Source organism: Pyrus communis, chromosome 12, assembly GCF_041283825.1.
Source record: "Pyrus communis isolate YQ-2024b chromosome 12, ASM4128382v1, whole genome shotgun sequence".
NCBI classification, from domain to species: domain Eukaryota; kingdom Viridiplantae; phylum Streptophyta; class Magnoliopsida; order Rosales; family Rosaceae; genus Pyrus; species Pyrus communis.
In genome coordinates, this window is record NC_142576.1 from 17474750 (window position 1) to 17546838 (window position 72089).

Genomic DNA, 72089 nt, shown 5'->3' on the forward strand with positions numbered 1-72089 from the left:
CTATGACATTGTAATATATAAAATGTTAGATATGAGACTGTTATGCGACTCATAATTAAGGTAATTTTGAGTAATTTATCCAAAACATTTCGAGCGAGGATTCTCTTATGGTTCTTATATCCATGCCACTCAATGTAGGAATTTAAAGTCAAAATATTAGTGCTTCCTATTTTTTCATTGTGTCAACATGGATCTTCCACATTATTATGACAAATTAATTGTAAGATTTAGCTCACTCTTCTATCATTTTTGTGAAAATTTAAAGTCAAAAGACTGGTGCTTCCTATTTCTTCATCGTGTCAACGTGGATCTTTCACATTATTATGACAAACTCATTATAAGGTTTAACTCACTTCCATATTTTTTTTTTTAATAGATAATACATTTTGTTAAAAAAAAAAAGAAGAAGACAATATCCATTGGCAAACCTATAAATAGCAATCCAATCCAATCCCAAGGGGAAGGCCCTACCTGCGAATTGAGAGTGGATCATATTTCATTATTTGAGAAATCTCACAAAAATGGAACAGTTATTCAACAAGTTCTTCGATTCCGTCTCTAACCTTTTCAGCGGCAGCGATGAGATCCCCTGGTGCGATCGCGACGTCATCCACGTAAGTTCCATACATTACACTGCTCATTTCCAGTTTGTTTCCCCAGAAAATTCCCAAAGGAAATCCAAACAAAGATCTGGGTTCCTCTTTCATTTGCTTTTAATCTATTGAGTGCCTCCTTGTTCATCCAAATTCTTCATTTTTTTTTATGATTTAATTAAAATTATTAGGGGTGCGAGAAAGAAGTAGCAGAAGCCAACAAGGGTGACTCAGATGAACACAAGAGCGAAAGCATAATGAGGTTGTCATGGGCGCTTGTTCACTCAAGGCAACCTGAAGATGTGCAGCGTGGAATTGCAATGCTTGAAGGTAACATTTTTCTTAATGATTATTTTTAATGGCTATACCTATAATCTGCATTTCATCTAATTTTTAATTTAATTCTGAAAGTTTTTACCTTTTAGGTTGGCTAAGCTTATTGCTTTTGTTAATTGGATACATGTTCTTAGTAAATTCCCTTTTATCTCTATTTTTATTTGGTTTTGTGCTTTTGAGCTGGTGTTTTCGATTTCTTTGACCATTGAATTTGTGATTACTTTCACGATTATTCATTATTGATTTTCTCTAGTTGTTTAAAGGCATATTTGTTGATTTGGCTTCTAAACTTGTATGGGAAATTTTGGAAAGTAGTCAATTTTAGAGGCACGAATTGAATTTTAGCCAAAGTTTCTAACTTCTTATGATTTTAACCAAAAACCCAGATAAAAATTCTTAATTACCCTTAGCAATCCATATCCTTTCCGTTCGGAGGTGTAGGCAACAGTATTACTTAGCCTGATTTCTGTGTAGGCCACCCGGAAAACAGTCTTGGTTCCGACTTTGGCCTCTTAGGACTTTATCATCTTCTAAGTTGATAATTGGAGACTACTTAACTAAGCAGGCACATGTATGCCATTGAATAGAAATGTATGCCATTGAATAGAAAGAACATGAATGAATGGTACCCAACACTACCTTTCGTGTTTGGTTTGCAATAAAATTAAGAAATTTTGAAGGAGATTTCATAAGCCTCCTTTATTTGGAATTCTATATGATCATGTCTGTACATGTGTGAGTATGTTACTTGCAGTTTGGATTCAGGGTTTTCTTTTCTTGGGTTTTGTGATGGGTTCTGCATTGTGAAATGACAGGGAAGAGTGCTTCGTTTAAAATTGGACTTTGTGTGTGTTTCTTTGACTTCTTGTTTGGATACAAGGTTTTCCTTTTCTGGGTTTTGTTTTGGGTGACTTGTTGTTTGGATACAAGGTTTCCTTTTATGGGTTTTGTGTTGTGTTCTGTAATCTGAAGTGATAGAACAGGATTTTCTCTAAATTTGGGGAATTTCTATTATTACGGATAATTAAGAGCTTTTACTTGAGTTTTTGGTTAAAATTATAAGAAGTTAGTAAGTGTGGTTAAAATTCCATTCATGCATCTAAAATTGGCTATTTTTCAAAATTTCTCAACTTGTATAGAGATGTTAATTTCCCCTTGAACTTTAATTTTAGCCAATTATTCATTGAACTTTAATTTTAGCTGATTACCCCCTGAACTTTATAAATAGTCAATTTCTCCCTTGACACTAGATTTTAAAAAGTTTCATTTTTATCCACTTTGATCACGCGGGCAACCCATGACAACTGTATGGGGGCAAAGAGAACGAAAAATTGGATGGATGAAAATTTGATGAAAATTTTAAAATCCAACGCTAGGGGGGGAATTGTCTATTTATAAAATTTTAAGGGGTTAATCGGCCAAAGTTAAAGTTCAGGTGGGAAATTGTCTAATTATAAAAGTTCAGGGAAATTGGCACCTCTATACAAGTTGAGGGGCCAAACCGACAAATACCTCCTGTTTAAAAGTGTTGCCAAAGTTATATGACATAGTGTTGTGTAACTCTAGTGTTCGCCAATTTGGCAACATTTTTGGGTCTATCTATTAATCATCTCGTTTTTACATTTTACTTCTTGTGTTTGAGATATGAGGAAAGTATACTAGGACAAAAAGGATGGAGAAGGGTGGTGGGAGAGCAAGGAAGAAATAGAGAACAACGAATAAAAACTAAATCTTGAAAAGTGAAAATAACTTAGATTAAGCCTTTGCTTATGTGTTTCTTGTGCGTCCCTCCTACTGTCCTTCCTCCATTCTTTTATATCCCTCATTTCTACCATGTATTTCCTCTCTGTCTCAAACACAAAATAAACAAAAAAATATTCATCAAACGGACCCTTCGTTTTTTGTTTGATAATTATTGAAGAGGGAGAGGGGAGATGGGGATAAAAAGGAGTAGAAGGGTATGAAGGGGAAAGTAGAGAGAAGGCATAGATATGTTTCTTAAAATATAAAACCTAAAAACATGTTTGAATGGTTGATCAGTTATTTATTCTCACATCCCTCATTGTTCTTCCATATCTGTTTTTATGTCCGTCTTGGCATCTTTTAATTCAATACGGACAAAAAACAATAAATAAAAACTTTAGGGTCTGTACTGATTCTTGATTGTATGCTGAAAGGCATTCAACCTATTCTGCATTACAAGAACAAGCATTTATGTTGCTCCTTTTTATAGACTGTATATTACAGTGCGGAAATGGGTAGTGCCCATTTTCCCTCTCTTTTCACCCAATTCTATTTGTGTTGAACAAGGATTGATAGTGTTTGGACCCGATTTTACACTATCAGCCCAAGCAATCGAGGCCGTAGAATGAGTAAAATTTTAAGCCGTTGGATTGAAAGAATTGTTAAGATAATTATTGTAGGATATATTGTGCTTTTAATCATGATGTTATCTTTTAATGGTGGATTATCTTGATATTTTCTTGTACAAGATAGATGAGATGCAAATTATATCTCCAACTTGAAAGCAAGCAATGCAGTTTAATTTGATTTGGGGTTCTTGGAATTTAGACGTGTGGTGGATTAGAGTATCAGAGCATTCTATCAAGAGTCCTAATACATTGTGGCATTGGTTGGCAAATGGATATTGATTGGCAGAGAGGTTAATGCATGCATAAAGATGAGGATGCCAAATTGGAGTTGGTCAGCCACGTGTAAATCAACAAAGAATGTCCTCCACGTGTGCTTGGAGTTGGTCAGCCATGCGTGCATATCATTGGCATATTTCAAATCAGGATGCTTATCAGCACAAGGATATATGCTAATAATTGGTATATGCTATTAATTAGCACGAGGTGGTGTCGTGCTGGTAAGTGATAAGGCATAACAATCTTTTGTTTCGCCTGAGATTGTTATGAAGGAGGAAGCTTTGATATTGACTGCAGCTTTACAACACTAGCCATCAGGGTGATATCATATAAATACGAGATGCGTAGAAAACAGAAAGCCCCCTCTCCAATTCAATACACAAACTGCCCTGCGCAAACTCTTGCTCTACACGAAACCTCTCAACAACCTTGAGATTTTTATTTTCTTTTTCCGCCAACACATCTTCAATTTGGATAAACAACACTGTGAAGGCAACTAGCGAACATCTTCAGTTTGGATAAACAACAATGTTGTCGTAGAATAAGCCAACCGCAAAGCACCTTCAGTTTGGATGAATAGCACTGCGTTGAGGCCAACTGATTATGTATCCAAGTATCGGCTGACAAGGATTTTCGAGTCTTTGTTGGTAGAGGTCATCTCATTAGCCTTCTCGGCGAAGTGAGGTGTTACAAGTTATTGGGCTCAGCACATTGAACGCCGAGTTGTTTATGATTGGATATTGACAAGTAAGTTTTAGAGTTCGGCATTCTCACGGCCGAACCACATTTACCATCAAGACATACATGAGTACTTGTGTTCGTATAGTTTGGTGCCAGTTCGGCGTGCTTATACTCTTACGAATATAATCACTGTGACCGAACCCGACGCTGACGATCCGTGAACTTCGCAAGACTAGCAGCCTTGTCTTCAGGCTTTAGAACCTTATGGCTGAGACGTGTTCCTTCCTCTGCCGCAGTCGCAAGATCAAGAAGTCAGTAGCGTGCTCAACGCAACGTCAACATATTTTACTCCCTGGCTGAACTCGGCCGATGAGTTGGCACGCCCTGCACACAACCGAAGGACGTAGTTAGCTTATTAATTACTCGGTATGTGCGCCACGTAGGCTTGATAGTTTTTAGAGTCAACAGATAGTGTTAGCATAGTTTGTAATGCAAGTTTATCTTCTTTCTTGATTCTTGTCTATAAAAAAGGTTCTCTCCCAAGAAATTAACCATAGGATGGTTGTTTTCTTCATTCTGCCATAAAAAATTGGGACCTAACCCATCCATGAAACAACCTATTTTACAAAGTACAACAAGCCGAGCGTTTCTCAGTTTCTGGTCATTGATAACTTTTGCATACCAAAATTCTACCAATGTTTATTTCATTTATTCGCCTTTTCATTTTAAAACAAGACTTAAATTATTACATATAGCTTCTCCTGTAATGTGGTAATTTCTCTGTTAGTACAGCTTCATTGGCCAACGGTAGCTCCCCTTTGCATCAAAGAGAGAAGCTTTACCTTCTGGCTGTTGGATACTTCAGAACCGGGGAATATTCAAATTGCCGGCATCTAGTGAAGCAATGTTTAGAGGTTTGTTCTTAATTTTCTTTAGATTGCACCATATTTTACTAGGAACTTTTAGGGACATATTCACCTCTATTTTCTGCGACATGTTCATGTGTCTTGCATTTATCATATGATTGGGTGATTATCATTCAGTGAAAGTCTACCCAGAACATTGCTATTTGTACGTAGGATCTGTTTTTAATACGTTAAAAAGGTTGACTTATCGAAGGTATCCTTTAAATGTGTGGTCCTTTTCTGTAGTCTTGAGTGTGCTGTGTTTGAGCATCTATCGTAATTACCTGATTATCAGCATGGTGAAATTTACTTGTCTTTTATTTTGACTATTTATTGAAGTTAGAAACTTTGTGAGTTTGACCTTTTACGTGTCTTTTATTTTTGACTATTTATCGTAATTACCTGCATTTTGCTGCAATTTTGATTTCTAATGTTTGTACAATATTCATGCTCATTTCGTTTTAAAATTGTCTTTTTAACCTTTTGTTTTATTTACTTTGCAGATTGCCCCTGATTGGAGACAGGCTCTGACCCTTAAGAAGACCGTTGAGGATAAAATAGCCAAAGGTTTTGAGTAGAATTCTAGTCGTTTTCTTTTGGCTGCATTGTAGCATCAATTCAGATGGATCGTAAACACTTTGTTTCGAATGCAGATGGCTTTGTGGGAATAGGCATTACTGCTAGTGCTGTTGGGCTTATAGCAGGTGGGATTGTTGCAGCGTTGGTTCGCAGGTGATAGGCATAAGCCAACAATGTTCATAATAACTTGCTATCGATTACCCTAATCAGACCGAGAATAGGGTAAACAAAGTCTCCAGCTCCACACCTTTTATTTTCTGAAAAAAAGAAGCTTCAAATCGAATATATTTTGTGCGGGAATTAGTAGGTTTTTTCCGTCCAGTTACGCTGTTAACCATTTGATAATGCTTACTGTGTTTTGCCACTTCAATACTGCAAATATATATATGGAAAGTTGTTCCATCTTTTGTTATTTTGGATCTTTTGCCTGGTCGCTATGGAAGATGTCCGATTAATGTTTGTTTTATGTATGTTGGCGCGACTCTGGTTACTCTTATCAATCTAGTTCAATACTGTTAATGCTCAAACTCGGTGGAGAATGATGGATTAACTGCAAACAAAGTACACTTAACTAGTTCACTTATCGACCTCCAGTCACCATGGAGGTTGATAAGTTATCTCGTACGTTTGTGAGAAGCTTGGTAAAACCTGTTTATGTGCCATGACGGGACTGGCTTAACCATTCTTATGCTAAATTAGGTTGGAAAATTTTACTACGTTAACTAATGATTAGTTGGTTCGAGTTAAACACAAAAATAACTTAAATTGTTCACGTTTTAATACTTTAATAATTTGATTTGATTTGATTTTTTTTTTTTTTTTTTTTTTTTTTTTTAAAGTTGCGTCTCATTTCAAAAGTAACACCAAATTATATGGATGTCATTTGTAATTGGCTCAAATTTTACTTTTCAAGTGTGAATAAAGAATGGGGAAGTCTGAGACTGAAGGAGAGTAACTTCTACAGCAAGATAATCAATCATTGTGGCATTTCGTGATAAGCAAATATCATTTGAAGAAAAAGTTACACTTTGTTTTTGAAATGAGACACAACTTTTCAGAAAAAAAAAAAAAAATCAAAAGTATTAAAAGATTTAAACGTGAACAATTTAAGTCATTTTTGTGTTTTAAGTTTCAAGTCATTTGTTAACTATCAACGTGACAAGTGTAGGGCCCAATCTTACTATCATTTTAATAACTTTGATAGGAAAAATATGTGCAGTAATCGCTGATAATGCTCACCACCTGTAGCCTGTATTCGGAGGCTAGTCACAACGGTTCTTTAACCAAAACATGCATTGCAATGTTCAAACTTGAATATATTGCAAGTTTTACAATTGATAAATGATTTTTTGCATTCTTTATTACTTACGAAAACTTTAGTCTCTTCATTCTTTAATTTTTTTTTTTTTGTACTATTGGATTGAACAAATAAATAAAGGCTCGAATTAAGAGAAATGCACAAAAGAAAAAAGAAAAAAAAAATGGTATGTAGTAATCACTTCCTCTTAGAGCAAGAAGAAGGATAAAGGCAAGGGTAAGGGCAATACAGTTGAATTGCCCATACTATTCACTTTGAACAGTAATTGCCTTTATGCAACTCTTTGGGCACGGGCAAGGATAAGGGCAATTCACAAATATACTTTTTATGCCTTATTGGCCTTGTCCTCCATATATCGTCATCGCCTTAGATTACTTGGATGCATAAGACATTAATTAAAATTGAATAATACTTACATGAAGGGACTCAACCAACTCATCCCCGTGCTGAACATAAACGTCAGCAAAGACGTCAATTTTCGGGAATTTTAAACCCCCCTGGAGTAGAAAAAGATAAGGAAAATGTTAGTACGGAAACAAAAAATAAATAAAAATTATTAGTGACACTTTAAAATTGGAAGCAAAAGCTTTAATATATACCTTCCGATGCGCCTCCATCCTATATGAGAAGGGTCTCGAATGGTTGTACACAAAATAAACATATATATCTTTAATGATCTTGTTCGCCTTCGTCTTCTTTTGTTATACACAATATAAACATATTAGTTGTAATGTTTAAAGAAAAAAAAAAAATATATATATATATATATATATATAAAGTAATGAACAGTAGTAAAATTTTCAAAAAGTAAAATGAAATAAGTTCTATTTAAAAATGCACCACATAGCCCGACTCCTGAAAATGACTGTAGAGCCAAACCCAACTATCTTCTCGATCCTCGAACTTCTTCGGGCAACCCTCCTCGAAAGCAACCTACGAATCATCAAACATCTCTAAATATTGGACCGGGTCGCTCTTCCACTACTTGTACCATTCGGAGAAGAGCCGATTGAGGTACGCCAACATGTGCTCGTTCATGTTATCAAAATTGTAGTTTATTTGCAATGTAACAAATATTACGAAAATATTAGTAATTAAATACATTAATCAATATAAATATATTTATTTTATATGAAAACCATTAAAAAGGTGAGGATACTTACCGACAAATGATTGCGCATCGTGTTCTTCACCTCGTCCGGCATCGCCTTCCAAGACTTCCACCGCATTGGGCAAAATGTCTGAACAACATGCCCATTGCCCAATGTCGTGGGCCAATGCGCTATGCTGCTTCGTCATTGGTGCAGCCTAATGTCACTCATCGTATCTGATTGTGATACAATCATTGGTCACCCGAGTGACCTTTGCTATCTTCAATTGCTGACAAGGTGCCCGAGTGTTTTTCTTGACTGCAAGCCAATTAAAAATTAACGTGAAAACTAAAACTAATAACAAATGCTACTGAAATTTCAGTAGAGCCTCCCTATAATTAAAACGTTTCCCAAACCATGAAAATAACATAAACAATATATGTATTCAAACACAATGATCACAACAGTTTAATAATGGGTTGGGAACAATGACAACGATAAACAATATTATATATATAATAACTTTATAATCCTTAAATAACATAACTTAACACAATTAACCTAAAATAACAAAACTAATTTAACATGGGAATGAGGGAGTTAATTACGATAATATACATGGTTGTGAACCCAAGGCATCGGTTGTGGATCCTGATGGCGACATATGCTTCGGAGTGCGAGGCCACTGGTGAGCACGTCGGGCGCTAACAAGTAGCGCCACCAAAGAAGTCAAAGACGCTAGCGCCTATAGGACTCGGGGACCAGCTGGGTCAACCGTATTCACCGGGCTATGGTCCATCTTTGCCGGAGTAGTGGCAGCAACAGTAGGAGGTGTAGTCATCGGACAAGGTGTAGTCGTCATTGCCTTCTGACTTCTAATGAGCTGTGACATCTACAAAATTGGAAATAAATTTGTTAGATTACAAAAATAAAAATTATTGTATACATGAATTTCTACTTAAATTTAAAACGATTAAACCATTACAATCCTAAATCTAACTCATTGCCCTAATTCTAACCCAAAAGTTAAGAACCCTAATTGTAACCCCTAATTTAAAATCAACTAACCCCTAACTTAAGAACCCTAAATCTAATCCCGTAAATTAAGCACCCTAAATCTAACCCCATTGCCCTAATTCTAACCCTTAACTTTTAAAATTAAAAAACCCCTAATTAAAAAACCCTAATTGTAACCCCTAATTTAAAACCCTAAATCTAACCCCATAAATTAAGCACCCTAAATCAAACCCCACTGCCCTAATTCTAACCCTTAACTAAAAATTAAACCCCCCCTAATTTAAGAACCCTAATTCTAACCCTTAATTTAAAGACCTTAATTGCAATCCACTGCCCTTATTCTAACCAAGGTTCTAAAAGACACTAGGCGCTAATCGGGTGGCAGGCTGGTGCTTAGTGCCTAGGCGGCTAGACAGGGTCTAGGCAGGCGCCTAGACGGATTTAAGTAAATCCATTATATTTCGTGTAAATAAGTATATATTTATACTTAAAATATATATAATTTCATCATAAACTACAAAATAGAATCACATATATATTATGAAGTATTGGAACATAATGAAAACATGGGGAACAAGCATATAGTGTGTGTTCATTTATGTATTCAACAAGTCTCTTACAATTTATTGAAGAAAAAAAACGTAAAATGAAAGTTATCTATTTTCTGTCTAAGTGAGTTGCAACCTAGGCGGATTTGGGCGGGCACCCCATTAGGTCTAGGTTCCCTTTCTTAATTTTCAAATGCCTAGGCATTAATCGAGGCTGTGGCCAGCCGCCTAGCGCTTAGGTGAGGCCTAGGCGGGGCTAGGCAGGGCTAGGCATGGATTTTTAGAACAATGATTCTAACCTTTAATTTAAAAACAATAACCCTAATTTAAGAACCCTAATCTAACCCCCAATTTAAAATAAAAAAAAAAACCTTAATCTATAAATCCTAATTAACATGGCAAATAAAGCAAATTGAAAAAAAAATTAAGAGGAAATTACCTCTTGGAGATGAAGATACGATGTCGTAGAGAAGGACAGATATACGAGGTGAGCGATGGAGAGAGGAGCGGAGAGACAGGGTGAGCAACGGAGAGAGGCAGTGAGAGGGTGAGAGAAGGTGTCAAGGAAGAAGAACTAAGGGTGAGAGAGGGGCTGCAATGGTGTTTGGAGAGAAAGAGTATCGGGAAAAAAAAAAGGAAGAAAAGAGAAGTGAGGGGATGAAGACGATACATGGGATTAAATGCATAGAATCTTGTGTGATGGAGGCTTTGTCGCGTAAGGTTTAAAAAATTTCAGATACTTGCACGATGAATGCTGTGATTTTGTGGCACAAATGTCCTTTACGCGACGAAATCAAGGTATTCATCACGCAAGTGTTTGAAAATTAAAATTACCTGCGTAAAATTAAAATGCTTGCACGACGAAAAAGGGTGGTTTGTCACACAATTATGTTTAAAATGGTTTTTTTTTTTGTAGATTTTTTATTACAATTTATTATAAAATACTAATAAAACAAATTTATTTACAAAGTAGGCTTGGGCAAAAAATACCAAGAATTGAATCGAACCTGGTTGGTTCGGTTTTTTTTTCGGTTCATTTAGTATCGGTACAAAATCGATTCAGTTTGGTGTTTAGTTGGTTTGGTTTTGGTTTTATGTTCGGTACTAAATCGTACCGAATTAGTTTTGGGCCAAAAACTAATTGGGCTTTTTTTTACAAAAACTGAAAAACAGGCCTTGTTCCTTAAAGGCCTAGAACTGAACCGAACTATACTTGGACCAAACCGTATTGAAATTTTGCTACAGGTTCGGTTTTGGTACCACCTTTGTACCGAACCATACCGAACAGTGCCCAAGCCTATTACAAAGTAAATCACCTATAAAATGCATTAACCATTTAATGTATATTACAAAAAAAGTTACAAATAAATTGCATTAATCTTTATCTAAACTATAATAACTTTCACTTTCGTCGCTATCATTATTTTCAGTGTCCCATTCGTCACCATTGATAGGTACATCACCATCGTCGTTTGTGCACACTGGACCATCGTATCACGGAAGATGACTGAGGTCAATTGTGATTGATTGAATTGGTATTTGGATTGAAGATACTCATTCTATCTGAAATGGCTCTTGGATAAGATTAGTATCTTGGAGTGTTTCCGCACCAATTTCCATCAAAGATTCTAGACGTTGGTTAGCGATATTGTCGATGTCTTTGTCTGTAGGGTCTTGTTCTAGTATACCATACACATTCCCATGATCCATCTTCGGAACAACTTTCCAACCCCTTCCGGCTTTAGGGTCATCTAGATACAAAATTTGTTTTGCCATGTTTGCTAAGATATAAGGGGTCATCTTCGTACCAAGTTTTGGTAGTGTTCACTGATAATAATCCATGATCTCTTTTAACACTTCCTTGCCTATTTGGGTTTGCATCAAACCATCCGCACTTAAATAGGATCAATTGGCATCGGTATTGTAAACCAATAGCACGACACTTGTTAGTTTGCCTTAGAATTCAATGTTTGTACTTTCGCCTCCACCTAGGAGATGAACACCGCTGTTTTGCATACACAACTTGTCATCCCATGCAGCCTCTAAGAACTTGACGCCATTAACATGGCAACCCGAGAATAATTTAGCACGAATCGATCTGAATGCCAAGTTATATAACTCTTCACTGTGCGCTGGGGAATTCGATGCTTTCAATTGATTCACCTAATATCACACGAACACTTAAATTTGTTAGTTCAAGCAAGGTACAATATATATGTCCAATACAAAACACTTCAGACTTACATATTCGAGAAACCACCATGGAAAAAACTCACGGTGTTTCTTGGCATACAAATGTGAAGGATGTGCCCGCTTCATCATATCTTCATGCTCGTCTAGGTATGACATTGTCTCGTCACAATTGTTGAGTATGAACCAATGTGCTACCTCCATATCCTTTTTGGAAAACGACTCGCCTTATATCGAATCTCCGAAGGGTCGAGTTATTTGGGCAAAAACTAAAAGTTTCTCCTTTCTCACACCCCGTCATTATTGCGAGAAGGACGATTGAAAGTTGTCTCCACACCCTTTAAATACATTCCACAAAATGTAAGTGCTTCATATGCCACCCAAGCTTGGATAATTGATCATTCGGGTTTTGCTTTGTTTCGTACACTTTTCTTCAACTCCCCGAGAAGCTTGCCAAAATAAAACGATACGATACAAATTTTACTAACCATCAGATAATGATTAATAAAAAATGACGAGGATTATATACCTTTCTATTGGATACATCCATTGAAAGTTGACTGGTCCAACAAGCAATGCCTTAGTGAACCATCACTTGGATCATACTTGTGAAGAAAGCTGGAGGAAATATCATCTCAAACTTGCATAGAACTTGGACAATGCCATGGCACAACTAATTAAAATCCTTCTTTCGCAACGATCTTGACTTCAATTGTGAAAAAAATCTAGACAACAACATGATTGGTTTCATACATCGTCTGGCAAGAGATGTTGAATACCAACAGGAAGTAGGCATTGCATAATCACATGGCAGTCATGGCTCTTTAGTCCAGCTAATTTAGCCCCGTCAATGTTCACGCAATTTGCGATATTAGAAGCATACCCATCGGGAAACTTTACAGATGATAAAAACTTTAAAAACTCTTTTTTGTCATTCAATTTCATGGAAAAAAAAAAATGCAAGATCCCTTCTGGCTTTATCATTGTCCCTATTCATCCATAAATTGCTTCGTATTCTCATTTGTTCCAAATCAAGATGAGCTTTGGTTTTGTCCTTTATCTTGCCCTTGATATCTTAAATTGTGCTGACCAATGTGTCAAATACATTTTTCTCAACATGCATAACATCAAGGTTGTGTCTCAATTTTAGTTTCAACCAATACAGGAGCTCAAAAAATATAGACTTATACGTCCAATTCATATGTGTAGAAGGTCTGTTCCTGCTTATAGTTTTCTTGAACGAAGCAAAGTCCAAACGGTTAAGCTGTTCCAAAATCTGATCACTAGATGATTCTTTAGGTCTGAGGTGAGGTTCTATTTTCTTGTTGAACTCTTTATCCTTCTCTTGCCATTCGTGGTCCCATGGCAACCATCTCTGATGACAAGGGTAACAAACTTTTCTTGCGTGCCAACCAAATGTTACATCATCCTTGCATACAGGGCATGCCATATAACTCCTAGTGCTCCACCTGGAAACCATTGCATATGCGGACCTCTCCATAGACTTTGCGTCACCTCATGTTTTTAGCACAATTCCCGTACCAACTATTCATGTTAATGTATAAATATAGAGAATAATCCGAATGATGACTTTGAGGTACGACTTGAATTGTTTCCTTAAAGAGTTATTTGCCCCCACTCGAATGAGTTTGCTAAAGGGTTCTTGGCAAATCACTTCCAGGATACAACAAAATATGGAATATTCGATTGGCAAAATCAAATTATATTCCCTTAGAAATAACTAGAAAGAAATTGTACGAATGTGATGGAGAGAGAAGAGATGAAGGAATGTAGAAACAAATTTATGAAATTGTATGTGAAACATTATGCCACAATAGGTATTTATAGGCATTAAAGCACCCGTTCATCGAGTCCTTTCATTTTAGTTGAAGATATACAACCCTTCTTAATAGTATTGACACAAAAGACATGTCTTCTATTTAGAATTTTTAGAAAATAAATTTGACTTATTACATCTTTTAATTTGACTTATACAATTTGAGTAAGCATCATGTCTTTTAACCAAAAGTTGTAACCATCCAACAAAATATACAAAGGTTGAATGAAATCCAACCTTGCCGCCCGTAGGCTTGCTGCACATTGCAGTAGCCTTACCCTATTATACATACATATGCTGCACAATGCAGCACCAAGTCTATATATTATAATAATAATAATAATAATAATTTATATATTTATTATTGAAATCTCTAACAATCCTTTCCAATTTCAATAATATGATATATAATAACAATCCTCTCTTTATAATTAATCACAAGCATACCGATATAATCATGCATACAATAAATGTGTCTTTCAAATTAAACCTTTAATTAGTGTAAGTAATTCAAAGTTATAACAAATGCGATGGTGACCTAAGTTTAAACCAACTATTCTTATGTAAAACCAGAATCACTACACACATGACTATGTCTTATTTCCTTAAAGAAATTTCTGAACTAATTAAGCACTATTCTGGCCTTGTGCTTCATCCTGGTTTCATGAACATTTACAAGAGAAAACCTAACTCTTGGCACAAGCGACACCACTTCTTATGTTCATATAGGTGAGGTTCTTTCCCATGTCCCTGCTACTATAGACACAACTACAAATAACCTCATTAAGAGATAAAACTCATCATCCTAAACGTAGCAGTTTTGCAATGATCATCCTGGAATGAGCTATATATTAATTTTCAGTGCTTTCACAACCACTTATCAATAACTTGTTATTATCCATTAAAATTTTAAACTAGTGATGTTCTAGACAAAGTCGGGTTACCATTATTGGTGGCTAATTTTCAGTAAAGGGTTTTAGCCCCATTCCACTAGATGTACTAACTACCAAAGCTCTTGAAAGTGCTTTTGTTAATGGATCCGTCAAGTTATTGCTTGATTTAACATAAATAATATTAATAACTCCATCAGTTATTAATTGCTTGACATATTCATGTCTCAAGCTAATATGTTTAGACTTTCCATTGTATACCTTATTGTATGCTCTAGACAAAGTAGCCTCACTATCACAATATACAGACATGGATGGCATTGGTTGTGCCCATAACTCTGTTTCCAATAACAAATTTCTAATCTATTCCGCTTCTTTACCTGCTGCCACTAATGCTATAAATTCAGATTCCATAGTTGAATGTGCTACACATGTTTGCTTCTTCCAAGCCCAAGAAATTACTCCTTCGACAATTATAAAAATCCAGCCTGATGTAGACTTATTATCATTAGCACTTGTTATCCAACTTGCATCTGAATATCCTTCAAGTATTGCTACAAACTCATAGTAAGTTAAACTCAGGTTAATAGTTCTTTTAAGATAACCAAAAATTCTATTTGTTGCTTTCCAATGAGCAGTACCTGGATGACTAGCGTATCTAGAAAGTTTGCTTACTGCAAATGCGATATCTAGCCTGGTACAATGCATGACATACATTAAACTTCTAATTACACTAGCATACTCAAGCTGTGCAACGAACCTACCAGAATTATTAAGCAAAGTTTCACTAGGGTCATAAGGGGTATTTGCTTCTTTTATTTGCAGATGCTTAAAATTAAGAAGCAATTTTTCTATATAATGTGACTGACACAAAGTGTAACCCCTACTGTACTTCTTTACTTTAATTCCCAAGATATTATCTACTTCATTCAAGTCCTTCATCTTAAAGTTTGAAATTAGGTACTCTTTAGTTTCAGATACACCTTTCATGTTTGTACCAAATATTAGCAAGTCGTCGACATGTAAACATATAACAACACCATAATCATTTGTAAATTTAGAGTATATGCATTTATCAGCATTGTTATGTCTAAATCCATATGATAAAATGACAAAATCGAACTTTTCATGCCATTGTTCTGGTGCTTGCTTCAATCCATATAAAACCTTTGGTAACTAGCCTGGCTTTAAATGTCTGAATAGACCATTCTGTATTGTATTTTCTTCTAAATACCCACTTACAACCTATTGCTTTTGATCCTTGGGGCAAGTTTATTAAAATCCATGTCTGGTTAGATATTAATGATTCAAATTCATCATCTATAGCCTCTTTCCAAAAGGCTGCATCTCTTGAAGTGAATGCTTCGCTTAGACTTTTAGGATCATCCTCAAAATTCAACAATATGGGTATTTTCTTAAGAACCTTTGGTCTATTTCCTTCGATTAAAAATACAATAGATTGAGATGAAATAAAATCAGGGCCTAGAGTCTTTTCTTTTCTTACTCTTTGGCTTTTCCTTGGTTCATTGAAGTTTCAGACTGTTTTCTTTTCTCACCTTGAGAATTACTAGTAGCCGGATTAGAGAAAGGTGTTTGATCATTCTCATTTCCAGACATTGAGTAGTCATTATAAAATTTATTTTCTATAAATTCGACATCTCTAGACTCAACAATTGTATTTGAGTCTAAATTAAGCAACCTATGTGCCTTTAAATTTTATGTATACCCTACAAATATGCTTTTAATTCCTCTTGGACCCAACTTGGATCTCTTAAGATCGAGGGCGTTATAAAAAGCTACACAACCCCATACTCTCAAATATGACAAATTTGGTTTTCCTCCTTTCCAAATTTCATATGGTGGCACATGTGTCTTTGTAGATGTAATTCTATTATGTATATGGCATTCAGTAAACAATGCTTCACCCCATAAATATTTTGGAGTATTAGCATTAATCATCATAGAATTAATCATTTCAGTGAGTGTCCTATTTTTTCTTTCTGCCAAACCATTTTGTTGTGGTGTATAGGGTGCAGTTCTGTGATGTATAACACCATGCTCTTCACAAAAAAAATATCAAATTCGTGTGAAAAATATTCACCACCTCTATCACTACGAAGGCATTTAATTTTCCTTCCCTTTTGGTTTTCAACTTCGGCTTTATAGTGCTTAAAACACTCAAAAGCTTCATCATTATTATACGATAAATAAACATAAGTGAACTTAGAACAATCATCTATAAATGTGATAAAATATCTTTTTCCTCCTCTTGTTAAAATACCATTGAATTCACATATATCAGAATGTATTAAGTCTAATAAATTTGTATTTCTTTCGGCAGTTGGAAAAGGTTTCTTAGTCATTTTCGCTTGAATACATGTTTCACATTAATCATTATAATCATCATTGCAAGCAATTAAACTAAGTGTGCGCATGTATTTTAAAGATCTAAAATTTATATGTGCTAAACATAAATGCCATAAATGAGAGGAAGATTCAACAATATAAGCAGAAGAATTTACTTTATTATTAATACTTAGTTTAAACATCCCATCACAAGAATACCCCTTCCCAACAAACATCCCATTTTTCGACATTATTAACTTATCGGACTCTAGAACAGTCTTTATACCGTTCTTACATAATAAATTTGCAGACACAAGATTCTTTCTAATTTCTGGAACATGCAGTATTTTAAGCAACGTCAATTTCTTCTCAGAAGTAAACTGAAGTTCAATGGTTCATTTTCCTAGAACTTTGGCGGAATTATGATTCCCCATTAAAACCTCTTGATTGTCCGTTGATGCTTCATATGTCTTGAATTATGCCTTGTCATTGCACACATGTATAGTAGCCCTTGAGTCGAGCCACCAATCGGAGGATTTTATTGCCGCTGCCATATTCAGTTCGGTAATCATGCCAATATGCATCATTGATACCATTGCAACAATGTTATCAATTCCAGAGTTTTCCATCATATTTTCACTATTGGTCTTATTGGCATAATCCTCACTTGCTTTTTTGTGTCTACAGTCACGAATGTAATGGCCTTTCTTTCCACAATGGTAGCAGACACCATTTGTGTTCTTTTGATTGTTGTTGGAATTGGTCTTCTTAAACTTCCCCTTGCCAATTTTGACTTTGATGTTCTTTTTATATTTGTTTCCTTTGACTATGTGAACTTTAGAGGAATCTTGATTTGCAAAATTCTTATCACGATTTCGAGTTTCCTCTTCAATTTGAATACCCTTTTGCAAATCCTCCAAACTAATATCTTCCACCATGTGTAGAAGTTTCTTTCTATAGCTATTCCATGTTTGAGGTAATTTTGCCATAATAGCCCCAACTATCATAGGATCCGAAATAACTATTTTAAGTTCTCGAAGCTTTGAGACCAAAACCAATAATTCATGAACTTGGTTTAGGATGGGTTTGTTATCAAACATAGTGAATTCATAATATTTGAAAATTAAAAATTTATCGGTACCTCTTTTCTCCATTGTGTTGTGTTCAAATACTTCCCAAATTTCATTTGGACATTGAATGTGTACATACAGGTCATATAAGTGATCAGATAATGTGCCCAAGATGTGTCCTCGACATACCAATTCATCTTCCTCACACTTCTTTCGATGGACACCTATTTTGTACAAGTCTTTGTCACTTGGTTCATGAATAGGCTCCAATTTCGGGTCCAACACATATATGACATTCAGAACAGTAAGCATGAAACGCATTTTGTCTTTCTATCGGGTGAAATTTGATCCATCAAATTTGTCTAGCTCGTAGACATCTTGATTGATAATCTTCATAGCCATGTTATCAGATTTTTTTCTCCATGACGAAAATAACACTTTAAGGTCGTTCAAGTTAATGTATAAATGTAGAGAATAATCCGAATGATGACTTTGAGGTACGACTTGAATCGTTTCCTTAAAGTGTTATTTGCCCCCACTCGAATGAGTTTGCTAAAGAGTTCTTGGCAAATCACTTCCACGATACAACAAAGTATGGAATATTTGATTAGCAAAACCGAATTATATTCCCATAGAAATAACTAGAAAGAAATTGTATGAATGTGATGGAGAGAGAAGAGAGCAAGGAATGTAGAAATAAATTTCTGAAAATATACAACCCTTCTTAATAGTTTTGACCCAAAAGACATGTCTTCTATTTAGAATTTTCAGAAAATAAATTTGACTTATTACATCTTTTAATTTTACTCATACAATTTAGTAAACATTATGGTCTTTAACCAAAAGTTGTAACCATCCAACAAAATATACAAAGGTTGAATCAAATCCAACCTTGCTGCCCGTAGGCTTGCTGCGCACCGCAGCAGCCTTTCCCTATTATACATACATATGCTGCACAATGCAGCACCAAGTCTATATATATAATAATAATTTATATATTTATTATTGAAATCTCTAACACCAACATTATTAAACATTGTGCCAAAAATATGAAGTGGCGGAAAGTCTCCTTATCATTTCTCTTAGTATTAGTATGATTGACTTCACCAACAATGATTCTAAGTGTTTTGTATGAAATTTTTTATAGATTAATATATAAGTGTTTGTTTAGTAATTTTTTTAGCTTTTTAATTGTAACTTTGTTGTTTGAGGATGCCTCCATTGATACAAATCCTTGGCTTCGTCCCTGGTTACATAATGTGATTTACAAAATATGATCTAAAAATATGTACTCTTAGCATTTTTCCTTTAATAAAATATGTTACAGGCAATAGCATGACCTTTAATTTTCCTTGATAGAGATAACAGCTTCTACTACATAAATTCATATATACCAACCTCCCCATGCAGATAAAGTCATGCATCTGTACTACTGTCCTTTCACAAATTAACATCTCTTCTTCATCATCAAGCTTCTATTTTCATGGAGCTCAAATGATGCACTGCTGTGCCATATTATACGTATATATAATGCATGCAAAAACTAGAATTATTGTATAGCCTGACACAGATCATTCGGGCCAAAACACTTTAAAAAAAAAAAAAAAAAAAAAAAAAACCATATCGAATTCCCTTGTTAATTAGTTTCGACAAGCACTTTAATAATGTCCGAAAAAGATGAACATGCAGTTTCCATGAAGGAGCTGTTCGGGACGGAAGTTACGAAAGAGGAGGTGGAAAAGCAAGTCGAGGAACCCAAGACCAACCTGCAGAAATCACCACCACGGAGCAAACTTCAGAGGTAGTGATTACAGTCCATGAGGAGGCAATAAGAACCAGTAGGAGGGAGAAACTAAAAAAAATTTGGTAAGTGGCAGAAGAAGCTCAAAAGAAAAATGCCGAACCAAAGATCCGAAGGGTTCCCTTCGTGCTCCGTGATCCCAAAAATTTCGACAATTACTACGAGCCATGGGTAGTAGCACTAGGTCCTTACCACCATGGTAAACAAAAGTACGAGCAGACAGAGAAAGTCAAGCTTCAATTGACAGCACACTTTCTCAAAGATAGTGACCAGACTACTAACGCTGAAACTTTGCTCAAGAAAGTTGAGGACAAGATTAAGGAGCTAAGGAAGTGCTATAATGAAGAAGCAACAAAGGACTACGATGACAAGGCCCTCAGTTTAGGAGGAAAAAAAAGTCAAACCCAGTTGTAGCAGCTACCTCCCTCCCCCATCTCTCTTCAAAACCTTCTCCAATCCCTCCCTTGCTCTTAAATTCATCATACAAATATTTCATCTCTCTTCTCCTCCATTTCCTCTCCCTTCCTCGATCTATCCCTATCCGGTAAGCAATTTGATTTTGTATATGTAACTTTGAATTGAGAATTCAAACTAAAACAACTAAATTTGTTTTGTACAGGATTTTTGTATACGAATATCATTGAAGAATGAATTTGAAGGTATTTTCTTCAAATTGCATATGGGATTTTTGTATATGTACCTTTGCCTACGTGCTATGCCTTTTTTGGTCATGGTGGAGTTTTTTGAGATTAAATTTTTAATTAATCTTTATTAATTTTACCTATTAATCTGTATATTGCCTTTGTTTCCTATATCTTCTCTGCAACCTATGGGAGTCTAAGTGAGAAATGGCTCATTTCTTACGTTTTATCACATGGCAGCTCATATTTAGAGCAAAGAGGGTGTGTGCTTTACTACAAGGATATTTGTCTTGCAAAGTAATACTTTCCCATCCAAAAGTTTGGTACGTCCTGGAGTCCTCTCATGTTTTCAATTGCTCTAATTTATTATTACTTGGTCTTCTCTGAGTTCTATTTCCCTCCAAATTACTAGTGCTTTGCTTTCTCATGCTTATTGCTTATAACATTACTAGTGAACAACAACTGATTCCTAAACATTTCTTCAACTATCAAGGGGGGCGCTTAAGAGGGTTTGACGTGTAGGTGTAGATATATGTGGTTGAGAGGTGTTGACGTTTAAAGCCATGCATTGCAAATGGTTTTTAAGAAGGAATTTTAGGATGGTGCAATTGCATACGAATCTAATTACTTTTCATGCTAATAACATTTCTTACTTTTCTGTGCATTGAAGGTAGAAACACTACTACTTTTGAATTAGTATTGTTTCTACCTTTGCAATGCTGCTTTATATATATGTGAAAAAATGCAAGAAAGGATATGATATTACTTTGGCTGCTAATTGATTAGTTTCAAATGCAAGAAAGGATTAGTTTCTAATGTTATATTTTTATGGTTCAAAAAGTGTATAGATGTCGCAGTTGATCACTCGTCATTGGAGTGTGACCAATGCGCCTTCCGTATTATCAGCACCTACTGCATTAGCCGTGAGTGCTCCATTGATTAGGAAGCCTACACCCCTTACTGAGCTACTCCTCGGGCATCCTAGGTGCCCACATCATCGATGTCATCAGTGTCGGTTCAAGTCTCCATCTGAGAACCTTTCGTCACTCAGGAACTTAGAGGAGCATTGTTTGTACCATACTTGACCAATCTCTAAACTACCAAGCACCGGTCAACTTTATAGTTTCAAGGATCCACTGAAAACGCTAAGGCATCCCTGCCGAAGCATAATAGTTTTCGTCCAACCAGGAGGCCAATCACAGCACGACACATATCAACGTCAGAATAAAGCTCATAGAGTCCCACATCGATTGTGAACAAAAACTGGAGACTCTCCTCAACTATAAAAGAAGACCATTCTCTTACAACGAATCCCTAATGTCATTATTGTACTTAAACTAGTCATTAGAACCCACTAATGATAATTATGCTTAAACTTAGGTATTTGTGTAAATCCTCCAATATTAATGAGAACTCCTCTACTATGTGGATGTAGCCAAACTTAGGGTGAACCACGTACATCTTGTGTCGCTTCCCTATCTCTATCTCCTTACATATTATCCTCATTAGTTAACTGGAGCAACCGAGCAAAGGTAACAAACTTGACACTTTAAGTTGTTCCAAAATCCTTATTGATTTTGTACATCAACATAAGATATTAAAATCAAGAGAGACCATGTTGCTGATCGACAAATAGGACTTGCTTTTGCTAGAGAATCAACTCCCCTATCTACTCCTCAAGTTGCTGATCGACAAGAGAAAAACACGTGAGCAATGGAGTACCACAATCGAGGTTTTTGTCAAGATGTATGGTGGGGAACCACTAGTTAAGGGCCATGCCAAGGAAAAAGATCCAATTCATCTTCTTGGCCTTCTTCGGACAAAAATGGTAGGACATCCACCTAGCTCGAGTACAAAACTAGGAGGTACTCAACTTCTTGACCTTTTTTTGACAAGAATGGTAGCATCTCCACCTAGCTGAAGTAGTATGCACCATTCACTTCGCAATGTACAACAACTTCATGAAGCCGAGATCCATTTTAGGCTTAGTGAGAAAAACTCAATGAGGGACATAAATTTTAAGCCTTGGTTTCTATGTTGTGGATTCCTTTATCTTCTTATAATAATAGTTGACGACTCGATGGGGCCTAAGTTCATAAACATGATAGCCTACAATATGTGTCCTGATTTCCAAAAAAACTTCAAGGTCACCTCTTACATAGGCTTGCTCGATTTGCTCATTGGTCATCCAGACGATGTGAAGCACTTAAGGAAAAGGGGCATACTTCAAAACTTTGTTAGGAATGATGAAGAGGTGGCTTAACTCTTTAATGAGATAACCATTGACTTGGTCCCTAAAGATGCGATTTTCTCCAATGTTAAAGCATAAATAGAGGATCACTACAAAAGCAAATTGAAGACATTGATGGGTCAATTCTTTCATGACTGTTTCAATAGTCCCTGGACTTTCCTGGCCTTGATTGGCGTTCTATTAGGACTTGGCCTCAGCAGTATTCAGTGTGGCGTGCAACCTTTTTCGATCCCTCTTTCTGTGATGCCGTATACAAGTACCTGAAAACCATTAGTAGAAAAACAGCTTGCGCAACGAAAAAAATTTCGTCGCCTAAGTGGCACTTGAGCGACGAAAACATAGAATGGTCGAGCAAAAATGGCAGGATACAAAAAAATTAACTTTATGCGATGAAAATATTTGTCACGTAAGGATACTTCGCGCAAGGAACACATGTGTTCGTCGCACAAGAAAAAACGACAAAAAATTTTGCTGTCAAATGTTTGCGCGACGAATATTTCCACATATTCATTGCACAAAGTTTCACTGAAAACGCTCAAATGCCTTTAAACGCTCCCCTTTAGTGCGCATTTATAACGCATTTTGCATGACCAAGGGATTTGTCGCTCAAAATGTTATGGGTTCTATATAAACACAATTTTAGTACCCTAGTTTTCAAAGGTTTTGTTTCAAAGGCAATGGCCGATTCGGTTCCTGATTCAATGAAAAGTTACGAGGGAAAAGGTTCTTGCGAAGGGAAAGGTAAAAAAGAAATTTATTGTTTAATTAGTTGTCTTATATTTGATATGGTTGAAATTATTTTTTTTAATAGTCTATTATTTTTAAAATTTTGTGGTAGAAAAAAGGATGAGGAAAACTGTGTTGTGAATAGAAAGGTACCATCGTAAATGATTGCCCTCCTTTAAAGACAAAAGTAGGGATGATGTGTACGTTGAACATAGGTTTGATATTGGGGGTTTGGTGCGGAATCAATGTCCTACCGAGTTTAAGTCTTGGAAAATAGTGCCTGAGGAGTTGAAGAAGTCCATGGTGGGGGAGTTGTCGGTAAGTTTGTATTAAAGAATGTATTATTATTTTTGTAAAAAGTAGTATTTTTTTAAATTACTAATCTGTTTTTGTTGGCATTAATACAGGTTCATTAGGATGTTGATGAAACCAATGAGAATTAGCGAAAGTACCTGGATGACCTTTTCAAGATGCATTTCTGGCAGTGGAAGTTTGATGTGAAGAGTGGGCTGAGAAGCGTAGGGGAGTTCTCGATCCCCCTGCTGATGCCCCGGAAGAGGAGGATTGAAGTTTATTTATTTATTTTTAATGAAATAAGATATATATGGACGTTATGTTTGATTTTATTTAATAAATTTATGTTATATGGATGACCATTAATATTTACATTAGTTATACTATGTATTTGGGTTAATAAAGTAGTTTTATTGATTATTTTGGTAATGTTTAATTACGTTTGAGTTTTTTATTTAGATTAAAATAAAAATTTACATTAGTTAAAAAGAAAACGGAAAAAAATGAAAAAAAAAATCGTCATCTAATAATCCCTTCATCTTCTTCTTTGGGTTGGTTGAGCTATCTCGGTGTGTCTGGTAAGCGTTTGTTTTTTTAGGGTAAAAGTATTAATGTCAATTCATACTACCGCCATGAAATTCGTTGTCTATAGGGATATTGTGTGTGAATAGTGATTGGTGGAGAACGATTTAAAGGTATTTTCTTCATTTTTTTAAATATAAAATTAATTAAATTATGCTGAATTTATGTTGTTATGTTTATATTATGTTGTTAAATTATATTTTTATTATGTTGTTAAATTGTACGTGACGTACGAATATGTGTTGTGATATACGGAGTTAAATATAATTAACTTCGTATTTGTTTTTTTTATATAGTAAAACATAGCTTCCCGTTCGAGGATTAGTTACATTTCGCACATGGATGTGAAAGCATGACTGCGGTCCAATTGATTCTTGACTTGTCCCATTATTTGGACAGTTTGGGAATGCAAAGTTATGGCGCGTAGTTTATGGTTCAAGGATTAGGTTTCGGTTGTGGGGATTTCAGTGTCATCTTTGTACGTTCTTTGGGTGGCACATAGGTATTTCATATCTACATCGTCCATCTGAAGATTTGTACAAAGATATTGCCGAAATTCCTCCACGTTGAAATCTAATCTGATGTAGCTTTAAATTACGTGACATAACTTTGCATTCCTGAATGGGATAGGGCCCTTACTTGTGGCATAAGGTGACAATATCATGACGAAGTTGTGATTGTTGTAGTGTTATTGTTATTGTAGGAATTATGGACATAAAATGGATACAGAACCCGAACAAATGCGCAGACGAATACTTGGATGAAATCGAGGATTTTATTGAATTTGTACGTACACACAACTCAGGTGCAACTAGAATCCGGTGTACTTGTAGGAGGTGTAAAATGTTCAATTTCATTTAATAAGGAATGGAATTGTAGAGACCTATAATACTTGGAACCATCATGCGGAACAATTAGACAATGCTTCGTCTTCAAACACCATAAGAGTGGGCAATGTTGAATCTAATGTGGATTCTAATGAACAAGTCATGGATATTTTATATGATGCTTTTCCATTTGCATTGACAAACACCAATCAGGAAAGGGAAGATGATGTGCCAACACCAATGGACAATGTAGAATTCGAACAATATGAACAACTATTAAAAAATGCCAACTAAGAGTTATACCCGGGGTGCGAGGGCTTTTCAGTTCTCACGACCATTGTGGAACTAATGCACAAAAAAATAAAGTATCGTATGTCGAACCAGTGTTTCGATTACTTTTTTGGGCTTTTCAAGAGAATGCTACCAAAGGAAAATTGTTTGCCGAAAGACCATAGAAACGCGCAAAAGGTGTTGAATGGTCTTAGTATAGGTTATGAAAAAATTCACACATGCAAAAATAATTGTATTTTATTCTATAAAGAGAATAAAGCATTGGCTAAATGCCCTGTATGCAATGAGTTGAGGTTCAAAATGACATATCAGAATAGAATGACTAAGATGCTACAGAAAGTCATGTGTTATCTGCCTTTGAAACCCAAGTTGCAGCGATTGTATATGTCGACGCATACTACCACCGACATGAGATGGCATAAGGAAAAAACTGGTAGACGACGATGTGATGAGGCATCCTGCAAATTGGAAGGCATGGAAATAGTTCGATTGAACGTTCTCTGAGTTTGCTGCTGATCCCCGGAATGTTAGATTGGGACTTGCCAACACCACAACAGTTGGCCGATTTTCGTATTTCCATATAATTTGCCTCCTTGGAAATGCATGAAAAAAGAATACATGATGATGACTTTTTTGATAATTGAGGATCCTGGTAAGTCAATCGATGTTTACTTAAGATTGTTGGTTGATGAGCTGAAGAATTTATGGATAAATGGTGTGTGCACATATGATAAGTGTACTAGGAAGATGTTCACTTTGGAGCCATCAGTTATGTGGACTGTGAACAATTTTCCCACATATGCAATGGTTTCTAGGTGGAGCACTAGGGGTTATATGGCATGCCTTGTATGCAAGGATGATGTAATATCTGCTTGGCACGTCAGAAAAGTTTGTTTCCTTGGTCATCGGAAATGGTTTCCGTGAGGCCACGAGTGGCGGGAAAAGGATAAAGATTTCGACGGGAAAACAAAGCCTCGCCTCAGACCTAGAAAATGGTCCGGTGATCAGATTTTGAAACAGCTTAACCATTTGAATTTTGCTCCGTTCGGGAAAATAGTAAGCAGGACCAAACCTTCTACACATGAATTGGACACATAAGTCTATGTTTTTTGAGCTCCCGTATTAGTCGAAACTAAAATTTAGACATAACCTCGACGTTATGCATATTGAGAAAAATGTATTTGACACATTGGTGGGCACCATTCTAGATATCAAGGGTAAGACAAAGGACACGATCAAAGCTTATCTTGATTTGAAACGCATGGGAATACAAAGGGGTTTAGGGATGAATAGGGACAGTGATAAAGCCAGAAAGGATCTTTCATTTTTTTTTTTCCCATGAAACCGAATGACAGAAAAAAGTTTTAAAAGTTTTTATCATCTGTAAAGTTTCCCAATAGGTATGCTTTTAATATGGCGCATTGTGTAAATGTTGACAGGGGTAAATTTGTTGGACTAAAGAGCCATGACTACTATGTGGTTATGCAACGCCTACTTCCTATGGGCATTCGATACCTATTGCCGGAAGATGTGGTGAAGCCAATCATGTTGTTGTCCAGATTTTTTCCAAATTGACGTCAAGGAAGTTACGAAAGATGAACGTAAATTAGTTGGACCATGACATTGTCCAAGTCCTATGCAAGTTTGAGATGATATTTTCTCTAGCTTTCTTCACAAGTATGATCCACGTGATGGTTCACTTTCCGGAAGAGGCATTGCTTGCTGGTCCTGTCAAGTATCACTGGATGTATCCAATAGAAAGGTATATAATCCTCATCATTTGTTTAGTCATCATTAATTACGCTTGCTAATTTGTATCATATCGTTTTATTTTGGCAGGCTTCTCGGGAGTTGAAAAAAAGTGTACGCAACAGGGCGAAGCCCGAATGATCAACTATAAAGGCTTGGATGTCATATGAGTCACTTACATTTTGTGGAATGTATTTAAAAGATGTGGAGACAATTTATTATCCTCAGCTCAATAATGATGGGGGTGTAAGAAAGGAGAAACTTTCTGTTTTTGACCAAAGCGCATGACCTTTTGGAGATCTTGTACGAAACGAGTCGTATTCCAAAAATGACATAGACGTAGTGCATTGGTTCATACTAAACAATTGCGATGAGACAATGGAATACCTAGATGAGCATGAAGAGATGATGAAGCGAGAACATCCATCACATTTGTATGCCAAGAAACACCGTGAATTGTTTCCATATTGGTTTCTCAAATATGTAAGTTATAAGTGTTTTGTATTTGACATATATATTGTAGTATTTAATTTTCTCAAACTAACAGGTGTATGTTTTTGTATAATGTTAGGTTAATCAATTGAAAGCATTGAATTTCCCCACTTATAGTGAAGAGTTATATAACCTAGCATTCGGACCAATTCGCACTGAATTGTTCTCAAGTTGCCACATTAACAGCATCAAGTTTTTGGGGGTTGCACAAGATGACAAGCTGTGTACGCAAAACAACGGTGTCCATGTCCTAGGTGGAGACGAAAGTATAGACATTGATTTCTATGGCAAACTAACAAGTATCGTACAATTGCTTTACAAAGACCGATGCTAAGTGATCATGCTTAAGTGTTGATGGTTTGATACAAACCTAAATAGGCAGGGAAGCATTAAAATCGACCATCGCTTACTATCTGTGAACACTAACAGAACTTGGTACGAAGGTGACCCTTACATTTTGGCAAACATGGCAAAATAGATTTTGTATCTAAATGACCCTAAAGACAGGAAAGGTTGGAAAGTTGTTCAAAAGATGGATTAGAGGAATGTGTATACTATACCAGAACAAGACCCTATTGACGACGACATAGACAACGTCGCTGATCAACGTTTAGAATCTTCAATGGAGAGTGATGCGGAAACACTCCGAGATACAAATCTTATCCAAGAACCATTTTAGATACAAGGAGTGGCTTCAATCGAAATTTCAATTCAGTCAATTACAATTGACCTTAAATAATCTTCTTGGATACGATGTTGCAGTGGGCTCGAATGACGGCAATGATGTACCTATCGATGAGGAGGAATGGGAGACTGAAAATGATGATAACAACGATAGTGAAAGTTGTTACAGTTTGGATGAAGAATAATGCAACTTATTTGTGACTTGCTCTGTAAAACGCATTAAATGATATTTTTTGTACTTTATTTATCTTATGTTATAAATAAATTGCTTCTATTTGAATAAATTTAAATTAAATAAAATTTGACCCGAGTAAATTTAATTTTCAAAGACTTGAGCGACGAAGGGAATATTTTTGTCGCACAAGGAACATTTGCGCGACGAATACCCTCTTGTTCATCTCTCAAGGCTTTGAAAATGGGGCGACCTCGATTTCTAGGGCAGGCACCAAAAGAATTTCACAAAATTTTGAATTTGTTGCGGGACGAATACCCCTCAACTTCGTCGTGCAAGAATGTCGGGATTTAAAATTGCCAAACACCCTTTTCCTCTTATTTCTTCCTCTTTTTTCCTAATGCTGCAAATTAACTCTCTTACTCAACCTTTCTCCCTTCTCTCCATCTGAACCCTCACTTCTTCCTCCTCCGACAGCCATCTCTCTCACTCAATCTTTGTCACTCTCTCACCCTCTCACACTCTTTCTCACTCATTCTCTATCATCCTATCTCCCTCTCGACCTCTCGCACTCTCTGTTTGTCTCTCTCTCGGGAATACACTCTATCTAAGGTAATTTTTCAATTTACTTAACTCTAATCTTATAATTGTAATTAGGGTTCTAGGAAATAGTAATTGTAGGATTATTTTTTAATTTCAAATTAGGGTTACGAATTTAAAAATTTAGGATTTAGTAATTTTAGGAATTAGGGTTCTAGAAAATTTTAAGAATTTGTAATTTTAGGAATTAGGATTCTAGAAAATTGTAGGAATTTGTAATTTTAGTTATTAATAATTTTAGGAATTAGGGTTCTAGAAAATTTTAGGACTTTATAATTTTAGTAATTAGGGTTGATGGTGGTACCTGACACATCCCGACCGAAATTAGAGCATGCTGGTCGTCATGTAAGAGTGATGTAACCATGTGCACAGTGCGGAAGCTAAGAATAATAATAAAAGTACGAATAAATAAAAATCAAACTACACACAGAGTAATTAACACACATGTGCAAGCGTAAGTGTGAAAAATAATATTCAGAGCACAGAAAACCTAGTGCAGTCCAGAGGAACAAACATTAACTAAACACACCCAGAGGGACGTACACTAGTGATAATCTGTCAGATGTGCCGTGGATTCCTCGTGAGCCACCAAAAGAGTAATCCAAACTAAAACCTAGAGGGGCGCAAAACAGGAAGTGTGAGTGGGCAAAAACAAAGCTTTTCAAAATCATTTCATTATCAAAAGTTCTAACCCTTCGCCGTAAAACCTGTATAGTTTCCCAGAAAATAGAATATACACATATATAGAAAACATGCTCAGAAATATGCCATGTCGAATGCCTCCACATAAAATGTAAGTAACCCAGGTAATGTCAAACATTGCAAATAACATGTCACCCGGAGTCACCTAACGTGACCTGTACAGCTAAATCTAGAGCTCAAATCCCCAACTAACAATACATGCACATGAGTCGGAACCACCTAAAGTGGTCTGTACGATAGAACTAGGTGTAAATAAATACACTCAAGTGCTATGATCACGTGAAGATTGGGCGAATAATCGCGGGTCACCTACGAGTTGGAACCACCTATAGTGGTCTGTACGACAGGACTGTGCACCTAACTTGGATCTAAGATGAGCCATGTGGTGCGGGAGGTGAACATCACGTGAAGGACTGTGCCCTACTCTGGACGGGAGCACTAACACCGGGGGTGTAGGTTATGAGCTCTCTAAGTATCTCACATAACTAATTACAATCATAAACCATAACTTACCTGGTACTTACATGTGCGTCCGCAGCACCAAATATACATATATGCAACTACTAATGCATAAATAAATAGGCAAACGCAACGCATGGCATTTAAAACATATAAACATTCCATATCATTTTCTGGGAAAAACCACAGTATATAGGTATATACGGAAAACCAAAAGCCCACTCACTGGTATGTGGAAGGGTCGTAACCCCCCTTACCTCGAGTGACTGTGCTCGTCCTCGGGATAGGTTTCACCTATATGCGAAACAACTATAAAAACGTTAATTTAAAGCACATAACCAAAACTAGGTAATAACTTCTCATACAATGCTCAAATGGGGTGTGTGAATACACCAACGTGATCTACTCAACCTCACGAGCATCCCCATATTTTTAAAATAATTTTTTGACCTCCCACGCGCCGGCCATAATCGGCCACGTGATAGGCACACTGACGGCGTCAGTTAACGCCGTCAGGAATATTTCGTTAAAACTAACAGATTCATTTAAAGTTAACCAAATGCCGTTAAAAATATTCCGTCCAAACTGACGGAATATTCTGTCTTCTTCTCCGGCACACCTCCAGTGCCGTCGTCGTCGCCTTCGCCGGAAAATCGGAAAAACTTCAAACCTTCTTTTCTCACTCGTTTTTCAACCAAATTTCATGAAATTTGCACCAAAATGAAGCTTACAACAAGTAGAACAAAATCTTACCATTCAAGCCTTGAAATTCACGAAATCTCGCTGGAGAAACTTCACAAAATCCGGCCAAACCTGCAACTCACAATCTCGACGTCCAAAACCTTCCAACGATCCACCCCGAGCTTCCTAAGGACCTCATTAAGCTTCTTACAAGCTTCAAATTCCTTGAAAAACAACATTTCACGTATGCAAGAACAGTGACCAAAATCGGGGTTCCCTGGTTCGACATGAAATTGAATGATTCCTTACCTGAAATTGGTATGGTTGAACTTGTTCGTACGAAGAAGAAGAAGAAGAAGAGGGAGAGAGAGAGAGAGAGAGAGACGGGACAGAGAAAGTTTACGGGAAGGAAATAGGGATGAGAGTGTGTGTGGTCTAGATGCAGCCAACAAGCCCACGAACCAAACACCCCAAAATGAAACATAACCATTAGGGGCAAAATCGTCATTTCACACCTACGGTACGAATAATCCGGGACGGGCTGTCACAAAGAACAACCGACGATAAAAATCTCTCATCCGATCTTCAGTCTCCCAAGTAGCCTCCTCCGCTGAGTGATTCCTTCACAAAACTTTCACTAAATTCATAGTCTTGTTCTTCAGAACCTTTTCCATCTGATCTAGAATCGTTATTGGTTCCTCATCATAAGTCAAATCCGGATTACTTTCCAATGGTTGAGGAGGTATCACATGTGACGGATCCGTAACATAATGACGAAGTATGGACACATGAAAAACATTATGCACTTTAGCCAGCTTAGAAGGCAACTCAAGCCTGTAAGCCACTTCACCAACTCGCTCGGTGATCATGTACGGTCCGATATACCTGGGACTTAGCTTACCTTTGTTTCCAAACCATACAACACCTTTCCATGGTGAAAGCTTCAGAAACACCCAATCACCCACTTCATACACTCTGTCAGTAGCATGCCGGTCCGCTAAGTTCTTTTGTCGATCCTGGGCCGCTTTCAGGTTAGACTTAATTACCTGAACATTTTGAGTAGTCTCCTCAACAATCTCGGGGCCCACCAAAACTCTTTCTCCGACCTCAGACCAAAATAAGGGTGTACAATAAGATTTACCATACAACACCTCAAATAGTGACATACCGATACTCGAATGAAAGCTGTTGTTGTCGGAAAATTCCAATAAATCCAACCGCTTGTGCCAAGCATCGCCAAACTGCAACACCGAAGATCTCAACATATCCTCCAACGTCTGAATGGTCCTCTCTGATTGTCCGTCTGTCTGAGGATGATATGCCGTACTTTAAAGTAATCTTGTACCCAAAGTTTCCTAAAAAGACACCCAAAATTTAGAAGTAAATCTTGGGTCATTATCCGAGACAATACTCACTGGAACACCATGGTACTTCACAATCTTCGATATGAACAACTTAGCTAATCGGCCTCAAGAATACTTTTCCCTCACTGGAAAAAAATGCGCTGACTTAGTAAGCCGATCAACAATCACCCAAATGCCGTCAAAACCATTATGTGTACGCGGAAGCTTGTACACAAAATCCATAGTAATGTTTTCCCATTTCCACTCTGGAACGGGAAGTGGCTGCAATAACCCAAACGGCTTCTTCATTTCAGCTTTAACTTGTTGGCAAACGGAACACCTACTCACATACTCAACTATCTCTCTTTTCATACCCGGCCAATAATAAAATGGTCGAATGGTATGATACATTTTAGTAGCTCCTAGATGCATCGCATAAGCTGAGATATGTGCTTCATCAAGAATTGCTTTCTTTAATTCCAAATTATTTGGCACAAACATCCTACACTCCTGCATAAGCATGCCATCCGATTCACGAACTCTGAGGTCCTTCCTTTTCCCCTGATTCCTAGCTTGAATTATTTCCTGAGTCTCTTCATCAACCATCTGGGCTTCAAGTACCCAATCAATTAAAATCGGCCTAACTTGAAAATTAGCAAGTAAGGCTACCGCCTGATCTTCTACCTCTAACCTCACTCCAGTTGATCTCAAGTCTACCAGAAAAGGAACACGACAAGCGTACAACGCATTGATAAGGCCCTGAGATTTTCTGCTAAGTGCATCAGCTACCACATTCACACGACCAGGGTGATAATCAATCATGCAATCATAATCACTAAGCAGTTCCAACCACCTTTGCTGACGAAGATTAAGATCCCTCAGCGTGAAAAGATATTGAAGACTCTTATAATCCATAAAGATCTTGCATTTTTCTCCATAAAGATAATGTCTCCACATCTTCAAAGCAAAGATAATGGCTGCTAACTCCAAATCATACGTAGGGTAATTCAACTCATGAGGCTTTAATTGTCGTGAAGCATAAGCAATCACCCTACCATGTTACATCAGCACACATCCTAGACCATTTAAGAAGCATCACTATAGACTTTGAAATTACCATTATCATCTGGGAATGCCAAAACAGGAGCATAAGTGAGACAATACTTCAACTGCCGGAAACTCTACTCACAATTATCATCCCACTCAAATTTAACATCCTTCCTTATTAACCTCGTCAATGGTAAAGCAATCACGGAAAAATCCTTAACAAACCGCCGGTAATACCCTGCTAAGCCAAGAAAACTCCTCACGTCAGTGACGGTCCGTGGTTGCTCCCACTTCTCCACTGCTGCTACCTTTTGAGGATCCACCAAAATACCTTGAGCAGATATGACGTGTCCCAAAAATGCCACTTGATCTAACCAAAATTAGCACTTGCTAAACTTAGCATACAGTTGGTGTTCACTCAACCTTTTCAACACCAAAGTAAAATGTCGAACATGCTCAGATTTAGACTTAGAGTATACCAGAATATCGTCAATAAAGACAATGACAAACCTATCCAAGTACGGCTGGAATACTCGGTTCATCAAATCCATAAAAGCAACTGGTGCATTCGTCAATCCAAATGGCATTACCAGAAACTCGTAATGACCATAACGAGTCCTGAAAGCTGTCTTAGAGACGTCCTCCCTACTGATCTTCAACTGATAATAACCAAACCTCAAATCAATCTTAGAAAATACACAAGCACCTTGAAGCTGATTAAACAAATCATCTATACGCGGCAATGGATAACGGTTTTTAATTGTTACCCGATTCAATTGCCAGTAATCAATGCATAGCCTCAAAGTCCCGTCTTTCTTCCTTACAAACAACACTGGAGCTCCCCAGGGTGAAGTACTAGGCTGAATAAAACATTTATCCACTAGTTCCTGCAACTGGACTTTCAATTCCCTCCACTCAGCAGGAGCTATACAATAAGGAGACAAGGATATAGGATTAGTACCTGGAAACAAATCAATGGTGAACTCCACATCTCAGTCTGGCGGCAACCCAGGTAAATCATCAGGGAAAACATCAGGAAAATGCCTGACTACCCTTACATCCTCCACACTACTAGGAGCAACATCGTTCAACACTACATAAGCTAAGTATCCCTGATAACTTTTTGATAACAACCTTTTGCTCGCACAGCAGAAATAACGCCATGTGTCGCCCCACTCTGCTCATCCACAAAAGTAACCACATGTAATCTAGAATGATGGAAGGTAACTATTTTCCCATAGCAATCTATATTGGCATAATTGAAATACAACCAATATGTGCCCAAAATCACATCAAAATCAACAATATCTAACAGGATAAGGTTAGCTGGCATAACAACATCCTCCACCATTGTTGGACATCCTGGATACACACAATCAACAATACATCTCTCTCCTTTAGTCATAGCAAACTCTAAATCATACCCTAGAGGTGTAAGGTGAGGTTGCGTCACTTGAGGAAATGTATAAGAAATAACAGAATGTGTAGCACCACAGTTAATCAATACTCTAGCAAAATAACAAAGGATATTTAACGTACCCATGATCAAGTCTTGATTATTCTGAGCATCTTGCAGAGAGATATTGTGGATACGGCCCTGGGTCTTTTGCCGTCCACCACGACCTCTATTAGTCTGACCACCTCGACTCTGCACACTACGCCCCTGACTAGGCTGACCAGACTATCTTGAATATCTCGCACTACTAGCAGCAATCTCCCCCTGCTGAGGCTGTCATCCCTGGTACCACTGAGATCCACTCGCAGGAATGGGAGAATACGACATATAACCACCAGAAAACTGAGGGTACCCACTCTGAGAATAAGGATCCTGGGGATACGGATATTGTCCTGGAGCATAAGGAACGGCATCACCCTGATAATAATAGCCACCACCATGACCGATCTGAACATAACTACCAGGGTCATGGACCTGTTGGATCGGCACAGCTGGTGGCAAGAAAGACTGTTGGGGCCTCTGTTGACTCTGGGACAATTTGCAGCTTGATGTCCCATCTGTCCACAAGTGAGACAACCATTGCTACCTCTCCTGCACTTTCCAAAATGCCGATTGTTACACCTACGACACAACAGAGCCCTTCCTCTACCAGTATCACCCTGCCTCTGGCCTCTAGGACCCCCAGCAAATCTACCACCTTGACCCTGACCAGTGGCACTAAAACCACCGCTGGAAGAACTGGAACTAGTCCCACCTCGCTTAAAACTATGGGTCTTACGAGGTCCTAGAGATGCCTGACCTTTGCCCTTGTTGTCTTTCCTCTGATTGCCATATTTTTCTTCCTCCTTACTCTCGCTGGGCATGTTTTCAGAATCTTCAATCCTCAACAGAATCTCATAGAACTCCTGGTAAGAGTCGCAAGGGGTAGTGGTTGCTATAGAACGCCATTTCTTCTTAGTACCCAAACGAAAACGACGAAGCATCTTCCCTGGATTGGCAGCAACCTCTGGATAATAATGGGATCAATCAGTGAACCTCCGATAATACTCGTTCGCCGTCAACTTCCCTTGCCTCAACTCGGTGAATTATTGCTTTTTGCGATCAATGTACTTAATAGGCACAAACTTTTTCCGAAACAACTGCCTAAACACCTCCCAGTCAGTCCTTTCTTCTGGGGTCAAACGACGGGCCTCCTGTTCCCACCAGGATGACGATTCCTTACCCAAGAACCAAGATGCCGTCTCAACCCACTTCTCAACAAAGAGATTCCCCTGATTATGCAATACACGAAAGGTCTTTTCAATATGTTCTAGCCACTGCTCAGCTCCCTCAAAACCCTCGTGGCCCTCGAACTTATCCAACTTCAAATTATACATGGTCTCCAGAGGAGTCATCTGAGGAGGGCAGAGCGCCGACTGAATAGCGGTAATGATAGTTTCCCCCAATTGAGCTATATCGGGGAAACTAGGCTCAACAGAGCGACGTGGCTCCCTACGAGGCGGCATAGTTCTAACAGAAGACACCAAAACAATTAGAACACTCACAAAATAAACAGGACTGCCAAACCTATGCTCTGATACCAAACTGACACACCCTGACCGAAACCAGGGCATGCTGGCCGTCACGTGAGACTGACGTAACCATGTGCACAGTGCAGAAGCTAAGAATAATAATAAAAGTACGAATAAATAAAAATCAAACAACACACATAGTAATTAACATACATGTGCAAGCGTAAGTGTGAAAAACAATATTCAGAGCACAGAAAATCTAGTGCAGTCCAGAGGAACAAAACACACCCAGAGGGGTCCTACACTGGTGATAATCTGTCAGATATGCCGTGGATTCCTCGTGAGCCACCAAAAGAGTAATCCAAACTAGAACCTGGAGGGGCGCAAAACAGAAAGTGTGAGTGGGCAAAAACAAAGCTTTTCAAAATCATTGCATTATCAAAAGTTCTAACCCCTCACCGTAAAACCTGTATAGTTTCCCAGAAAATACAATATACACATATATAGAAACATGCTCAGAAATATGCCATGTCGAATGCCTCCGCATAAAATGTAAGTAACCCAGGTAATGTTAAACAATGCAAATAACATGTCAGCCGGAGTCACCTAACGTGACCTGTACGGCTAAATTTAGAGCTCAAGTCCCCAACTCACTAACTATACCTGCACACGAGTTAGAACCACCTAAAGTGGCCTGTACAACAGGACTGGGTGTAAGAAAAATACGTTTAAGTGCTACGATCACGTGAAGATTGAGCAAATAATCGCGAGTCACCTACGAGTTGAAACCACCTATAGTGGTCTGTACAACAAGACTGTGCACCTAACTTGGATCCAAGATGAGCGTGTGGTGCAGGAGGTAAACATCACGTGAAAGACTGTGTCCTACTCTGGGCGAGAACACTAACACCGGGGGTGCAGGTTATGAGCTCTCTACGTATCTCACATAACTACTAATTACAATCATAAACCATAACATACCTGGCACTTACCTGTGTGTCTGCAGCACCAAATATACATATATGCAACTACTAATGCATAAATAAATAGGCAAACGCAACGCATGGCATTTAAAACATATAAACATTCCATATCATTTTCTGGGAAAAACCACAGTATATAGGTATATACGGAAAACCAAAAGCCCACTCACTGGTATGTGGAAGGGTCGTAACCTTCTTGCCTCGAGTGACTGGGCTCGTCCTTGGGATAGGTCTCACCTATATGCACAACTATAAAAACGTTAATTTAAAGCACATAACCAAAACTAGGTAATAACTTCTCATACAATGCTCAAATAGGGTGTATGAATACACCAACGTGATCAACTCAACCTCACGAACATCCCCATATTTTTAAAATAATTTTTTGACCTCCCATGGCCGGCCACGCGCGGCCACGTGCCAGGCACACTGACGGCATCAATTAACGCCGTAAGGAATATTCCGTTAAAACTAACAGATTCCATTAAAGTTAACGTAACGCCATTAAGAATATTCTGTCCAAACTGACGGAATATTCTGTCTTCTTCTCCGGCACACCTTCGGTGCCGTTGCCATCGCCGAAAAAACTTCAAACCTTCTTTTCTCACCCGTTTTTCAACCAAATTTCATGAAATTTGCACCAAAATGAAGCTTAAACTTCACAAAATCCGGCCAAACCTGCAACTCACAATCCCGAAGTCCAAAACCTTCCAACGAACCACCCCGAGCTTCCTAAGGACCTCACTAAGCTTCCTACAAGCTTCAAATTCCCTGAAAAACAACATTTCACGTATGCATAAACAGTGACCAAAATCGGGGTTCCCTAGTTTGACGTGAAATCGAATGATTCCTTATCTGAAATTGGTATGGTTGAACTCGTATGATCCTCACGAACACAAAGGTATAGTTTTCCACCTCGATTTACAACGTTTGCAAGGGTTTTGGTACTTGTCCGTACAAAGAAGAAGAAGAAAAGGGAGAGAGAGAGAGAGAGACACGGGACAGGGAAAGTATACGGGAAAGAGATAGGGATGAGAGTGTGTGTGTGGTCTAGATGCAGCCAACAAGCCCACAAAACAAACACCCCAAAATGAAACATAACCACTAGGGGCAAAATCGTCATTTCACACCTACGATACGAATAATCCAGGACGGGCTGTCACAGTACCCATGGCTGCTGGGAAGTTTTACCACTTTGTAATTTTAGGAATTAGGGTTCATTAGTCGCACAAAAAAGATGGATGTTCGTCAGGATGTTGCTAAAAATATCGTGAATTTATATTAAACAAAAGCTTATTTTAGGAATTAAGGTTCTAGAAAAGTTCGGAGTTAAGAAGGTTTTTGTGAGTTGATAAATTACTGATTTTGTTCACGCATACATGGTATTGGTGACCGAATTGTATACCATTCATTTCCCAAAATAGTAAGGATTGTGATATTTGAATATTGTTAGCAAGGTTAAGCCGATTTTATGCTTGATTTCAGATTTAGGGATTTAGTTAATTTTAATAGTATATGGTTTAATTGCTTGATTTATGTGTACTTAATAATTTTTTTTTTCTAAGTGTGCAGATGTCGCATCTTATTAAAAGTCATAAGGCAGTGATGATTGCACCCCGTTCAATTCCCCCGCCTCCTACTTTACCCGCCACTGCTCCTACTGAAATGGACCCCAAGCTGGTTAATCTAGTTGATATGGTTGATTCGGTTGGTCCCCAAGTCTCCTAGGCACCGGCATCGTCGACCTATTCAGTGGTGCTACCTGTTAGGGCCAAGCGTACTCACTGTCATCCCCACACGCTCGACACAACATCGGCATCCACTATTGATGCCTTGGGGTCACAACCAGGTAATGTTAAATAACTCCCTTTATTTCCTTGGGAATTTCATGATTCATATATTAAGTTCAATCAAAATTGTTACATACTGCAATTGTGCATTTGGTTTAAACTTGGCTTATTCAACTATTGTGATTGTTGTTGGATATCATATATTATTCGTTACAATGTCCAAGGTTTGGGAAATGTTATAATTTTAGGCGAGGTTCTGCCAAAATTTCGATATAATTTGTAGTGTTTGTTTGACTTTTTTTTTTTTTTTTCATCAAACAAAAATACCCAGGGACCTTGTCGTTAGTTGAACACGGTGAAAGGTCACCCAGGTGATCAACAAATGTATCACAATCGGATTCGACGATCGGCATCGGGCTGCACCAATGGCGGAGCAGCATAGCGCATTGGCCCACGACATTAGTCAAGTCGTTCGGACCTATTGTCCTATGCGATGGAAGTTTTGGAAGGCTATGCCGGACGAGGTGAGGACGAAGGTGCACAATTATATATTTATATTAATTAATGTATTTAATTAATTTGTTACATTGCAAACGAACTACAATTTCGACTACATCAACGACAATATGTTAACGTACATCAACAAGCTCTTTGCTAAACAGTCCAAGTAGTTGAAGAGCGACCTGCACCAATATTTTAAGACGTTTGATGATTTGTAGGTCGTTCTTGAGGAGGGTTGCTTGAAGGAGTTTGAGGACCGAGAAGAAAGTTGGGTGTGGCTCTGCAGTCATTTTCAGAAGCCTGGCTATGTGGTATGTTTATTATATTAAGTCTAAAAGTATTATACGTTTCTTACTAATGTTTATTGATTTTTTTATATTTCATTTAAATTACAACTAATGCGTTTATTTTGTGTATAACAAAAAAAGGTGAAAGCCAACAAGATCAATCGGGAAAAGAAGACTTTCTCCACCATTCGGGTTCAAGGCCCTTCTCATATATGATGGAGGCGCGACAACAAGTAATAATAAATCTTTTCATATTCAATTTTTAGTATGTCAGTAATATTAATTCTTTTTTCATACTAACATTTTTCTTATCTTGTTCTATTCAGGGGGCTCAAAATTCCTGGAGATCAATGTCTTTGCCGACGTTTATGTTGGACCTGGGGATGAGTTGGCCGAGTCCCTTCATGTAAGTATTCTTCAATTGTAATTATTATCTTACACATTCAAGTATCATGGTTATTATTTCAATGTTATTATTAATATTTCATGTTATATTACACAGGCAACGATGATGGAGAAGAGGCAGTCGATTCTTTAGGAATCCACCTCCCAGCTTCCTCCCAGCACTTTGATCAAGTCCGTGGATCCCCCCGAGGATGCGGGGTTTCATATCCTTACAGGCAACTTGGATCAGACTCTCAGTCGGAGGTCGGGGAAGTATTGTAAGGGGGATGGGAATGCCAGGCGGCGGGAACCTAGAGCCTCTTCATCCTTGCAGCCGAAGCGCAAGGTGGCAGCTTGGATAGAAGAGGTGGTCGGCCTTAGGAGTGAGCTAGCCTCGTATAAGAGCCAGATGTCACTAATCGTAAAGGCCCTCATTGAGTCCGGCATTCATCTCTAGGATATTCATACCCCGTCGACGTCCGAGTCCCTCCAACCCGAGCATGCCCAAAACTTTGTTCCTTCGACCTCTGAGCCCATCCTCATCCTTGAGGCCTTCTTGCCCCAAGATTTTTAGTTGCCTGCAAATGACCCCGTAGATTATTCTACCTTCTTTTCTTAGTCTTTTACTCTCTTAGTTTTTAAACTTTTTCCTTGTATGTACATTTTCTTGTTATTTTAAATAAATTATTTTTCTCTTCATTACATTTTTTTTTATTGCAATTTAATTTCATTATTTAAAAACAATAATATTTTATTTTTTGCACGACGAATACCTTCATCTTGCATAATTTTTTACGACTATTCCGTTTTCATCATGCAAGAATAACTTGTCGTCGTGCAAAGTTCTTAGAGACGAAGATTAGTCATCCTATGTATGTATCCAGACGACTGCTACTTGTATTCTAGCATTTTGTGTGATGAAAATCTTCATTCCTAAAAATTTGGTGTGATGAAGACAGAACCATCGCGCCTTCATTGACACGACCAATGTGTTTATTCGTCGTGCAAAATATTTCTTCACAATCTTTGAGCAACGGATTCTGCGTGACGAAATTTTTGTTACTTTGACGTTTGTACGACAAGAATAAGCTTTGCGCAACCAATTTGTGTTCGTCGCGCTAAATGTTAAACGTATTAATGAACACACCCCGGCTGAGAGATTCAGGTACATATCAACTCTTCTGCATCTTTCATGTGGTTATATAGTATTCCCGAATTACCGCTACCTCCGCATTTTTTTCCGAGTCATAGTTTTTCAACGGTCCTCTCTCCATTTGATATTCTACTGTACGCAAGTGTGATGACTAAAATAAGTGAATTATATTTTCTTGTTGTTGTTAAGTGAATGAAAATGTACGCATGCGCTTTGTTCTTACTATATTGGCGGAAACTTTTTTCATATTGCATTTGTAGGTTGTCATTTGTTAAAAACACATTTTTTTCATGCCCATTGAAATTTCATTTGAATTTCATTTTAAGTGATAAAACGAACCGTCCTGATTATTTTGCGATTTCGCTAATTTCCGTTCAATTATGATTTGTAAATAGTCGATGATTATAATTGACAGTTCCATACAAATTTGGTAGGGACAGATTCGACATGACCTCTTAATTAGCCATAGCCCCAATTGTTCATGGAACTACACTTGTCGTGTATCACATTTGATATTCCTATCGTACGTAGGACAATAGCTTTTCTTTCTTTTCATTCTTTTCATTCCTGTCCCAAGTCTCCCAACTAAGTATCACGAATAATATTTTATGTCAGTAAAATGGAATCATGACCAGTACTACTTCCTTGCTTTAATTAGAGTGTGTTGCAAACATATATAAATGTTAGCTAGAGCTTCCTGAATAAGTTAAAGGCAACAGTTGACCTTTAATCATCCCTCAATAAAAAAATTGAGTTGTTTTTCAAGATGAACTGTCAGTTTAGTTTTTGAATTATCACCTGAGTAACAATTAGGTTCCTAAATTATTTTTTCAGAAAAATCAATCCTTGAATTAAAAAAAAATATATGCCAATTACATCCCTAATATTAGATTCGAAGCTACTATATTAAATTTTTCGCCAATTTAAGTCACGTTACTTGCATGTGATACACATTGGAGGGTAGATTGGTAATTTCCCATAAAGAAATAGTGTATAGAGTAACTTTGGAGGGTAAATTAGACGTTAGAGTCGCAACATATATGAAACGTTAAGGGCTTATTGGTGAAAAATTGCGGTATTATACTCTAAAGTATGTCAAGTGACTTAAGTTGACAAAAAATTGGATAAAATAACTTTGAATATAATAGTAGGGATGAAATTAGCAATTTTTAATGAATTTAGGGACTTATTTTACCAAAAAAATAATTTACAGACCTAATTTTCACTAAGGTGATAATTTAAGGACTAAATCGGCACTTCACCCTTGTTTTCAATGAAATAATTGTACTTGTTTTCCGTCACATAAAATATGGCATAATATGCGCCAATTTTTTTCCTCGGTGCAAAAATTTTGCCTGATGGAGTTTCATTTCGTCGAGTAAAGTTACTTTGCCCGCCAAAATTTGGTTCGTCAAACAAATGATAATTTATAGTAATGCAACTAAATGGTAACTCGTTTCTATATTTAATGATGACTAAAGTCCTATCATGGTGGCAACAATTTATGTCAGTCAATGCCCAGGTTGCTCAGCCCCATGGGCTACAAAATCTTGGCCCACCCAAATGGACAACACCGCCTTCTGGTAGGCTGAAATCAATTCGATGGTGTTTGGAGTGGGGAGAACAAATTGGGAGGAGTAAGCATCATTGTGAGAGACGACACAGGGATCTTTGTGGCGGCTGCCTGTCGGAACTTTCATAATGTCTCATCCCCTCTTCACGCGGAAGCTTTAGCAGCCAGGGAGTGTCGTTTGGGCGGCACCAAAGGGTTTTAAAAATCTATTAATAATTAAAAGTGATTCTCTTTAGATTGTGAGAGCGCTAGCAAATCCTTCCCCTAACTAGTCATCAATTGGCCAATTAGTAGAGGATACAAAGGCTTTTCTTCCACCAATCACTGAAGATTTGTGTTCCCATATTCATCACCAAGCCAACACCATATAGCCCATTGATGAGTCCATATCATACCATATATTTGACCCTATTTTTTTGTTATAGTTTATTGGTTATTTTGATAGAATTTTGATACTTTGTTATATATTTTCATGTAGGACATTCGACTTCTTCTGGAGAAAAAAGTGATCAAACGGATGAATTTTGGAGTGATTCAAATTGGAGGATGTTCGTGAGCTTTTCAAGATGATTGTATCAAAATTCCAAATTTTTCTACCAAGCCATTTGACCGTGGCGAAGAAAAGAAGGTCCAGCGAGCAGCTTTCCTAGATTGATGTTTCTGAACATTTTGGGCATTTTGAAGGTCAAGATGGCATATTTTGAGGATAATTCCCTCTGAGGATTTTTTCGGGATGACTTATGCTTTCAAAAGAGACCATTTGGGATCAAATCTGGGATGGTTTGGTTGGTCAAATGTCTGATTTTCTGAGAAATTCGAATTTCAATTCAAATAGGAAACCTTTTATTTCCTAGTTATCTTATTTTATTATGTTTCCTAGTTTTTAGAAGACCCTTCTAGGAAGGATTTTATTTTCTAGTAGTATAAATAAAGCTATTTAGCCATTAGTGTTGGGAGGCATCAATTTGGAGAATTTAGCTAGGTTTTGACGATTTGTATTTCAATGTGGTTTCTATCCTGTTTCTATTTCAATAAAATTCCTTTTGTTTTATGGTTGTTCATAAGTAATTTCCGTTTTCTAGGACGATGCCTTGAGCATTCGCATGAATATGTACCATTACTATGTTTAAACTGTCTCTATATCTTAATGCTTAGCTACCATTAGAACTGTTTAGATAAGTAATCGATTGCAATTCGATCGGAATACCACCGGAAGATTGAGTATTGCTTCTTGTGAATGATAGTTGTAATTTCACCTAGGGCGAACGCCACATCTTATGGGTTGCATGGTTTTTCAAAGGGTTTTCACAAAGCGTAATGAGTTATGCATGTTTATATTTAATCTAAATGCCACAGACAGATTGCATGTTTGATATACATTATAGCTTGAATGCCACAGTAGAATATGCATCAAAAAAACCTAACCTTCAAAGTGTGTAAGTCATAAGTAATTGGTAAAATTAAGTGCGATTGTTAAGATGACGGCGGAACCCTAGGCTTTTACAATTTTGTTTTCAAAACATTTTCTTTTGTTTTCTTTACTTTGCTAATTCCTTTAATCATTTTAATTAAATTCGTTTTTATTATTTTTAAATTCAAAATCAACTATTTCCAATCTTTGTTTTCAAATTATTAACTAAGATTTTCGTTTTGCACAAATTATTTATTCAATCCCTGTGGAAACGACCTTACTACAACCGACTATACTACAACTACATTGTACTTTTGTATGTATTTTTAAGTGTTTTTATTCGTGGCCAAGCCAACACTGTAGCCCATCGCCTAGCTCGGTTCAGTTTTTCCATTGGCAGCCACTGCGAATGGCTGTCAAGTCCACCTAACTTCATTTTGGATCTTCTAATTGAGGATTGCTTGTAAATGATCTCTCTATCTACTTGTAATCTTTGATGTACAACCTCAAAATTTATGTGGATATCTAACTCTTTCACCGGCTTACATGATCGTACACTTTGCACTGACATCTAATACTAACTCGGAGTATCATATCCAATGGTGTAGGCAAACACAATCGAAAAAATTTTACTATAGTGGCTACCCTAGTGGAATTCACACAAACCCAAGAGGTTGATTTTTTTAATCGGCAAACCCACAACAAAATGAACAAACTAGACGAAGGCTTCAATGAGAAATAAAAATATCACCTTTTTTTATTTTATTTTTTTTATTTTTTTTTTTACAAACAATAGCACCAGTAGGTTAAATCGTTAGTTATTTAGGGGAAATAGAATCAATGGAAATCGAACTCGTACTATGATGCATTGGCATTACTTTTATATTTTATATAAAAGTAAATAGTAAAATTTAATTGTTGGAACCACATGGAGTATTTAATTACAAATAAATATATGAGGTCATGTGGCTCATCAAAAGGAGTTTGGATACTTGCATGTCAATTCCGTTGGAGATGCTCTAAAATTATAAAGTCTAGAGTTTTTTCACAAAACTAATGATGCCAAGACATGAAAATTGCAAGAATTATCTTCGAATCACTCTTTGAAAATTACACGAGTTAGACTTAAAACTTCTCACGATAGTACAAGTGCAAGAAAATATCAGTAAATCGTAATACTATGTATCAGCATGTCGGACAATCTCTTCATGAAACTATACTCATCATGTGTATCACATTGATATTACTATCGTAAGTAGGTCAATGGCTTTAGATCATTCTTTTCTTTCGTCCCAAGACTCCAAACTATCAGCGAGTAGGAATAATATTTTATGTCAAGCATGATCAGTAGTTCTTTCTTACTTTAACTATAATGTATTCCAAACATGTGTAAATGCTAAGATATAGCTTTCTGGGTGATGCAGGCATACTAGAGAGATTATCTATTTAAATTATATTTTGTCCATCACATGATGCGGTGCTTGATGATTGAATTTTAAATAGTTTAAAAAATTATCCAATCATAAACCACTACATAACGGTTGATAGTTGAATTTTTTTAAATAATTTAAATAAAATATCTAACAATCAACTATTACATAATGTGATTCACAAATTATCTATTTAAATTATATTTTGTCTACAAAAGGCGGTTGATGCTTGAATTTTTATTAATAATTTAAATAAAAAAAATCCAACCATTAACCGTTACATAATGTAATTTACAAAATATAATCTGAAAAAATAAAAAATAAAAAGTACTCTTAGCATTTTTACATAAATAAAGCAAGTTGCAGGCAACAGCATGACCTTTAATCTTCCTTGATAGAGACAACAGCTTCTACCACATAAATCGTGTACCACATATATACCAATTTTTCCATGCAGATAAAGTCATGCATCTGTACTACTGTCCTTTCACAAATTAACATCTCTTCTTCATCATCAAGCTTCTGTTTTCTTGGAGCTCAAGTGATGCACTGCTGTGCCATATTATACGTATATATAATGCATGCAAAAACTAGAATTATTGTACAGCCCGACACAGATCATTCGGGCCAAAAAACTTAAAAAACCCACATCGAATTCCCTTGTCAATTAGTTTCGACAAGCACTTTAATAATGTCCAAAAAAAATGAACAAGTAGTTTCCATGAAGAAGGAGCTGTCCGTGACGAAAGTTACCAAAAGAGGAGGTGGACAAGCAAGCGGAGGAGACCAAGACCAACCTGCAGAAATCACCACCATGGAGCAAACTTCAGAAGTGAGAGTTACAATCCATGAGGAGGCAATAATAACCGGTTGGGGGAAGAAACTAAAAAAACTGAACGATGCATTGGCAGAAGCAGCTCAAAAAGAAAATGCCGTACCAAAGATCCAAAAGGTTCCCTTGTTGCTCCGTGATCACAAAAATTTCGACAACTACTACGAGCCAAGGGTATTAGCACTCGGTCCTTACCACCATGGTAACCGAAAGTACGAGCAGGCAGAGAAAGTCAAGCTTCAATTGGCAGCACACTTCATCACAGATGGGGATCATGGCCAGACTAGTTTCGGTGAAACTTTACTCAAGATGGTTGAGGACAACATTAAGGAGCTAAGGGAGTGCTATGATGAAGAAGCAACAAAGGACTACGGTGACGAGGTCCTCGCGTGGATGCTGTTCGTTGATGGGTGTTCGACGTTGGAATTCATATACAAATATAAAAATTTGGAAAAATTTAACATCAAGAGAGACCAAGTGGCATTTGCAGAACAGGACATGCTCTTGCTAGAGAATCAACTCCCCTATCGACTCCTCAAGTGGCTCTTCGACAAGAGCAAAATACGTGAGCAATTGAATAACTCAATCGAGGTTTTTGTCGAGATGCATGGTGGGGAACGAAAAGTTAATGACCATGCCGAGGAAAAAGAGCCACTTCATCTTCTTGACCTTCTTCGGACAAGAATGGTACGTCCACCTAGTACAAAACCAGGACCTCCACCTACAAAACCAGGAAGTAGCCATTCATTTCGCAATGTACAAGAGCTTCAGGCAGCCGGGATCTATTTTAGGTCTAGTGATGAAAACTCATTGAGGGCCATATCTTTTAAGTCTTGGTTTCAATGCTGTGGATTCCTTTATCTTCCTAAAATAAAAGTTGACGACTCGATGGGGCCTAAGTTCATGAATATGATAGCCTACGAAATGTGTCCTGATTTCCAGAATGATTTCGAGGTCACCTCTTACATAGGCTTCCTCGATTCGCTCATTGATCATCCAGACGATGTGAAGCACTTGAGGAAAAAGCGCATAGTTCAAAACTTGCTTGGGAGTGATGAGGAGGTGGCTCGACTCTTCAACGAGATAGGCACTGACTTGGTCCCTAACAATGCGATTTACCGCAATGTTACAGCACAGATAGAAGATCACTACAAAACCAAGTGGAAGACATGGATGACTCAATTCTTTCATGACCATTTCAGTAGTCCCTGGACTATCTTTGCTTTCTTTGGTGTTCTATTAGGACTCGGCTTGAGCGGTGCCCAGACGTGGTATGCAATCTTTTCCGATCCCTCTCCATGTGATGCCGTATGCAAGTACCTGAAAACACACCCCGGCTGAGTGATTCAGGTACATGTCAACTCTTCTGCATCTTTCATGTGGTTATATTATAGTATTCCCAATTACCGTTACCTCTGAAGTTTGTCACAAGTCATAGTTTCTCAACGCTCCTCTTTCCATTTGATATTCCACTGTACGCAAGTGTGACCACTAAAATAAGTGAGTTGTATTTTTGTTGTTGTTGTGTGGAAATAAATGAATTATAATGTACGTGTGCGGTTTGTTCTAACTGTATTGGCGGAAACTTCTTTCAGATTGTATTTGTAGGTTGTCATTTTTTAAACCTCTTTCTTTTTTTTTTTTGGTTATGCCTTTGAAACTTCATTTCAATCTTACTTTGTTAACCAAAACTTCAATTGCATCACTTTATTCCCTGAAATTCAATTTTCGTTTTCCTTTGTCATTTTTCGTCAATTCTGTCAATAATTCTGATAGTACTTTAACATGACATGAGTGGGGTCGACTTACCCACTTGTATGTCTGCCACACCATTGCCAAGTCACTTAAAAACTATTTAAAAGCTGCTAACGTGGGCTACAGAGGTTCTTATTCCCCTTCCGTTCCACAGATTTTTTATTGTGATCAAAACACAAGGTAGTACATCATGTATTACCATACAAATGCTGGATATGTATATTAAAAAATTAATAATTTAAAAAATAAATTTTCCACTACTTTTATAAAATCATGTGGTGTACGATCCGTGTTCCGATCACAAGAAAGATTTCTCCTTCTCCCGCAACAACCGCACTCAATGCATTTTTAGGGAACTTAAATTTCAATCTTACTTTATCATCTGGAACTTATATTTCACTACGTTATCTCCTGAAATTCAAATTTCGTTTTCCCTTACATTTTCTGCCAATTCTCTCAATAATTTTATTAGTACTCTGAAATAACATAGGGCCAATTTACCTACTTGTATGTCTACCACATCATTGCCAAGTCACTTAAAAACTATTTAAAAAGCTGCTGACTTGGGCTACTGAGGTTCTTATTCCCCTTCCGTTCTCCACACTACCACCATAGAACCCATAAGAACCCCACGCAACACATGTTCAGGGAACCTGTGTGATGGATAATCCTTTTCATTATTTGGAACTAGCATTTGCCTATTCATTTTGTGTGGATGAACACATGTTTTTTAGAAAAATGGGAAGGAGAGAGAGAGAGAGAAAGAACGTGGGAGAAGTGTGAGGTTTTTGTTTTTTGTTTTTTTTTTTTAATTTTAAATATTAGATATATTTTAATATCACCTATAGGTGGGACTTCAATTAAAAAAAAGTAAAATTTAGACCTATGAAATTACATTATTGCCCATCATCTTTTTTTTTTTTTTTTTTTTTTTTTTTTTTGTGTGTGTGTGTGTGATAGACTAAATAGTTTTTTCACCCTTTTTGGTGAACAAAATGGGTTTTATTAATTTAATTTTAGATTATGTGATTTGCAAATACCTCCTAAGACTTCTATATCTATACGCATGAAGGAAGAAGGCAAAACGTGTGAGCTTTTATAATTCCAAAATTGTCAATTGTTGAGGCTCAAAAATATCACATGCAAGCTCAATCAAATCTCTAGGCCTGATTGTCATATAAGCTCCAACTCAAGCCTAAATACATGCAAAGGTGCGGAATCGAGAAAGAAAAACATTTTCACAATCATGACACACTATAAAAACCAAACCGGACGTTTGTATAATCACGCCATGAATACGCAAATCCATGCATATTCATCACGCTAAAATAAGCCCAAGTCACATGCTAGAGCTTGCCAAATGAATTGTGGTGTGGATGATTACGGAAGTTTATTGGACCTACGCAAAGTCAAGATTGTGGAAGACTTTGGGCTACTTGAGAGCCCAAAGATCCAAACCCATAATCTTTAAAGTTCATGTAAGTGAGCTTTTAGAGAGAACAAACCCAGTTTTTCTCTTCTTCGAAAAAGAACGCTAGGTCCTCCAGAAAAAGGTTTCCGATAATCAATTTAAAGACTAATCCATACAATCCTTTCGCAATGTACAAGAGCTTAATGCAACCAGGATCCATTTTACGCCTAGTAACCGTAGCTTTGTGGGAGACATAAATTGAATATCAGAGTGTGCAATTAACAAATGAACAAACTAACTATAAACTAATATAATTTTATTAAGTGAAACAAAGATTGTCATGATAGCTACATAATTCAAGAGATTACATTATGATTGACTTATTAAAAATAATTTAATACAAGCACTACTATATACAGTGAAAACTAAAGCAAAACTAATCCTTAATGGGGAAGAAACTCTAAGCGAGCAATTCAAGCAAGCAAGCGTCCAAGCAAACAAGCAACCAATTCCAGCAGACAAGCAAGCACATTCCGAAAACAGCCAATCCAAACTTATTTTTAGGTATACAACCTCACTTAAGTGGTTACCAGTCCAAGCACTTGAATAATCATCGTCGTGATAGGCAAGACTAATAGACTTTCCAATTCAAGAGTGTAGGCTTTAACCAACCAGAACAGACACGGCCCAACACGGTAGGCCCACGTGGGCCTCAGTCAAAAGCAACCAAATACCTTCTTTCCTTCATTTTTTTTTTTTTGTTTTGCTCTTTATTCTTGGGGCTTCCTTCTATAACACAAATAAACTTTTTTTTTTTTTTTTCATCTCTGGGGACTTCCTTCAATCACGGTGCAGATGATGCAGGTCATTGATCAAGTGATCTGGAGGTGTGGTGTGAGTACGAGACTGCGGCAAAGTGCAAGGCGAAGACGAACTCGATACGTGTCTGTGGTTCTCGGGTCTAGGCTTTGTCAAAAACAAGCGGTGGGTTCGTGATGGTTCAGGTTGAGCAGCAAGTTCTGGTGGTGATTTGGTGGCAGATGAGGCAGCAGGGGTGTGGGTCAAAATCTCGGTTGGTCAGGCAAGGTAGTCCAACGGCAGCCCGGTGGTGGAGCAGTGGATATTGATTGCAGCGAGTTTGCAGGAACAACAGATGGCGGTGGTTTGTGTGAGATCGTGGAGACGTGGTTCAGGATTGATCAGCAGCTCCGGGGTGCGGGTTTCGGTTCTGATGATGGAGTGGTGGTTCCAACAGGACAAGGGTCGGGCTGGGTCATACAGATCAGCGCACGTAGATGGTGATGTGGGTTCGTGGCGGTGGTTCCGAGTGTAGCAGATGACGGTGACATGATGCAGCAAACGTTTTCAATTTTTATTAGATAAAGTACAAAAAAACAATGTCAACTATTAGTATCACAACACTTTCATAGCTCATCTTTTAAAATTGATAATGTCATACCTCATCTTTAGAATTTGATCCAATGTTACAACTTTCTTGGCCGTTTATTTTTTCAGTTAAATACTGACATAGCTTGTTCCGGATCTCATTTTCTATTAAAAAATTAATAAATATTATTAAAAACTAAAAAAATTATTTAATAATTTTTAAATATTAAAATAATAAAGAAAAATTAAAAAAAAAAAAAAAAAAAAAAAAAAACCTTATGTTCTTTCCCCTTCCCCCTGGGCCCCTCTTCTGTCTCTTCTCCCTATCTTCATCTTCTTCTCCCTTCCAGTCCCCTTCCTTATAAAATAAAATAAAATAACCCAAATCTGCTAAAGAAGAAGAAGAAGAAGGAGGAGGAAGAAAGAGGAGGAAGAAAAAAAAAAAAAAAAAAAACCTGGGCCCCTCTTCTCTCTCTTCTCCCCATCTTCATCTTCTTCTCCCTTCCAGTCCCCTTCCTTATAAAGGAAAATAAAATAACCCAAATCTGCAGAAGAAGAAGAAGAAGAAGAAGAAGGAAGAAGGAGGAGGAGGAAGAAAAATAAAAAAATAAAAAAAAACCCGAATCTGCAAAAGGAGGAGGAAAAAAAAAAAAAAAAAAACCCAAATCCCATTGAGGTGGAATTGGGAAACCTTCATGACCTCCTTCTTCCTCTTCTTCTTCCCGGGGGGGGGTAACTGTGGGGTTTTTTTTTTTTTTTTTTAATTTTTTTACTTTTCTTTTAATATTTAAAAAATATTAAATAATTTTTTTTTTAGTTTTTAATAATATTTTATTAATTTTTAATAGAAAGTGGGCTACGAATCAAGCCATATTAGCATTTAACTAAAAAGTAAAAGTAAACGGTCAAGTAATGGAAGGTATAAAAAGAAGAATGAGGAGGAGGAAGAAAGAGGAAGAAGGAGGAGAAGGGAAAAAAATAAAATAAAAAACCCCAAATCTGCAAAAGAAGGAGGAAAAAGGAGGAGGAAGAAGAAGAAGAAGAAAAAATAAAATAAATAAAATAAACCCGAATCTTCAAAAGAAGGAGGAGGAAAAAAAAAAAAAAAAAAACCCATATCCCATTGAGATGGAATTGGGAAACCTTCGTGACCTCCTTCTTCTTCTTCTTCCTCTTCTTCTTCGAGGGGTTACTGAGGAGTTTTTTGTTTTTTTTTTTAATTTTTTTTTCTTTTAATATTTAAAAAATATTAAATATTTTTTTTATAGTTTTTAATAATATTTTATTAATTTTTTAATAGAAAGTGGGCCCCGAATCAAGCCACACAGCATTTAACTGAAAAGTAAATGGCCAAGTAATAGAAGATATAACATTGGATCAAATTCTAAAGATGAGGTATGACATTATCAATTTTAAAAGATGAGGTATGAAAGTGTCGTAACACCAATAGTTGAGGTAATTTTTTGTATTTTACCCATTTTGTTTTTTCAAGCAACAAAACCCTAACCAAGACAAATTGATACAAATAACAAACAATATCAAACCCCTAAAGCAGATTAATTTTCGAAGGATTTAACCTGCTTTAATACCAAGTTGAATATCAGAGTGCAATTAATAAACGAACAAACTAACTATCAACTAATATAATTTTATTAAATTAACGAAAGATGCAATAACGGTTACATTACTCAAGAGGCTGCATTATAAATAACTTATTAAAAATAAATTAATAAACACTATGATATACAACGAAAACCAAAGCAAAACCCTAATTCTCAACGACCAAAAAACTCTAATATCCTTGGCCACAAAAAAATGTAAATAATAATAAAATAACTAACTAATTTTCCAACAACATATCTGTGACATCCCGTCCCGAAACTAGTGAAATGACGCTTTTAACCCTAGCTCGTTGTCGTAACATTATTGGTCGTTTTGTGTGGTGTGGCATGTGTAGGGACACACACACTCACACACACTGTCTCTCTCTCTCCCGTGATTCCCTCCCCCTCTGTCTCTTCTCTGTCTTTTCTCTCTCTCTCCCCCGAGTCCTCCATTATTCTTCTTCTTCCTTCAACGCACGGACAAACCCCAAACTCACCCAAACCATCACTCTCCGAGGAAACTAAGGACACCTTCGAACTCGTGAAGCTCGTACGAGTGCAACCATACCATTTTCAGGTGAGAAATCCTACGTTTTCACGTCGTTTCGACATTGGCCGATTTGAGTACTATTCATGCAAACTTAATCTAGCTTGTTTTTGGGATTTTTAAGCTCGTAGATGTCTTAGTGAGGTCCCAAGGAGCCTCGGAGTGCTTCGTTGGACGAGTTTGGACGTCGGGAAAGCTTGGTTCAAAGTTGGCCGAGTTTTGAGTTTGAAGACAGGTATGATCGCGTGGTTTTTAGCTTTTAAAAGTGGTATATCGTGATTCTACTAGTCCTAAGCTTCATTTTGGTTCAAAAATCATGAAAATTGGTTGAGAAACAAGTGAGAAAACACGATTTGAAGTTTTCCCAGTTTTCCGGCGCCGGCGACGGCGCCGGAGTCTCGCCGGAGAAGGTGACGGAATATTCCGTCAAATCTGACGGAATATTCCTGACGCCGTTAACGGAATCTGTCAAAACTGACGGAATATTCCTAACGGCGTCAGTCGACGCCGTCAGTGTGCACCGCACGTGCCTACGCGTGGCCGGCGCGTGTGGCCGTGCCTTGGCCGGCGCGTGGGGGCGCGTGCGGCGGAGGAAAATTATTCTAAAAATATGGTTGTGATCCTGAGGTTGTGTAGAGCACGTTGGTATATTCAATTGTCCATTTTGAGCAATGTATGAGAAGTTATTACGAGAAGTTGGTTATGTGCTTTTAAATTAACGTTTTCGTAGCTATTTCGCATATAGGTGATTCGTATCCCGAGGACGAGCGTGCACACTTGAGGCAGGGGGGCTACGACCCTTCCACTTATCAGTGAGTGGGCTTTTGGTTTCCGTATATACCTATATACATATAGTTCCCAGAAATTAATATAAATGTTATTAATTATGTGCCATTCCTTTTATGTTATTGGTTATTATGTATGATGAGTTGCATATATATTTGTTTATACATTCATTTATATGTGCATATATATATATATATATATATTGGTGCGGTGGAGGCACAGGTAAGTGCCAGGTAAGCGTTATTTAATAATTGCATTAAATAGCGATTAGAGGTGCTTTGAGAGCTCATAACCTGCACCCCCGGTGTTAGTGCTCCCGCCCTGAGCAGGGCCCAGTCCTTCACGTGATGTTCACCTCCCACACCACATGCTCAGCTTGGATCCAAGCTAGGTGCACAGGCCTGTCGTACAGACCACATTAGGTGGTTCCGACTCGTAGGTGACCCGCGATTATTCGCACAGCCTTCACGTGATCGTAGCACTAGAGCGTATATATACGTTACACCCAGTCCTGTCGTACAGACCACTTTAGGTGGTTCCGACTCGTGGGCAGGTTCAGTTGTTCAGTTATTGAGTTTGAGATTGGAGCTCTATATGCAGCCGTACAGCCGGTACAGGTCACGTTAGGTGACTCCAGCTGCCAGATGTTATGATATTGATGCGATTTATACCTGAGCACATGCATATCGTTATGAGGCTTTGACATGGCACATTCTTGAGCATGATTGGTATACCCTTGAGCATGTTTGGCATATCTATACATACGTACATATGTTATTTCTGGGAAGTATACAGGTTTTACGGCGAGGGGTTAAAATGTATTTTGCTAAATGGTTTTCAAAGAGCTTTGTTTTTGCCCACTCACGCTTTTGTTTTTGCGCCCCTCCAGGTTCTAGTTGCTTAGCAGTTTCGGTGGTTTTCCCAGAGGGCGTCCCGGCATTTCTGACAGACACTCACCATTGTAGGGTCACCTTCGGGTGTACTATTATCGTATCATTTTCTTTGGACTGCTGTAGTCTTGCTCTGAACTTAGGGTTTCACTTACGCTAGCACTTGTCTTAGTACTTTGTATGCTAGTTTTAAATTATTCGTACTTTTACATTACTATCTCATTAGCTTCCGCACGTGCACATGGCTACGTCACCTTCGTGTGACGGCCAACACGCCCTGATCTCGGTCGGGGTGTGTCATATCTTTCTTTCTTTTCTTTTTTTTTTTTTTTGACAGAACAACAACATATATTTTGTTTCTCATTGATTTGCAAGATTCCTTAGTCTTCCTCCAATATCAGTAGATGACTCAACAGGGCCTAGGTTCTTGAATTTGATAGCATATGAAATGTGTCCTAATTTCCACAATGATTTTGGGGTCACCTCTTACATCGGCTTCCTCGATGCACTCATTGATCATGCAGATGATTTTGTTAAGAAGCTAAGGTCAGCCGGTGTACTTTACAATTTACTGGGGAGTGATAAGGCGGTGGCTCATCTCTTCAATGAGATTGGCACTAACTTGGTTCCTAACACTGACATATACTGTGACGTCAAGGCCGATGCAGAAAAACACTACAAAACCAAGTGGAATGTCTCAATTCTATCATGATCATTTCAGTAGCCCCTGGACTTTTCTGTCTTTCGTAGGTGTTCTAGCAGCACTTTGGTTAAGCGTCTTCCAGACTCGGTACACGGTCAATTCTCCACCGTCTCCCTGTTATGTCGTATGCCACAACTTGAAACTGCGGTTACACCTAAAGTGAGATAATGTTAATAGAAATACATATGGTTTCTTTCACACGTGTTTTTCGCAAGGGTTTGCTGTATTTTCAGGGTCTGTACAACCCTAGATTTTCATTTCTTATTTGTTTGACCGTATTAGGTTTAGGTGCACACCATTCTGAGCTGAACCGGAACCAGCTCAGCTTGAATCGAACTCATTTCTTAAAAACTAATAATAATAATAATCTCTACTAATTAATATAACACTCATTGTCAACCAAAATCCTATAAAATTACCGGTTTAACCCTCTAATTATAACAGAATATGAATAAGAAATATGGGGCAGAAATGTAATTTCACACAACCAAATTTTGCTGTTTTTTTTCAAAGCCTCACCTACATGTAAACCTAACATATCTCTAATTAAAAAATAAAAATAAAAATAAAAATAACAATAAAAATAAAAATAAATCTCACTCCCATATTCTCTATCACTCTCTTCCTCTCTCCTTCTATTTAAAAAACAAAAATAAAAAATTTTCTCACACACTTTGTGTGTGCCCATATGCTAGTAATAATAATAACAACATCAATCATAAAATTTAAAAATAAATAAATACAACCCAAATTCCTCCACCCAAACTCAACTCAAATTAGAATTTGGAGTTACATTTTGAGTTCCAGAAGATGTCGATTATCCCAATCTCAAGTAAAAGAATGGTTCACAATCCAAACATTTTAAGATTACTGTAGAAGATAAAATCTGGTTTCGGCTCATGGGTCCATATCAATCATCCAAAGAGATGGTGCTATGTAAGACAAGCCTATGATGGTTAGACTAAAGGGAAAAGCTCACAAAGGTCATGGCGATAAATCCATGTGTGTTGTGACTTGTGACCCTCACCGGAGCATGGGAAGGAGAACATGTAGAAGGAGGTAAATAACTACCTCCACTACAAAAGAGGGAGCGAGGGACAAGTAGTGGTACTTACTACCCAAGCATCAGAACTCGATAATAGGGAGTGGAGTCATAGAACAAGGTACGCAATCGAAACCCCTAACTAGAGAATACAAATTCAATTGACTATCTTGAGTGTCGAAATACTTTTTCCAGGTACCCATTGTTGGATTTATTCCGATGTAAATCAACCTTAAATGGTCTACAACATATAATAGGAATGTACTATTGGAGATTAATGTAGATATTATGATTTGATCTCCTAAAGATATCAATCTTATATTAGGTGTATTGTAATACAAGTAAGATTGATAGAGTCCTTGAGTATATGTAATTATGTTATCTAACAAATAGGCTAAAAAGGTGGGTTTTGGGATTCCTTTATGGACGGAACCTTAATGCCTTAACCAGTATAAATACTAAGGTCCCTGCAAACCCTATATACACAACAAATAAAGTAGTTGTATATATCTAGTTAGGTGTTTTGTAGAAGATTTTGGTGTTGCTACAGCTTTCATCCTCTCCGCTTGGTCTCCAATGGATATCATTTCGTGATCAGGTCAGCCAACTCCTTGGTTTGTATTATATAACCACTGAAAGTTTATATGTGGTATCACAGCCATTAGTTATATGATTATAAAACCTATCAAGAAAAGTTAATTTTAGAGACTTAAAGCAAACCGCTTAATCAATAATTGATATTTGGATTATAAACGGTGAAAGTCTACTAATCACACTGTGCTGCTGATGTTGTCCTTGAATTTTTTGTGAGCATGTTATATTTGTTCTGACCTTACATTGGAAAAACTGAAGAAGGTCCCTCCACTTAGCGAGCAGAACAAAATCATGTACCAAAGCAATATGGTTTGTCTCATTGAATTCGATCATCATTATGTACTTTGTTGGTATATATATTTAGTTGAATCCCTAAAAGCTTAAATTAATTATATAATATACATGCATAGTGATGTATATGTAGGGTGACGAGTCAATTTTATATTATATATTTAACCCTATCTTAGTTTATTTTGATTATTATTTTGGAAGAATTTTGATATATACTTTGAATTGTATTTTCAATATAGGACTTTTGACTCCTCTGGAACAAAACGTAATCAAATGAATGAATTTTGGAGTAATTCTAGTTGAAGGACGTTCGTGAGTTGCTTAGCTTGATCATGTCAAAATATCAGATTTTTCCACCAAGCGGTTATTTTCTCGCGATAGAATAAAGGAGCATTTTCTAGCGATAGAATAAAGAAGCAGTGCGCGGTGCTGAAAAAGTGACATTTTGGGCTTAATTGCGAGATTTGGAGCTCAAGATGACCTATTTTGAATTCGGCCCCTTCTAGAATGTGTTCAGAACATCACGATCTTTAAAACAAGCTTTCATGGGCTGGATTTGGAGGAGATTTAAGGCTAAAATGTGGTTGAACAGTTCCCTTGCATATTCTCCTAGCTTAATTAGGACTTTATTTTCTAGTATTATTTTATTATTATTTGGTTTCCTAGTTGGATAAAAAGACTTTATTAGGGATTATACGATAGCTTGTGTAGAGAATATAAGGCTTTGGTCGGCTCTAGTTTTACTTCTTCTTTCATGCAACTTTGGAGAGGAAATTGACTAGGGTTCTTGGAGAATTTCAGACTTTTACTTTAATGTGTTTTCAATCTTTTTCTTCATAATATTTTTTTTTTTAATTATATGCGTAACTAATCCGTTTTGCTAGGGTGAAGCCTTGATCCTTAGCATGAATATGTAATTTTTATTTAATTGCTTATGATTGATTGCATGTATGCTTTGAATTATTGATCACCATTTTAAACTATCTAATTGTCTTAATGCTTGATCACCATTAGGATCTTTAGAAAAGTAATTTGATGCAATTTTGGTTAGAAGATTCCCTGAAATTGACGTTGGCTTCTTGTAGTTAATAATTCCTTGAAATTGACGTTGGCTTCTTGTGGTTAATAATTGTAATTTTACTTAAGATGAACACCACGTCTTATGAGTTGCATGATTTTTCAAAAGGTTTTCATAAATCTTAATGAGTCTCTCATGTTCATATTTGATCCGAACGTCCAGATTGATTCCATGTTAGATATACATTCTATGTTGGAGGTTCCAAGTAGAATATATATTAGGAAAACCTAACTTTTAAAGTTGCATTTGTAGATCATAAGTAATTGTTAAAAGTACATAGGATTGTTATGATGATGATGGAACCCTAATGTTTTTATAAATTGGTATTTAAAAACTCTTTTCTTTTATCTTTATAAATTTTGGCTGATTTTATTATTTGGTTTTTAATTAAAATTCGTTTTTAATAGCACCCAATTTCCAAGTCATATTCCTCAATTCAGTTTCAAGTATTTAATTAGGAATTGGTTTTACATAAATTGTATAAATAATCCTTGTGGAGAACGACATTACATGAGCATATATACTACAACAACCTTATATTCTTGCAAGCATTTTATGTGATTTTAACATTCTTTTCGTAGGTACTAAAAATCCTATCACAGGGCATATACATACATGGAATATCTTGCTTTAGATAATTATGTCATGAATATGGATCCTATATTCACATTTATCAGAATGGGCATATGATTTACGTGTTTGACTAAGAATTGAGATTATCAATTTTTAAATGGTGTATATGTTCATAGACTTCAATTTACTACAGGTCATACTAGAATCAATTTGATAAACTCTAAATATAATGAGCAATGATAAATTTAGGGTTTTGCAATTTTTCTGACAGCTTGCCTTGAATTTCATTATGTATATGAAACCTGCTTATGGCTCACTGACCTTCCGCTATAAATTGCTGCAATTGATACTCTAATATGCAAGAAACAATCAATTGCAGTTTTTGAAGCCACTTATATGCAACGACGGAGCTAGTAACAGGGTTAGGGTGGGCTCTAGCATAGGGAGAGTTTTAGTTGTTTAAGGTTAAAAATACTGATAATTTAGATTATTTTATTAATTTTAATTGTTATAGCCCACCTAATAAGTAAAAGTTCTGAACAATAGGACTACTTTTAGAAAAAGTAAGAGTTAATAAATATTAAATAAATTATTTACTTTAATCAATATCAAAATTTATTATTATTATATTTCAAATCGTACACATACACTGGCAGTCACGTCCTATTAAGTCTTTTTATTTGATTAGTTTCTAAGGAGTAGTATAGTGATTAGTTTAGGAGTAGAGTAGTCATCTCATCCGGTTTTAAAAAGTAAATTTAATATTTTATTAATTTAGGTTTCCTAGGAGTATACTAGTTTATTATTTTATTTCAACTTTTGGGGTACAACAGAGTGGCCCTCTTTCACTTTCTGACTTTCAGAAAAGCCTTTGTCTCATCTTGACCTCTCGTCTCTGCACTGCAGTTCATAGAAACCAAGCATACAATACAAGTGAGAAAACTTGTTGATTTTTCTTATCAATAGGTAAGTTTTTAACCACTTTATTCTTATGTCTTGATGATTTTATTTGTTTATTACTTTAATTTTAAGAATTCGTACTTTAAAAATTCAATTTCAAGTTTAATATATTTTTTCTGATAGTCTGATAGATTTCTTAGAAATATAATTTATTATATAAACTTGCATTATTGTTGTTCAATTTGCTAGGTGAATTCGACTTGTATTGACTTCCCGTTTCTATAGCAACTACTGAACGAGCTTTTTCAACAATGAATCTTATTAAAACAAGGCGTCGCAACAAGATGGAGGGTGAATTTCTAGCAAATTCAATGGTTGTGTACATTGAAAAAGAGCTTGCTAAAAAGATTGATTTAGAAGAAATAACAAAAGATTTCAATTCCATTAAGGATCGAAGGACACAACTTGAATATGTACTTTTTCTTTTATTTGTTAAGTTGTTATGACAAGATTGATGATGTATGTTTCTTTCTACTATAAGTTGCAACTTCAAATGTTTTCTTTGTTAAATCTAGTTGAAACTAGCTTTATTCATAGTTAAATTTCTTACTTTAAATTATTGCTTTCAGGTTTGTCATTGTGTAACTTTACGTAAGTAACAAAAAAATTTAACCATTTGATCTCCTAGTAATAATTTTAGCTTAGCCCACCCACCAAATAATTCCTGGCTCCGCTATTGCTTATATAGTTAGAGTTCGCATTGCATTTGTAATTTTTATAATACTGCCAGTATATTCATATGCATAAAGAAGGCGTACCAAGAAGCATATGTAAATATGCATAAATTTTTAGGAAAACTAAGTTTAAACCAAAAATCATGTTATAAGCTTGTTTAATGGTTAATACAAGGCCCATATTAAAGAAGTCCAACTAAAAATTGCCTAACTATAATAAATGATGATTTGTCAATTTTACCCCTAACTTTTTAAGTTAAGTTGTTTTAAATTTTTTCAGTTCAGTTTTCTTCAAAGTTCAGCTCTTTTTGTCAGAGCTGGTTGAAGGCTTTAAGAACCAGACTTTCGAATTCTTATCAATTTGAACGTGATCGTCGTTTCAACTTTTAAAGTGCTGATCAAATTGAATGTGATCATTGTTTTCAGATTCTTGCCATTATTCGTACTGTATTTGAGGTATTTTTTTCCAGATTTCGTCGTTAATAGAGTTCATCATTTGTTTCTTACATGGTTGTTTTGAAGATCTTCTTCTTTTTCTTTGAAAAACAAAAAAAAAAAAAAAATAGATCTTCATGCTATTCAATTTATGTTTTGTATTATTTTGTTGAAACGTAATCGTCGTTATTATCCATAGTGTATTCGAAATACTGTTTTTCAAATTTTCGTCATCAGTGGAGTTCATCGTTTGTTTCTCCAAAAAGAAAAAAAAAACAAAAACAAAAAAGATAAATTTGTGAGGTGCATGCTATTCAATTTGTGTTTCTTATTAAATTTTGAGATTTCCATGTTGTTCAATTTCGTATTAGTTCATTGATAATTGTATATGAGTTGCATAAGGTTTTTTCTCATTTTGTAGATACAGTGTTAGCTTTTGATTCATTTTTAAAATGAAACAGTGTTAGCTTTTGGTTCATTTTTTTTTTCCAAATACAGTATTGTTTTTTGTTCATTTTTTCATAAACAGTTTAAATTTTTGTTCAATTTTCCAGAAACAATGTTATTTTTTTGTTCACTTTTATAATGAAACAGTGTTAGATTTTGGTTCGATTTCTTCAGAAATAGTTTGGTTTTTTTTTTCAATTTATTCATAAACAATGTTAGTTTGTTGTTAATTTTTTCAAAGATAGTGTTAGTTTTTTGTTCATTTTTCCAGATATAGTGTTAGCTGTTGGTTATATAGTTTGGTTTTTGTTCATTTTTTTCAGAAATGGTTTGGTTTTTGTTTAGCTTTTTCATAAATAGTGTTAGTTTGTTGTTATTTTTTAGAGACAGTGTTAGATTTTTTGCTTATTTTCCAAAAACAATGTTAGTTGTTTGTTCAATTTTTAAAAACAAGGTTATTTTTTTGTTCATTTTCAGAGATAGTGTTGGAAAACCTCTATGAGTGAAGGTTCCACTTGTCGATCGTGATGCCGATGTTAAGAACATGTTGTTAGTTCTTGGTGTTGTTGGAAAACCTCTGATAGAAATATTGGTTTTTGATAAATGAGCAGGTACTCTAGTTGAGTTAACTACGGATAGTGTATCTTCTTCGTGTTATACATCAAATTCTACGACTCTTATTAGTGAAAATGATCATTTAGGGAAGTACAGTTCTCATGGTATTCATAGCTACATGTCTTCTGAATGGGGAAAGCTACATTGAATCCGTGGGTCAAGTTTTTAGAGGAGGTTGTGTCAATTTTCGTGATAAGTTGAAGAAGGTCTTTGTTGAGTGTGGGTTTGCATTGAAATATTTAAAGAATGATAAGAATCGGATTAGCGCTGAGTGTTCTAGGAAATAATCTAACCGTTGTCTTTGGCATGTATATGCATCCAAGTGTTTGATTAATGATTTTTTTTTAATTCGAAAATTGCGCAATGGGCATATATTTAAGGGAATAATCCAAAAGAAGAAAAACACAGTTGTTGGTCGGAAGGTTGTTTCTTCTCTCATTAAGGACAAGGTTCAGTCAAATCCATGTATCAAACCGAAGGAAATCATTTCAAACCTAAAACAGTTTTACAGACTAGACATTGATTATTCTACTGCAAACTTCGGTAAAAAAAAGGTAGTTTCTGAGCTAAATTGCGACGATGTTGATTCTTACAAGTTGTTGCCTTGGTATATAGAATCTACCCTTGCAAGCAATCATGGATCTATATTTGAGCTTGAAGTTGTACCAGAGTCCAACAGGTTTCTTTGATTGTTCATCGCTTAGGATGGATCAAAGGATTCATGTTTTGTCGCTCAATGTTATTCATTGATGGTACTTTCATCAAGAGAAAATACAATGGCACCCTTCTATCTTGTTGTGCAAAAAATGGCAATGATGGTGAGTTAATAGTCTGATTTTATATTTAATGTTATATGTAAAGTTTCATAAATAATTGTATCACATTTAGGTTATAGAAACAGTTCAATGACAATTACAGAAACAGTTGATAGGAGCATATTTATGCGACTTAGTTAGCTTGTTTTCTTACATTTATGTTGTTAGTTCCTAGTTATTCTAGTATTTTGACCTATTTTCGTGTGTTTGTAGGCTCAATTGGCTAAAGTGGCAAGAAAGTGCAATTTGGAGCAGTTTTGGGCTTGGAATGGTTAGCACATGCTTGGAGCAAGGTGGGTAGACGAAATTGAAGACCAAATGAGGCTAGGAATCTGATAAAGAGATGGAAGAAAAGGAATCAACCACAAAGAAGGAAACATGAGTCAAACTTCCTTATTTTGACTTAGTCAATCCGAATCTTTTCCTACTTATGTTCTAGCTATCAAAGAGGTTCCTAATCAATTTGAGACACTTAAATATAAGTTCTAGAAGCCTTAATCCCAACCAAAGAGGGGTGTCGTACCTCCTTGCCCTTTCCCTTTCCCTTGCCATGCAAGGGAAACACTTTTCCTATTTCCTAGTCCTTGCCGCAAGTTTCCTACCCTTCTTCCCTTAGGATTCTGACTTTAATTATCCTTTTCCTTGAGGATTTGGGGTCCAATTCTTTCCCAAAACATTTAATTAAAGTCATGATCTTTTCCCTAAAATATATATACTTTGCCGCACCCATACAGAGATCCATATAATCATTCACCTATTCAGCCATCATCCATACAACCACATCCGCACCACCTACCATCCATCCACCACAACCCAATTTCACACCCATTCACCCTTGTGCCGCATCAAAGAAGGAGAGAAGACCCTTGGGACATGCTTACCATTCAAGCTTGGATTGTTTGAGCGTTTCTAGGTGTATTCAATCTTTGTTTTGAATGTTTAATTTAAGTTTTCTTTGTTCAATTGCGAATATGAGGAACTAATTCCTTTTTGGCTAGAGGAGACTTTGAAACCATGATTATATTTGCAATATGAATTGATTACTTCCAGTTGTGATTTCATAAATCGTGAATGCAATTTACTTGACTGCTTGATTGATAACTTATTCTTGTATGTTGATTGAGGGTGCACACTTAGTTTGCATGCATGAATTTGATGCTAGAATATAAGGAAGTTTCACCTAATCGTTATGAACTTATATTCACAAGTAATGGAGGTTGCTGGTCACGATCGTGTTAAGTAAATTCCTGGCAGAAGTATCATGTTGTTCATAGTTACGAATGCCTTGTCAATGCTTATGATTTTCACAAAGCTTAATGATCTTTGATTGTATCTCTATTATGTTGTTCATGTAGGGAACTATTGAAGAATAATTTTGTTCCAGATGCGTATCCCATCCAATTCAATGACTTAAGGAAAATCTGAGGGTTAATTAGTGTTGTTCACGGTTAATCTGGGGCATTGAGGTTCATGGTTTATTGGAAAAGCAACTGGAAATCAATTTTTATGCAAGTGTGTCATGCGTGGAGAATGACCCTCTAGCTAGCCATTCACCCATAGTTTTCCCTAAATTCGTCCAAAGTTGTTTAAGTCTTTAAATTTGTTTGTTTTTACTTTAAATTCGTCAAAAACCCAATCCCCCTTACCTTGTTGTGTCAAATTAGCTAGAATCTGTCCAACTTGTGTTTTTAAAGTGTTTTGAATCAAAGTTAAGTTAGAATTTGTCTAAATCACCCTTTAGAGTCTAATTTAAGTCTATTTGATTGTTTTGTGCTGTTTTGAGTCTTTTTAGTTTGTTTTAAGTTCTTTGAGTCTAGTTAAGTGTTTTCAAGCCTAGTTTAATGTTTTTGAGTCAGTTTTAAGTAGATTAGCAATCCCTCCTAATCCCCGGCCTAGAACGATCCCTACTTACATCTTTACTACAATTGTCAACAAGAGGGTTTAATTTGAGTGCTATTATATAACACATCAACAGTTCAATTACTGTTACAGAAACAGGTTACACTTGACAATATTTTATTCTTTTTCTGTTTTTGTAGAGATTTTTGAAATTGCTTATGCTATTGTTGATTAAAAAACAATAGCAAATTGGAAATGATTTTTGTCAATATTATGTCGTATATTGAGGTCTCAAGAAAGGGAGATCACATTTATGTCGAATAGACATGACTGTATTTTGAGGTGCATTCCTGAATTTTTTCCTGAATCTCCATATTCATACTGTATTGTTCATTTAAAACAAAACGTTAGCAGTTTATTTCCAAAGAGTGATGGCGAGGGATAAAAGAAGAAGATGATGAATCTTTTAAGCAAATTGTGCTTATGCATGCACTGCATCTGATTTTGATGATTGCATCGTTAAATTTATGGATAACAGGAAAAGGCATGTCAAGAATTTTTTTGCTGATTTTCCTAAAGAGAACTATGATAGTGCTCACTTTCTTGGTAAGAGATGAGGATCCATGAGTAATGCACTTTCAGAGTCTTTTAATGTCATGGTGTCGAATAGCCGTTGTGTGCTACTTATGGATCTTCTTGAAGACATTAGAGTTCGGCTGATGGTTAGTCGTTCTGACATGAAAGAGGGCATGCATTGAAAGATTAGTCGTTTTGACATGGATGTTTTTGAAGTTAGGACAGAGTGGAATCGTTTTGTTGTTTGTTTGGATGATAGGACATGCTCTTGTGTTCAATGGTAGCACAATTGTTTTCCATGTTCTTATGTGTTGCAGGTGTTGCAGCATGATAATCGTGATGTATTTGAGTATGTTGAAGATTACTAGAACACAAGTTTTTATCGAGAAACATATCAATTTGTCATGAATCCAGTTTCAGATTTGGATAAGCCTAACGTTGATAATTTTACAATGGTGTTTGGCCTACTATTACTAAGATTTTGTATGGAAGGCCAAAGAAAATTATGATTAAATCTGCTGGTGAAATTAGTCGGACTAAGAAGACTATGACTAGCAGATGTGGAGGTTCGGAACATAATAAGGTTTCATGTAAAGTTGTTATCCAAGATGGTTGATTATTTATTTATTTATTTATTTATTTATGGGAGCTATTTGTGATATGTAACAGATTTTAATATTTGGAGATTGCTTATTCGTTTTCAATTGATGTAATAGATTTTAACTTTTGGTTTATACTAATGTACTTCCTTCAGTGTTAATTTGTGGTTCAGTTGTCCAGACACAGTTTCAGTTTTTTTGTTAATTTTTCCAGAAACAATGTTGGATTTTCGTTCAATTTTTTCAAAGACAGTGTTCATTTTTCGTTTCTTTTCCTAAAACAGTATTGGTTTTTAGACAAATCAAACTATTTGTGGATCCAAATTGTAATATGTGCCACTATTTTCTAAAAAAGTACCGAACAATCACAGAGTTTGTTGGGTCTAGTGTTGGTTTTTGGCTTCATTTTTAGACACAATTTTATGTTTTGGTTCTTTTTTTAATATACAATGTAATGTTTTGGTTATATTTTTCAGCGACACTGTTTGTCTTTACACAATGTAGCATATTGTTTTTTGATCCAAATCATAATAGGACATTTTAGTTTTTGAAAAAAAGTGTCAAATAATCACATTTTTTTTTCTGGTTCAATGTTAGTTTTTTAGAGATAATGTTATGTTTTTTTTTTCTTCCAGAAACAATGTTATGTTTTGGGTCTATTTACTTAGAGAGAGTGTTGGTACAATCACACTGCTTACATGATCAATTTTAGTTTTCAAAGACAGTATTATGTTTTTGGTTATTTTTTCCAGAAACAGTGTTATATTTTGGTTTGTTTTTCCAAAAACAGTGTTAGTTTTACATAAAGGAAGAAACTGTTTCTGTTTCAAAATCATAATGGGAATAAACTGTTTCCAAATAGAATATATACATCAAACATGTTTGACAGTAATATTTGTTATACCATAGTAAAAGTAAATCTTGAACCTTAAGAAGTACATTCACTTGAGAATTACATATAATCTATATTATCAAATTTGATTCTAATGCCCAATGCTTGTCAGTTTCTGTGAGATTTCTATGAAAGCATCTTGTTCCTTTGTCTAGCTGAAATCATGGTTCATCAAATCCACGAGGATATCTTTCTGTGCTTTTATAACTTGATAATCTCGGATACGTTCGTGAATTTTCTGTTTCTTTGTGAGTTGGTCAATGAAGCTAACCATGTATAAGCCGCAATCCAATCTGATTTACAAACAAATTTAAGTTGTAACGAATATGAGTATTAAAGGTAAACAAAGTATGTGAGAGATAAGTAGTTCAAAAAGCAAATTGTTTCATGAAAATGCACAAAACAGAAACTATATATAGAAGTAAAATTGGTTTAAATTTTTTTTTATGTACGTTGTTGGTTTCTGTTGTGCACAGATTTTGTCCTCCTTGACTTGGAATTCAAAGTCACTTTTAATGGAATTGATTTTCTTTATTGTTTCTTGGTTTGAATCCGTAAGAATTGAATGGCTCGTTGATTCGCTTGCCTTATCAAGCCAATACTGAACAAAGTTCCCCTGCACAAAGTTATTATAGAACAATAAGATACTTCTTTTCAATATATAAGAGACGCATTTGTGATTTTGGTTTTTTAGCTTACCACTATTGCTGCATTTTCCCAGTAGCAATCACATTCCAGATCTTCATCTTTTTAGTTTTGTCGAGCTGAATTGTAATGAGTCATTTATGTAGTTTTTGTGCCCAAAACTACCAATGAGAAATGGTTGTAATGGAACAATGGGAAGAAAATTTTTGACACTTTTCCATATTTGAACAATGGGAACAATGAGAAAAAAAAAAAGTAAAGACTTTCTAAAATAATAAAGGGGAAACGTTGTTCCATATTTGAACAATCCAAAAAATTAAATCAGTTTGATTTTACTTCCCTTTTTCCTTCACCCACGTTGGGTTTTACTTCCCTTTCATAAGGAAGGGGGGACGACAAGAAGAAAACAAGAAAAAAAATAAAAAGACCAAAACCAGAAGAGTGAATGAACGACAAAACCAAAAACAAAAAAAAAATGGAAGAAAGTAGGAATTGGCTAACAGAATGGCATACTTGTAAATAAAGAGAAGTTTATTTCTAACAAAAGTGGCTGTCCAGGATGGGATTTCTGTTAGGGGCAAGGGTGGAAAAACAATTTATTTTGTTTTGGGCTTTTAATACAACCCATGTGTGTTAAATGTTTGTGGGGCTTGATATATATTAGTTTTGTCCTTATGATTAAATGTGAAGTTTTTTTTATTAAATAATAGTATAGAGTGATTTTTTGTTAAATTAAACTTAACCCAAGCCCTTTTCATTAAAGCTCTTTAAATTTTTTACTTGTTTGAGACTATATTGTGTTAAACATAGTTTGGGTAATTTGGCACTAGTATATGTTGCCTCTGGCTTCACGTTTAAAAGGTAAATTAGGCTAGTTCAAATCCAATTTGACTGACCTAATCATTGCAATCAAGAGATGGGCATAATAATTCGATTATTGCTTGACATATTTCTGACTCTTTTTTAAAATTAAATAAAAATGGAAAGGAGAATGTGACGGATTACAGTTCAAACTAGTTGCATTAGGAGTCCATGATTGACGAGTCAAGCATATGGACCCACTTTTATGGGCCCGATCATTGGGCCTTAAGAACACATCACGTACTAATTTGATCATAGCCGTTTGATTTAGGGGCCCGTTGGCTACATGAAACTGTAATGCGTAAGCAGTGTTGGAATCGGTTTCTGATACAGTTCTTTTTAGATTGTTGCCATACTAATGTTGGTATTTGTACTTAATATATATGTATTTTAAAGTTGTGTTGTAGGGATGCATATACTGAGTTTTATATGTATCTATATACGAAAGTAAGACAATATAAATTTTAGCAACATTTCTTATGACGTGTATAGCATTACAGGCATGGCTATTTCGTTTCAAGGATGTGTAAGAAAGCATTGATAGGAGCATATTCATGCGACTTAAATGGCTTGTTCTCGTGCATTTACGTTATGTTTCTTTAGTTATTTTAGTACTTTAAGCTATTTTCGTGTGTTTGTAGGTCGAAAGGGCTAAAGGAGCAAAAAGATGCATTTTGGAGCACTTTTGGGCTAAGGATGGATAGCTTATGCTTGGAGCCAAAGTGTTGGACGAAATTGAAAACCTAATTGAAGACCAAAGTGTTGGAACCTTGTTCCCTTTAGTTTTAGGATTTTTAAACCTTTCCTATATCCTTAGTCGTGCATAACATTCCAACATTCCACTCCTTCATTCACCACTTATCATATCATACACTTATCTATCATCACCACATATCATATATTTATTACTTATCATATCATTCATTCATCTACATATCAATAACCACATATCATTCATTCATTACTTAACATATCATTCATTCATTACTTATCATATCATTCATTCATCTACATATCAATAACCACATATCAATAACCACTTATCTTATCACTCAACATATCATTCACTTATCACTTATCTTATCATTCACTTACCACTCAACATATCACTCAACATATCATACACTTATCACTCATCACACTTCATCATTATACCACCATTCATTCTTTAAAACACATGCACCAAAACACCTTTGCCGTGGCATTCACTCCCCCTTGCATTTTCAGCCATTCCACTTCATCATTACACCACCTTCTCCATCTTTAATCACATGCACCACCAATTCAACACATGCACTTGTTCCTCCATTAAATCAACCACATTCATCACCAAAGAACCTTTGTGCCGTGAGTTCCATTGCATTTCCAGCATCCTCACATGCATTCCCTTCACATTCACCCACATGCACATTCAATCATTCACACATCCACCACTCATTCTTCATCATTTCAACCACCTACATGCATTAATTATTAAACTCTTCATCATTGCATCCAGAAAATGAGCAAGAAAGCTTCCCAAACACATGCAAATCCATCCATGTCGTGGGTTCCCTTTGCTCCCCTTATGCAATTCCAGTTTTCACATGTGTCCTAGCTGTTTTTCCATCATTCCTCCACACAAATGCTTAAACAAACAGCCATATGTTCCCTCCACTACCCCTATAAATACCCTAGCATTCATTCACTCCCCATTCAATCTCATTTTCATACACAAACACTTCCATCTTCTCCCTAGCCGTGAGTCTCTCCATTTTCTGCACCATTCCCTTCCCTTTCTCCTCCATTTCTTCCATTTCCATAATCCCCCAAACCACTCATCCCCCAAAAACTCACCTTAGACCTTGTGCTACAACAACGAAGAAGAGAAGAGTGCCTAAACGTTCATACAATTCAAGTTTGAGTTGTTGGAATGTTTAGGTGTTTCTTTGATTTCAATGTTTAAATTCAATTTTCTTTGTTTTGTAATGGAAGAGAAGAGTGCCTAAACGTTCATACAATTCAGTTTGAGTTGTTGGAATGTTTAGGTGTTTCTTTGATTTCAAAGTTATGAGGAACTAAACCCCCTTTAGCTAGGGGGTGATTCGAAACTATGTTTATATTTGCAATTTGAATTGATTACGTTTGGTTGGAATTTCATAAGTTGTGGATTCAATTCGTTTAACTGTTTGATTGATAACTTATTTATGTATGTTCATTGAGATTGCAAGCTTAATTTTCATGCATAAATATGACGCTAGAATATAAGTGAATTTCACCTAAACGCTATGAACTTATATTCACAAGTAGTGGAGGTTGCTTATAAACAATCGCGTTAAACGAATTCTTGGCATAAGTTTCATGCGTATTCCATAGTAACGAATGCCTCGTCGATGTTTATGATTTCCGTTGAACTTAATGATCTTTGTTGAATGTCTCTATCATGCGTATTCCATAGTTAGGGACTTTGATTAAGAATAATTTGGTTGTAATGCGTATTCCATTCAATCCAACGAATTTAGGGAAATCTGAAAGTTAATCTAAGCGGATCTAATTAACTTGGAGCATTGAGTTTCACAACTTATCGAAAGACCAACTGAGAATCAATTTTGTTTGCAAGTGTAACATGTGTGGAGAAGAACCCGTTGGCTATTCCATCATCCATATTTTTATCACATTCATATTTACATTTTGCCTTTAATTATATTCTATCTTTTTAATTTAATATCGTCCAACCACAATTCCCCCCCCCCCTATTTTGTTAAGTCTTAATCATTCGTATTTGTTTTATTTTTGTATCTTTAAGCTTTTAGAGTCATAAACAATTGCAAATTCGTCTAAATCAAGTTCTAGCTTCTATTTGAGTCAATTTGATTGTTTTAGACAATTTGAGTTTTTCAAAGCCATTCTGAGTCATAGTAGTCTTGTTAAGAGTATTTTAATTTAGTTTTTATGTTTTTAAGTCAATTTAGAAGGTTTTAGCAAGCCCTCCTAATCCCCGGTCTAGAACGATCCCTCACTTATCCATTCTACTACAATTGTCAAACGAGGGTTTAATTTGAGTGTCAAGTAATTCTCGCATCAAATTTTGGCGCCGTTGCCGGGGATTAGCAACTTTGCTAATCCTTTGTCTTTATTTTTATATTTTTTTAGTTTTTCGTGCATTCTTATTTCAGATTCTTAGTTTGTTTGTTTCCTTGTTTTTTAGGTACTGTGTATGACTCGTCGCTCTCGGCCTATTATAGAGAACATCTCCGACTTTGACGGTGATTTTGAACGCACTTTGAGGAGAACGAGGAGTCAACAAGAGCCACCACAACCTCCACCACAACCTGGGCTTGAAGAAGACGAAGTAGGTGTAGAAGAAAAGCCCACGGATCAGATTTTTGA

The 72089-nt window shown here is 36.3% G+C and overlaps 2 protein-coding genes and 5 pseudogenes across 2 annotated transcripts; 6 read left to right on the top strand and 1 right to left on the bottom strand.

Annotated features, from left to right (window-relative positions):
• Positions 1–449: 449 nt before the first annotated feature.
• On the top strand, positions 450–6154 carry LOC137745629 (mitochondrial fission 1 protein A). Its single transcript, XM_068485614.2, has 5 exons — positions 450–614; positions 785–923; positions 5051–5172; positions 5667–5730; positions 5817–6154. The coding sequence occupies exons 1-5, from the start codon at positions 522–524 to the stop codon at positions 5897–5899; spliced, it is 501 nt and encodes a 166-aa protein (XP_068341715.2). The 5' UTR covers positions 450–521; the 3' UTR covers positions 5900–6154.
• Positions 6155–19713: 13559 nt separating this feature from the next.
• On the top strand, positions 19714–22412 carry LOC137744456 (uncharacterized; annotated as a pseudogene).
• A 6-nt stretch (positions 22413–22418) lies between these two features.
• LOC148692409 (UPF0481 protein At3g47200-like) lies at positions 22419–23006 on the top strand (annotated as a pseudogene).
• A 12117-nt stretch (positions 23007–35123) lies between these two features.
• On the bottom strand, positions 35124–36460 carry LOC137735976 (uncharacterized; annotated as a pseudogene).
• A 10017-nt stretch (positions 36461–46477) lies between these two features.
• LOC137744656 (UPF0481 protein At3g47200-like) lies at positions 46478–48272 on the top strand. The gene has a single exon (XM_068484427.2). The coding sequence runs from the start codon at positions 46562–46564 to the stop codon at positions 48041–48043; it is 1482 nt and encodes a 493-aa protein (XP_068340528.2). The 5' UTR covers positions 46478–46561; the 3' UTR covers positions 48044–48272.
• A 1388-nt stretch (positions 48273–49660) lies between these two features.
• LOC148692410 (UPF0481 protein At3g47200-like) lies at positions 49661–55947 on the top strand (annotated as a pseudogene).
• Positions 55948–63229: 7282 nt separating this feature from the next.
• On the top strand, positions 63230–66091 carry LOC148692411 (uncharacterized; annotated as a pseudogene).
• Positions 66092–72089: the final 5998 nt, after the last annotated feature.

Excerpts from the sequence above, each read along its gene's own strand:
- LOC137744656 (XM_068484427.2), top strand. The coding sequence starts at position 46,562 with ATGTCCAAAAAAAATGAACAAGTAGTTTCCATGAAGAAGGAGCTGTCC.
- LOC137745629 (XM_068485614.2), top strand. The coding sequence starts at position 522 with ATGGAACAGTTATTCAACAAGTTCTTCGATTCCGTCTCTAACCTTTTC. Across the intron at positions 615-784 it reads GCGATCGCGACGTCATCCAC|GGGTGCGAGAAAGAAGTAGC; the intron begins GTAAGTTCCATA and ends TAAAATTATTAG. Across the intron at positions 5,173-5,666 it reads TAGTGAAGCAATGTTTAGAG|ATTGCCCCTGATTGGAGACA; the intron begins GTTTGTTCTTAA and ends TTTACTTTGCAG.